This window comes from Lissotriton vulgaris, chromosome 7, assembly GCF_964263255.1.
Source record: "Lissotriton vulgaris chromosome 7, aLisVul1.2, whole genome shotgun sequence".
Taxonomy (NCBI): domain Eukaryota; kingdom Metazoa; phylum Chordata; class Amphibia; order Caudata; family Salamandridae; genus Lissotriton; species Lissotriton vulgaris.
The window spans coordinates 129,225,965-129,298,053 of NC_141695.1; the positions used below are offsets into that span (position 1 = coordinate 129,225,965).

The window sequence follows — 72,089 nt, forward strand, 5'->3', positions numbered from 1 at the left end:
CCAGCCCCACGGGTAGGTGTCTTGCCATCCGTTTCTAAAGGGGTCTCAGCAGTAATATCCCTTACACTTGCCCCCTTTGTTCGCTCCTTCTCTATCGCTGCTGCCATTGCAAAAATAGTTGGAATCACCACTGTTTTGTTTGCCCCTGTTGTGTTCGCATTAACATTGGCCTTTGACTGTGAGCCTTTTGTTTTCCCTGTGTCCACTGGTGTTTTAGGTTGATTTTTCTTGCTCATATTTGTTTTAGCCCCTCCTTGGGAGCGCCGCTTTCCCCCTGGTCATCTACGGTTTTCTGTTTCCCCCTTGTACCTTTAGAAGCCATATCCTCACCTTTCCTCGCCTTTTCACGATTTGACAATACAAGTCCAGCTACAAGCAAACCCAGCCTCTGAATAGTCACTCACAACTTGCTTTTTGTTTCTGTGTTTGCTCAGTACTTTGCCGTGACACTCGGACTCGGACTCACCACTGTTTCATACATAGAAATCCATTAAAAAAAAAAACTTGATTTGTACTCCTTAAAAATAGAATTATAAACTTTTAAAAAATACATCAGTTGAGTCATAGGTTTAAAAATGTAAAAATATAGAAAACTAAAAATGCAGATGTTTTTATAGCTCGTTATTTACAATAGTCTGCAGTTTTTGTCTAATGGACCATGACCACCCCAGGTATTTAGCAGTAGCTATTAATATAGGCAATGACGAATTAGTGTGAATAATTCTTAAGGCTACCGCACTACTAGTTGTTCCTAGATTTTTGCACATGGGAGTTAGCCAAATACGTCTGGGTTCCACGTATGATTTACATACAAAAAAAAATGACCAATAGTTTCATTATGGACTCCACAAGATGGACAAGTTTTAGTTGATAGGCTGCCCCACTTGCCAGTCAAAGATCTCAATGGGATGGCACTTGCTCTGATCTGGAAGAGCAACCTCCTGTCCCTTGGGTTAGTGATAACGTCCCAATACAGTTAAAAATTGGGGAGGGACTTTGCTTCCAAGAATCTTCCCGCCATAGACTCTGGGTTGGATTCATTCCAGATTCGTCCTGCCAACTTTTCCCAATAGATCTTTTTGAGGACTTGTTTTGTTGGGAAAGAAGCACTTGAGCCGCTTCAGGTTAATGGTGGTGTGCTGCGTGGTAACATGGGCGCTGGTGCGTGTTTAGCTATGTCCATCCTAATCTCAAGATGTTGCATTGAGTGGTCGCTGTCCAAGGAACAAATTATATGGAAGTCTTGTACTTGACTTAGCAGGGGTAATGTGACTAACATATAGTCCAGAATGGAGTTTGCTTTGTGGCCTGTGTAGGTCATGGAGGGAGGGTTGCCTAGGTTAGATCTTCCATTTAGTGCCCTCGGGCCAAGATTTTCAAGATCACACATGAATTGTTTACCTTCCTTGTCACTCTTCCTAACTTGAAGAATCGCCTGGGGCAAGATATTCCAAATTTCATTTGCAGCATTGATGTTAACTTCGTCTTGTGGTTCTTGCAGCAGATTAGAGTTAAAATCACCAGTTAGGATTATCGCCCAGTTAGGATGTTCCAAGCGGATATTTGAGACTGCTGTGATTATGCGTTGAAAGAGTTCTTTTTTGAGAGGTTTTTTTGGATTGGCATATGCATTTATTAAAATTAAAGTTCTGGTTATGGCCTTTGTCTTGCTTTCCAGTTTTAGAATATGCATATCAGCCGTTGTTGCAGCCAGTTGTAATACTTTAATATTTAAGGCTTTTGAAATATAGACTGAGAGGCCCCCACTGGCTCGTCCGAAGCGCTGTGGGCGGGTCGCACTTACATGATAGCATAAACGGCCTGGTAGGTCAATTGGTTCGGTTAGCCATGTTTCCTGTAGGGCTATTATTGCGTATTGGGCCCAGGTGGCAGCTTTGCCGTTTTTATTTACAATGTCTTTTGCGCCCGCAATGGTCCAAGAGAGTACTTTTATGGCATGTCTTTCAGTTTGGTTGACTTGCGGGAGGTTCAGTTGGGGGATGAGGATTTCGGCCATAGGTGCTCATACTCAACTGCTTCGGCTCCCCTAGCACCTTGAAGGACTGAGCGCGTTGGTTGATTCGTCCGTACTTGATTTGCACTTTTATTGCTCCTTCTTAGGAGTGGGGACGGGTACGCTGCCTTAGCCACTTCCTTCAAAAGGATTCCCCATTTCTCAAATTTAGCCGTCTCGGAGAGAATGTGGGTAACTGTTCCTACCTCCCTCCATGTTGTAACTGTGAATTCTTCTTTCACCACGTCGTTCGCTGTTATAAACTCAACCGATAGAAGATCTGCTGAGGTAAGGTGGCCAAGGCTTGGGATTTCTGATGTTAAACGAAGTATATTCCCTCGATTTAGGTGATCTTGTGAGCCTTGTAGCTCATATTTGGGGATAAAGAGAAGTTTCCCTATGTTGGTAGTTTCCTCCTTTGCCATTTGTGAATTATCACAAATTTTAACTGTTTCACGTTGATTCATTTGCTTGCCAGTGTCTATTATGTTAACGGTGTGATAGTTTTCGAGTGGATAATGTGGACCGTTCTGGAGTCGTTTTAGTGTCGCATAGTTAATGTTTTAGCTTCGTGTTCTACGCTTATTGTTTGCCTCGTTGCTGCTAAGCACTCATTTGCGTCAACCAAATTCTCAGGGCGATGTCTTCCCCCTACTTTATTTGTTGTTTCTGAGTTAACTATCTTTGTGTCGGTTGGGAAGGTTACTTTGATGTTTTCAAGATTTTTTCTATTAACATTTGTTAGCAGTTGCCTATCAGTTTCTGAGTCAGCACTTGAGGTGGTGATTAAAATTGGGGGTGCTATGTCGTTATTAGTTGTTTTTTTGATGACCTGACTATAAAGCTTATCTTTACCAGACTTTCCATTGTTTGGGTCTTTCTCAATTATTGTGAGCCACTTATTCATGCTCTTCAGACTGGGGCTTTGTGTCGAGGCAGGTTCAGGTTTTCCCAATTTAGGTTGGTAAGTCGTTGGTGGCATACTTGACTGACCTTCAAAACTGGCTCCTTGATCAAAGCTAAAATTTGAGTCAGTAGAATCACATTGGTCAGTAATTGGAGGGTTCCCTATACCCAAGACTTTAGGGTGGGGTGGCTGCTGCTACATGTGGGGGTCTGTTGGGCGAGTTTTTCTGTGCTTGTTTGTTAGGAATTTCTGTCCTGCAATCCAGTGCTTCAATTATTGCATGCCTCTTCTGGCCCTTGTATTTTTTGTCTCTCGCTATCGTCGACTGAGGTGAATAATTTTTGATGACACTCCTACTTTTTACTTTTGTTTTGGCTTGATCAAAGATGGGGACGTTTGCTGTTGTCTGCTTGTTTTCAGGTTCGCTCCTGGGATGTTGATTTCTGTTTTTTCTAGCCCTTTTTTTCTGACGTTTGGTAAGTCTTGTCCCACTGTCAACTCTGGGAAATCGATCATCTGTGAGGGGTTTGGTGCTGCTAAGTTGATCAATCAGAAAAATATTGGATTTTACATTTGACTTATCCATTCTTTCATCTGTTATTATGCCTGAGTTATTTTGTTTATCATTTCATTCTACCAACTGTTTCAGAGGAACAGCTGTGTTGGCTGCCCCTATGTTCCTTGACTTGCTTACAAAGCTTGGTTGTATCACTTGATGGTCAAAAGAGATCAAATCGTCACTTGGTTGAATATTGTGAATAGGTTGGTTTGCCTGCTTGCATTCCTGCAGGATATCCTTTAGTATGAGTGGCAAGTCCTGCAGTTTGTCCAATATTGGATGACAGGCGCACAGCTGGGTTGGCATACTTGGGCAAACTTGCTCCATGAAGATGTTAAATATGCCAGCCATAATGTCAAGCTTTTTGTTTATGCCAGCTATATGTTCAGCTAATGAGCCCATTAAGGATATTTGTATGTCAAGTTTATCGGACTGCATGTTGAGGGTTTTTATGGACGTTTCCAATATGCGCACCAGCGCGCTGTGGAGAGTCAATATGGATTCTAGATTGCTTTTTACGTCCTGTTCAGTTTCTGGTTGACTGCTTTGGTCTTTATTTTGACTAATAAAGGGTTCTGAGTATGCCTGTTCATTGAACAATATTGCTTGTTTCATTTCCTGGGTTCGTTTTTGGTTGAGTTTTGAATTTCTTACTATTGGTGCAGTATCTGGTAGCGATGAACTTGAAATTTCTAATATGGATGCTTTCTTTCGACCATCCTTATCGCAGGGTCTTCCATATGTAAGTATTTCATTATCCGATGCCGGTTTCGTTCCACTGAGGGTCTTCATTTTGTTTTTGTTCATTAGACCTGTGTTTAGCAAGATTTCTGACTGTGAGTCATGAATCGTTATTACTTGGTCCTCCAGTGTGGCAAGCAGTTATTTGTTGCTTGTGTTGGTTTGGTCCATGTCACTTTGTGTTTGTATTAATAGACGGACAGTCCCTGTGCCTTGAGGTGTTTTCATTGTTATTTGTTGTATGCGATTTACATACCTGATTTAGGTCTTTTGTTTTTACTCTGTTAGATTTTAGATCTTTATTTGAGCATGAAACCGGTCTTGGGGTTGAATGGTTATGAGGGTAAGCCTTTTCTAGGGAATCACTCAAATTGATTTTGTTAGGGCTATTCCTTTTGTGGGGGCTATCCCTTATGCTTACTGATCGCTTACTTTCGCTCATGGGTACAATTATTCCACTGATGTTTGGTATTACTTTACTTTTGTGTCCTTCAAGGGGGGTGTCCAGGGATCTATTTAATACTGGCATTATTGTTAATAGGTTCTCTTCGTCTAGTCCTTTTGCCAGGTCAGATGTAGTATTATCCCTATGGACTTGGGCTTGACATTGCGTCATGCGTGTATTTGTGTCATGAGTTAGTTCCACGCAGTTGTGATTCAATTCAGTTCCGTTCGGCGTTGTGCTTAAGACTGATTTGGGAGCTGACATATCCATTTTTTCTGTCTTTGTTTTACAAGTGTTCGGCGTCATTGGTTTTTGTAGACCATTTGGGGTTGCCGGCATTGAGTAAATCACCGACATTGGATCCTTCATGAATGTAAACTTCCCGGAGGATTTCACTGTTCCGAAAATTGAATAGGTAGGGGGTATTAAACTGGGGAGTGGGCCAGCTTGTTGAAGGTGAGCAGGCGATTTGGTCTTGGCTTTCTTCCTAGTGGCTCTTGGTGGGTTTGATCCCAGCTTCCCAGTTCTCATCTTCCCCCTTTCTTATTTCCCAGGTGGGCTACTTTATTAGATTTTGAATTGTTAGTTATTTTTTGTGATTTCCTGCTACTGGCTTGGATGCTTACAGGATTCAACCGCAGCCTCACACCTTTTTTGGCACTGAGGTCCTTAAAAGGGCATACAAGTCACCCCCCAGTCTTACACACCCTGTCCCAGGCGGGATGCAGTGTGTACAACGACCTTACATGCTGTTCGCGTTTATCCCTTTCCACAGTAGCTGTCTTTGTGGCAATTTGAGCTTGCCGCTGCTGCAACTTTTGTGGCGAATATTATGGTGATAAGAAGTACATTCAGGGTGTTCAGGGAGTGTTGTTATCACAGCGCTATGCCTTTTACTTCCAGCGCTCACACTGCCTGCTACCACTGTCCCACTGTGCCTCTGTCACGGCTACAAATTTGATGGCAGCAAGGGGTTGCTACTGCTGCTCCAATAAGTTCGGTTAAATACAGTAACGTGAAATTGTTCAATTATCCAGTTGATTGGTTCGTCAAATGGTCGGCAAGATTCCCGGCAGTTTGCTGCCTCCCAGCTTTTCCCTGGTGGGCTAAGACGCTGCTGGTTGAGTCAGACCGCTGTGTGCTGCATGCTGCTGCGGGGGCGTGGGGCAGACCGAAGGATTGAACCCGCTCCCACACCCGCGCCCACACCCCACACCCGAGCACGCACCCAGCCCTGGGACGCCAACGATACCGATCACACCAGTGGCAGTAACAGGCAGGGAGGCAACAGCTGATCGACGTGCGGGCAGGCGGACAATCAAACTGGGAAACAGTAGGTAAGCGCAAGTCGTTTCTCCGCTATTCCCTGCTTACAGTTTACAGCAGCCTCCTACCTCCTTGATGCGCTTCCTTGGGCTTCTTGGTAGGGGGTGGAGGGGGTGAGTAGAACAGTGTCTACCACCGCTGCTTTCGGCTGCTTTCGGCTGCTTTCGGCACTCAGCTCTCTGCTGCCCTCTAGCCTAGAAAGAATGGGATTGACCAGCCCCAATTGTGATAACTGCAAGCTTCTCCCTCTGAGATAACCCCTATGTTGTTAGCTTGGCACACCAATTCTCCAATTAATTTCTTTAGGTTTTCAACTTCTTTAGTCAGAGCATCAAATCTCAAACAGAGCTATGTTATTATTAGATTAGAGTATTCTGGTTCAATCGATGGGGCTACTCTTGCTGGAGTGTGGGTGGTGTATTTTCATAATTGTACTTAATAGAGTTACGCTTATGGTTTGAGGGATTGTTGTATTGTCTACTGGCTCTTCCAGAAAGGCTAAAGGTCAAGGCTCATTTCACTTTTAACAACATATGGAAATTGCACCTCCACCCCCTTCCACTTTATCGATGATGTTCACAACTTGTGAAGAAGTATAAGAACATGGCCAATTTTTTCAATCTAGATGAAAACATTTTAGCTAATGGATCTTCATTATGGGGAGCAATTTCTGCAACAGTGCTGTGCTCAACAGTTTCAGAACATTGCGCTCCTTCCTGCTTTTTAAAAAAAGCCGTGATCTTCTTTGCACTTAGTGGCCACTTTTCGTTTATCAGCTAAGATTGACTCAACCTCCTTGATTAAGTTATCAATTCTGCCTAGAGTGCACTCTTCCCTATTTTCACTTGCTTCCCTATGCCTGGCACAACCTCTGAAGTCTTCCTCTTAACCAAGCTGACAGTAGCAACTGCCATTTATTTCCTCTGGTGATAATGCCTATATAATATTCAGCTCGCCTCTGCACTGTATTTAAACAAAATTACAGGTAGTGTCACCAGGCATTTTTCTTCTATTTTGCAGGTTCTATTGTACGCTCTTGAATATATTCCAATAAGACAATGGAAACAAATACAACTTAAGAAGGGAACATATTTTGGAAACTGATTAAAGTGCATGAAGCAGCTCCTGCAAAAGCTCTGCTCCTCGAGGTTTCTTTAGTCAGCTCATAGGCTAGAGGCATTACCAACATCATACGATGGGCCTACAACCTTTTTTGCTGAAAGCAGAGACTTTCGATCTAGGATCACCGGAGTATGTCTTTAGTCAAAACCTAATTATTGCACTCAAATTATCGAACTGTACAACTGAATTGTTGAAATCTTGGACTACTATGTACTTGAGGCTCTTCCTAAAACATTTATCGCTGAGGATAAGTTATGACCTTGATATACAGCATTGCTCTAAGTTGCTTCATTATGAACTTTATGCAGAGGCATTTGAATATAAACAATTGCAACAGTACTTTTGATTTACCTTAAGGCATGGAGTCCGGCGATGCAATATATTACTTAGGCTTGAGATTTTCCCATTTAAATCCTTTACCTCTAAGTGGAATCTTAATGAAAATGGCAATTGTTTATGTGACCTCTTTATCTGAGGAGTGCAAGACTTCAAGCATATGTTGTTTGTTTTGGCTAATTCAACAGTGGTAGATGCCAGAAAGCGGTACCTAAAATAAATTCAAACAAGATGTAATAGTATAACCGTACAGAGCTTGCTTTCGCTTCTTAAGTCACCTCCTAATGAATTTGTGTGTTTTAATCTGTTTAAATATTTTAAATTGTACTAGAATGATCACTTAATAATTTTTAATAATAGATGTCTTTTTATATCTATAATTGTTCAAATAAATAAACTCCAACCATGGTATTATCACCACATTTGCAGTAAGGTACACTAAAAAGAAAAAAGAAATTAAAATAGAGCATCTGAAGCGAGGCAGTGTAATCTGTTTCAAAAGGAAAGTTTGTCTCCAACTCTAGTTCACTGAGTCAGAGCCAAAAGGAAACAGGGTTTGTGGGAGAGAAGGTTAGCTGTGGTGTTAAAGGCATCTGAGTTGGGGCAATACATCAGTGTTGATAGCTCCGCCTCGGTCGCACCTTTCCCAAATTTGCCAAGCATAATCACAACACTGAGGGTGCATCATTAGCCAGGCAAGCACCTACAATTATGTTACCATCATGGGCAAACTACAAAGGGATCATTCATCTACTTGGGGATTCATGAATGTAGAGCCTAAGGGAGGTGCCCTGCCAATGCATCTTCCTGTGACTTACTGCTGCTGGACGGTGCAGTTTGGCCAGGCTTTTCCTGGGCACATCCAGCATTGTGGGATATTGTAAAGCACTTTTATAGCGCAGTAATCATTGTGGGAGGTGGCTGGTTGCAGGTTCCTCCTCCTCTTGGGTCAGGGATGTCTGGAAGGTTTGGTCCCAAACAACAACAGGATCAACCAGAACTCAGCGTCCCCAAGTAACTGTAAAAATGCAGGAGTTAGGTAGTGTAGTTGGAGAATCAACTGGAGGGGGCAATGTTAATATGGAAATCGATGCATTCATCAATGAAAATGAATTCTTGTCCTTATTAAAAGAATTTCCAGTTGTAAACTCCACATTAACCCCGACTAGAAAATATATATATATAGTCAAGCAGGCACTGGGACCAAGGCCAGGATTGCTGATTGATAGGTCACAGGTGGGCAAGTGTGTGACTGACAGGCAAGCGCTTGGGTGGGAAACTCTTGATCAATCCATAGATAGGCGCAGCACCATTATAAGGGTCAATGGAGATTGCTTCAATAAAGCACACATGGCTAGAGGGGTACGCAGGCACCTAAAACACCATAAAAAGTTAGATGCCACATGAGTTAGGACCTCATAGCCAATAGGACATAGCACACGCAGTGATCACATTGCTTCCAATGCCGGACATCTGGACACCTTATCCACTGGCCATATTGTGTCCACGTGAGGCCTAGACGCACCTATGGTAAAAATTAGACAATAAATGAGCGAATTCAAAGACAGCAACCAACATTCCTTACCATATATAGTACACCAGAAACTTTTAGAACCCATCATGTGTTGAATAAAAGAAAGACAGATACTGATTGTAAATTAAGACAGTTCTCAGACCTTGTGCCTATAACTGTTCTCCCGGCTGACTTTTAATTACATAAAATGCCAAACACCTCTTGTCTTCTGTTTTTTTTAAACTACCATGAAATTGCAGATGTGTTTGATAAAGAGAAAGCCAAAATTCTCCCACTGCATCATCCATTCGATTGCAAGATACAACAACAGCCTGGCTCACTAACTCTGTGTAGCCTTATTCCCACCTTAAAAGAGAAGGTATACACCCATTTGTGCCACTACCTTGAAGAAATGTTGGCAATGGGTTTTTCACAGCCCTCACAGTGTCTGTCATCCTCTCCACTGTTTTTAATTGTGAAGCTATATGGGAAGCTCAGAACCTGCTTAGATTACAAGGCCCTGAATTAAATCAATATTATGAACAGATAACCTCTTCCCCTAATCGCCACACTAATTTATCAATTAAAGAAGGCACATATTTACACCAAGCTAGATCAGTGGGGTGCTTACCATCTTGTAAGAATCAGAGAGGGTGATGAGTGGAAGACAGCTTTCTGTACCAAATTTGGTTTGTACAAATACCTTGCCATACCTTTCCATTCGGACTCTGGAATGCACGAAGCCTTCTAGTATTTTATCAATAAGTCCCTATGGTAATTTGTTGTTTTGTGCAGTTGTCTATATAAATGGCATCCAAATCTAGTCCAATTTCAAAGAGGAACACGTTCCCCATGTCAAGGCCATCTTACGGACGCTTCGAAAACATTGGGCCGATTTAGAACTCAGCGGATGGGTTACTCTGTAATAACGATGACAGATATCCCATCCGCCTGCAATATAAATCCCATAGGAAAGACTGAAAGACTGATGCAGGTCTAATCTGGGACGAGAAGGCCTTGTCAGAGCTGAAGTTAAATTAAATGGGGTCTGCTGCTGGTGATTTTGTAAGAGCCTCTCACCTTTTGTTCCTCGGATCCCATACCTGTTTTACTCCACTCTGTCCTTGGTGGTTTTGCAAGAAAGACTGGGGCTGGGCAGGATGTTGCAGGGGAGGGGACGCAGGAGTTGCAGCTTCACCTGCTTTGCTAGCCATCACAGGCTATTGGGTGCCGCACTGCCTGTAGATGCAAGGAAGGGGCAGGAGCATCATTTGGCGTGCGCCGTGCAGGAGAAAGGGGAGTATGGCGAGGATGTGCGGTAGAAAATGGAGCTGCACTGCTGTACCCGTGCCAGTGCGCAGTCAGACCAGTTTAGCTAGTCCCAGCATGGTCGATGTAGGTTGTGGGCCACAGTGTAGCCGGCAAGCTGTGGTCTGTTACCTGCTCCTTGCTCTACGTCCCACACTCATCCCTCCACGCTCCACCCCTCGCCTCTGATCTGATTCTGCATCAACCACGGTCTTCCCACTCAGCAATGGGCCACGAATTCCTGGGTAATCGAGGTCCAGCACATTGCTACTCTAAGTTAGTGAGTTCCACTATCTCCAGTGGGAACACCACTTGCAGGATGAATGCAGAAATTTACAAGTGTAAATTGGGGGGGCTGTGGCCACTGAAGGGCAGAGGAGAGTGTCATGAGCTCTGGAGTCATGTTGAGGCAGGTGTGGGGAGCTAGGTGGACTGGACGGTGCTGCACAGATATAGAGGCTCTAGACGTGGGGAGCTTTGGAAAAACGTAATAATAATATGTTCTCTTGTTTGTGTCCTTTGCTAAAGATTAGTGGGGAAAGTGGTAAGAATCAATTAGAGGGCACTAGAGAATAATGTAGATCCTGTTGAGGTTAACAAATGAGTACCATTAAGTCAGGTAATAATGAACCCTTATTACTCAGCACCACAGCACTCCATGGGGTGGACATGTGCTTTATAAATATACCTGCTACATGATGTTAAAAAGAACAGAGGCATTCTTTACTGATGTATTTTATGATGTCCTAAAAAGAGTCTCTGTTCAGCTAAGGATCGTATCTAAGCCCATCACAGTGCCATGCATCCCGCCCTCCTCCTCCATTCCCCTTGCTGAAAAGGTAGGGAGGAGGTGAAGGCCTGGGCCTTAAGAAGTTAAATACATATACCATGTAGTGGCCTTGGTGATGCCCATTCAGCGTTCACACACCCCCGTGCAGTTGTGTCTGGTGCTGTCCATTGATCTTCAAAATGTGCTACTGGTGGTCAATCTCCCCTATAGGAAGTGGTGTTAACACAGCAGTGGAAAAGAAATGTCTGCTGTAGGTCACAAGAGAAGTATATTGTACTGCTCCTCCCCCCCGAAGTAGCAGAAGAAACACCACTTACATCCATAGAAAATTAATTATCTATTCTTTGTTCCCACTATCAAAGAACAGGGACTGAATGAATCACATGTTCACTTTTATAGTATGTACACTAAGGTGAACCCTATTTGCTAAATTAAAAAAAAAAATGAAAAGTCTTCTTTGTTCATGCAGCACCTCCTATCTGACCAATGCCTTGCATATCAATACTTTCTAACACCACTGATCATTATGGCTTTTGGGGGCAGCAGCACCTATCGGGAAAAAACCTGTGCAGGACAGTCGTCAAGCTAGGAGTGTGTTGGAGAGTTTGCCCTCCTTCATTATACCTCATATTTTGCCCTCCCAAGGTCTTGTTGCACTGTTGTGTCTCTCACTAACCTCAGCCATGCAGCATAACAGTCCACACAGACAAGGGAAAGTGTCACCCTCATCCACCCCATTAAACAAAATATAAAGAAGAGAGTGGATGAAGTGAAAGACCAGATGGGATTGTGCACAGGTTGTCTATTTAAATCCTGATCCACCTGATAAAGAGCCCTGAGAGGATATCAATCCTTTTAAATATATGACTCAAACCATGGGACACTTGATGGAAACCTTTAGTCAAACTTTTTTCCATGTCCAATTATTATTATTACTATGATTATTACTATTAGTATTATTCTTATTAGTATTATTTATTAATATTATTATAATATTTTTTTAGGAAATGCTATTCAGTGTGAATACTGCTTGGACCTGGTCAATAGGAGATGCTTTGGTGAGCTGGTGACATGTCCCAAGAATTCGACAGGCTGCCTGTCTGCTGTCAGTGAGTACAACCGTGGTAGGTGCCAGATAGTCAAAGGATCCTCATGATATTATGTCTATGATCAGTTCTTATCTAAAATGTATTCAAAGGATTGTACTTTCAGAACAAAGTTCATTCAGAGAAATGACGCACAATGTGATGATGCTCATGCAATGTCTGACACATACACTCTAGGAACAGATAGATAAGCCTTTCCCTGCATCAGAAAATGACTCAGCATCTTGGTTTCCAAGCAAGAAAGACAGATGTGAATTCATTAGATGCAAAACCACTCCCTCCTGGTACTATCAATCATTTCAGGAAAATTGCACATTGTTCCCAGTGCAGGATCAACCTTGAGGATCACTGTCAATAAAAATATCATATCTCACGTTTCATGCTGTCATTAGCTCAGCTCTACAAAATACCATTTAAGGTGTTGGTCAAGATGAAGCCTATGCATGTGTTAGTGCTGCAGCAATGCACCCATGTTTACAAGATGGAGCTTGTTTAGTTTCAGAAATGTGGCCTACTCGCTTACAGTTAGCTCTTGGACAAATGAGCAGGTGACTAGTCAGAGGTGAACAGGCAATGAGCAGGAATGAGGAGCTTTGTATTAACTCAAATGTCAACTTTATTGTTACATAAAGCACACATTTAGTTCGAATTAGAATCGAAATTCATTAATAAATGCTGTAATGAAATCTGCATTAAAAAAATAAGAAGTTCAAAGTACAATTAAAAATGAATAAGAACAAGTCTTACTACGTAAGGAGCACACCACCCCTAGACCTCTCTTTTACAGCAGCAGAATGTCCTCCGAACATAGCACATCTTTTAGAATGGTGATGACAAATAAACACATAATTTCATGTTTTACGTAGTAAGTATGGTAACGCTAAAATGTAACTTTTGCATTAAAAGAACACAACTGCACATTTTCAAAACAACTGCTAAAAACAATACTTACTGGACAGAAACATGGGTAATGCGACTTTAAGAATTCAGTAACCTGAAGAATACTATCCTTATGCAAAAGTTGTAAGTACATAAGGGCTGGTCTAATCTGATTAAAATTGAGTCTTTTTAAAAGAGCAACCAAATAGCGTTTGCGCGGGTATTCATAAAATCTACATAAAAATATAAAATGCAGCATGTTCTGTGGAGACTTTCTGTCGCAGCCACAGGGCCCTGCAGATTTCTTAAAAATGTCACTTTTTGGTTTAATCAGCAGATGATGAAACAGGTTCATCCTAAACCTAGTTAGTAAGAATTTCTCATGTGAGGACAGTGGATAGAAACATGGGTAATGCAACTTACTACAATACACTGTGCAACATTACTAGCAGATAAACTGATGTTTAGCTCATATTCTTGCAATGTTGCAGAAGCACATTAGTTCAGAAAGAAGGTATAAGAAGGTAACCAATGAGAATAGAAAGAAAGGTGTCTTGCATCACATAAAATATCATGCACCACATTACGTCTGTTTCCAAAACACACTCAAACGAACTATACATTTGGGTGTTTTGAATGAGCAATGGCAATTTTGAATGAGGAGGACTCTGAACAGGACTTTTCACCATGAAGGATTATGTGACATAATAAATAGCAGATTCTCTACCTGAGACACATTTGCTATCATGTTCTGGTCCCATCTTGAGGTTTGTGTGTCGATATCAGGAAGAGTCTGCCTGCTGTGATGGCCATGGAAGGGGATGTCCTGAGGTTGATTTGGTCAGTCTGAATTGCATTCAAATGCTATTTGTGTTTTTCTTTTCATATCCAGAGGGTGTGGGCTCAGTTTTTACTTCCTTCAAGAATTGCTCAGCTACGAAACACAAGCACATCATGTACAGGAGTGCAGTAAGACATGGCTTTTATCAGCTGAAAGTTGAAGTCTGCCAAACAAATGGCTGCACCAAAAAGCCTCTTAATTGTGAGTATTTAATCTTTATGACATTCTCTTCTCTAACATTTGCTTTTTCCCTCTCTCAATTTCTCTCACCTTTACCTCTGCCCCAACTTTTCAACATCTTTTCCTGGCACCTGGCTATGATCGCTTGTTACATATTACTTATTGGTCGGCCTCAATGTTTCTGTCAGCAAGCTGTCTTCCAACAATCTCTAGATCCTACTATCTTTGCCAGCTCTCGAACCCTCATGTTCTCTTTTTTCCAATTTAAACCAGATCAGTTGAATTTAATAATGCATGATTGTCTTTCCTTAGTGCCAAAGCTTTGCAGTTTCGTATTTCGGGTTTTATGGCTCTTATAGAAGGCTTTGGTAATCTTAGATTATCACAGTAGGCAGGTATGCTGCTGTACTTACTACTGTCTTCAGTGAGAAGGTTTCTTTAGAGAAGGAAGCAAATCTTGTGGGAAATCACCACACTAGTTCCATATGCCTCATTCGCTTTGCTGACAAATGTGGCTTTGCTCTGCTCCCCACCGGTGCCATCCTCCCCAGACCGAGATCATGCAAATGAATAAATGAATCAATCAGTACTTGCAGCATGCGCTTATCACCCCAAGGGTTATCCAGGTGCTGTGTGGAGTGGAGCTACTCAAACAGCCAGGTTTTGAGCCCACTGCTGAATTTGGCAAAGGAGGTGGTGGTTTGGAGATGGAAGGGGAGTTCGTGCTAGGCTTTCTGGTCCTGTGTTATGGAGTGCTTTGTAGGCATGCATGAGCAGCTTATGTGGCATCTCTTCTAGAGATGAAGCCATTGTAGGCAATGGAAGTGGTGGTGATGTGGGATCTTCTGGGCAGGTCCAGGATAATTCTCGCTGCTGCATTCTGGATTATTTAGAGGTGCTTGAGGAGGAGGGTGATGGTTCCGGCGTAGATAGCATTACCATAGTCAAGTCAACTGGTGAGGAGGGCTTGAGTCCACAGGAAGACTTTATGGAGCATTCTGAGGGTGTTGCAGCAGGTTGAAGCAACCAAGTTGACCTGTTGTGTCACAGAGAGCTCACTGTTGAGGAAGATTCTGAGGTTGCCAGCATGGGTGGTGGGGATGGGTGCTTGTCTGAGGATAGTGGGCCACCTGGAGCCAGCTCATGGTGAGGTTTTCCAAAGAGGAGAACTCTGGATTTGTCGGCGTTGAATTTGAGACATACGGCTCTAATCCATTCAGCTTGATTGCATTGCTATAGAAGCTGGTGTGGTCTAGTATTTAAATGAGGATGTGGTGAGAGACGGTGTTAATGGCCACTGACAGGTCAAGGAGGATCAGCACTGCTGACTCGCCATCTTCAGGGATGGCTCTGATGTCATCCATGGTGGCTATAATGGTGGTTTCTGTGCTATGGTCAAGCGGAAGCCAGATTGGGAGGAGTCGAGCATGTGGTTGGAATCCTGGTAGTCTGTGAGTTAGCTAGTGATGGCTATCTACGCTACCTTGGCTGGGAAGAGAATGAGCAATATGGGGCAGTAGTTTTTGAGGTTTAATGGGTCCACTGTGGGATTCTTCAGAAGAAATGTTACTTCAGCGTGCTTCCAGGATTCTGGGGAGGTGGCACTCATTTTACTTGATCTGAGTGCCGCATTTGATACGGTTTCCCATGCCATCCTTATCAATGCCATCAGATCATCTGGTATTGTCGGCACAGCTCTCAACTGGTTTGTTAGCTTTCTTTCAGACCGTACCTTTCAAGTTTTCTCCTCGTCCTCTGCCTCTCAAACCTTTAAATCAGCATACGGTGTACCGCAGGGTTCCATATTGAGCCCCTTGCTGTTCAATTTGTATGTCAGACCTTTGGCTGCTATTGCAGAGCAAGCTGGGCTCACTATTTACTCGTACGCCGATGATACTCAGATTATTTACTCCCTTTCCTCTGATTCTCATTCCTCATCCTCCTCCCTCCGTACAGGTCTGAGTAACATCGCAGCCTGGATGTTAGACAACAAACTACAACTATATGGGGGTAAAACTGAGGTTCTTCTGTTTGGTCCCAACACCACCTTATGGGGACCCCAGTATTGGCCTTCACAAATGGGCCCTTTACCCATTCCATCTATAACTGCTCGCAGCCTTGGCGTCACCTTTGATAACCAACTGTCTATGAAGAACCATGTGGTTAAAACATCATCCACTTGCAACACTATCATTAAGTGGTTGCGAAAAATCATTTGGATGCTTCCCTTGCATACTCAGAAGACAGTGGTCCAGGCTCTTATTACTTCAAGACTGGACTACGGGAACATCCTTCTTCTGGGAGCAAGTAAAGAGGTGACGCGTAAGCTGCAGACAGTTCAAAACATGGCTGCACGACTTCTCTGTAAATTACCTAACACTTCTCCTACCTCCAATGCCCTTCGTTCCCTGCACTGGCTCCAAATTGAAAATCGGACAAAATTCAAGGCCCCTCTGCATCATTCACAGAATAAACTCCAGCTTAGCCCCCTCTTATCTCAACCCCCTGGCACAATCATACCATCCCGCTCGCAATCTCCGATCTTCTAATCAAAACCTACTGTCGTTTCCTAGAATCAAGAAAGCCAGAATGGGTGGCCGCTCATTCGCTTGGCTGGCTCCCTCACTCTGGAACTCTCTCCCTCATCATATACGAACTGAACCTAACTATCTCAGGTTCAGTGGACAGATAAAAACCTGGCTATTTGACATCTAACAGCTCTCTTCTGACTCTCTCCTCTCATTTTTTTTGGTTTTAGCGCCGGGAAACCTACGGGTAGCTGAGCGCTTTAGAAATTTAATTATAATAATAATAATAATAATAATAATAATAAAGGTGGCGGTGCGATTCTTCAGAAGGAATTGTACCTCAGCATGCTTCCAGATTTCTGGGAAGGTGGTGGAGCTGGACACCGACTTGATGATGCTGGTGAGTGGGGGTCTGATTTCTTTGTGTCCGAGGTTGAAGGTGTGGGGGAGTAGAGGCTGGTCAGAGCTCCAAAATGCATGGAGGAAATGATAGATGTTGTGCTTTCAGTGCAGTGTGGCGTCTAGTCTGTCAGAATGTAGGGTGGGAGATTGGTGGGAGTAGCAGGGAGTTCCGGCTGTGGTGCTTGGTGTTCAAATTTTTCGTAGATGTTGGCAATCTTGGTGTGGAAGAAGTCAGCCGGTGAGATACAGAGGGACTGGGAAGGTTGGATGGCCGAATTAGTCTCTTAGGAGTCTTCAAGGTGGAAATTGAGTTCATTGAGGAGTAGGTAATGTCTGGATTCCAAGGTGAGGGAGCAATGCTTTCAGAAATGGTGTTGCAGAAGGGAGGTCGGGGTCTAGTTGGTCTGTAGGTGAGGATACCTCCAACGGTTGAATTGGCATTGGAATGTGGCCACCTGGCTCAAAAATTTATTTTTGAACACACTTGTCGACTTTGCTAGAACTGGATATTTCATCCAGATGCTTTACCATGCTGGGTGATTTGAACTTTCACCTGGATACATTAGCTGACAAAGAAACTCAGGAACATTTAGATATCACATCAGATGTAGATCTCCAACCGCTAGACAAAGGCTCAAAACACCAAGCAGGTTATACTTTGGATGGTGTGTTCACAAACAATCCATCCTTATCTATTACTTCTATTCTCCCCGATACATGGATGTCTTATTTCAATGGGTCCTGCCTTGTTCTATAACTACTAATACAGTTAGCAATACGTTTGCTTGGAGAGCCTTGCATAATATTAACAATGGTGCTTTAGAAACCCAGCTAAATCAAAGCACCCCGATCTCAGAGTCAGAAGCAGAGGGATCACCGAGAGGTTACACTTACTGGCTAGAATCTAACTTTGAAAAACTAGCCCCTGTGACTGAGGAAAATAGAAATAGAAAAACTCCTTTGGCCCCATGGCCCCTAAGCCCTAAGATTAGACAAACAAGCCTGCAGGAGGCAAGAGAGAACATGGTGGAAAAACTATGATGCAGATGAAAAAGAACAATATAAGCTCAAGTTAGCAGATTATAAGAAAAAATAATTAAGGAGAAGAGTGTATTTTATACGCAGAAAATAAAGATGGCGGGCAACTCCAGTAAGGAACTTTTTACAGACATAAATATTGTGACAACTGCTAAAAAGGACAGTATTTTGAATTGTACCCAAGATGTTTGCAACATATTGGTCCAGACATTCAAAGGAAAAGTAGATCAGTTCTATGACCAATTTGCCTCACATACCTCTCACAATACTGACATAGATCAGGAAGTTAAATCTATAACACCTTTTTAAACTTTACCTGCGTTAATTAATTAATTGGGAAAAAATAATATTAATTATTAAATTAAATTAATTACAGCTAATGTGCTAATATATTTACTTTATTGTTATTGTTAATTAATAAATAATTGGTAATTAAATAATATTAATTAATTTTGGGTAAAGGAGTATTTTTAGGGTTCAGGGTCAGTTTGGGGTTTTTGGGTAAAGGGGTATTTTTAGGTTTCAGGGTCAGTTTTGGTTTTTTTGGGTAAAGGGGTATTTTTAGGGTTCTGGGTCAGTTTTCAGTTTTTGGGTAAAAGGGTATTTTTAGGGTTCAGGGTCAGTTTTCAGTTTTTGGGTAAAGGGGTATTTTTAGGGTACAGGGTCAGTTTTCAGTTTTTGGGTAAAGGGGTATTTTTAGGGTTCAGGGTCAGTTTTCAGTTTTTGGGTAAAGGGGTATTTTTAGGGTTCAGGGTCAGTTTTCAGTTTTTGGGTAAAGGGGCATTTTTAGGGTTCAGGGTCAGTTTTCAGTTTTTGGGTAAAGGGGTATTTTTAGGGTTCAGGGTCAGTTTTCAGTTCTTGGGTAAAGGGGTATTTTTTGGGTTCAGGGTCAGTTTTCAGTTTTTGGGTAAAGGGGTATTTTCAGGGTTCAGGGTCAGTTTTGGGTTTTTGGGTAAAGGGGTATTTTTAGGGTTCAGGGTCAGTTTTCAGTTCTTGGGTAAAGGGGTATTTTTTGGGTTCAGGGTCAGTTTTCCCTACTGTTGCACCCACTGGAGTGGGAATAGTAATTTTAACCCCTACGCTATCCAACGCTTTCCCTACGCTTGCACTCTTTGGAGTGGGAATAGTATTTTTTACACTTCTGGTATCGTACGGTAATATAATAGTATCTTATTTAATTATAGTATGTTACTATATATATATGTTTTAACAAATAAGATTGTAAAAAATTATTTTTATTATTTTCATTTATTATTTAATTATTATAAGTTAATTTAAGTATTTTTAAGTATATTTTAGTAATTAAATTTGAATATTAATTTAATTTAACACTGTTTTAATAAAGTCGATATTTTTTACAACTATATTATTGTAAACGATATTTTGTACTCGATATTTTTGTACTTACCTGTTTGTAGATACAAACTCGATATTTTGACTGTCGATATTTTGTCCACGATATTTTTGCAAGTCGATATTTTGTCCCTCGATATTATTTCAGTGATCCTCTGCAGCCAAATTATGTAGCTGGCTACTATTCGATGAAAAATCTTTTTATGACTACTTGACAAGTATTAAATCGGGTTCTCCACGTGACCCTTTGCCAACTAAAATATTGCATCAATTCCGCTGTGACTCTCTTAATGTCTTAAAAGAGCTTCTTAATTCTTCACTGAGAGATGCCTTTGTCCCGCCTGAACGGAAACATGCAATGGTTATTCCACTCTTAAAAAAGGCTGAGGCTGACCCTTCGATATTCTCAAATTATAGGCCTATCTCTATGCATACTGCGCTCTCTAAGGTCTTGGAAAGACATGTCAACAATCAGCTAACTCACCACGTAGAGAGTTTGGGTTTCCTACATCCGTCCCAATCGGACTTTAGAGCCAACCACTTTACAGAGTCTCGGAGTCACTGAGAGACTGCGTCATTGTATGGATTGCGAAGAGACAACAGCACTCACATTACTCGATTTGAGTGCGGCTTTCGATACTGTGTTGCATTCCATTCTCCTTACCTCTCTCAGGTTCTAGGCAGTGGAGGGTCCCACTTTGGCCTGGCTTGCCTCCTTCCTTAGTAGCTGCACTTTTCAGGTCTTTTCCTCGAAAGCTTCTTCTAAAATCTGTTCTTCAGCATATGGAGTGCCCCAGGGGTCTATCTTGAGTCCTTTACATATTATATCTATGTTAGACCCCTGGCCACTATTGTGGAGGAGACTGGTCTCTCTCTATTTTCGTGCACTGATGACACACAAATCATCTTTTCTCTTTCCGCTATGGAAGACAACAACATGTCAGTCCTCAAACAGGGACTGCATAAAGCCTCAGAATGGATGCATAATAACGGGGACAAGACTGAGGTCGTCATCTTGGGCAAACGCAAGGACCTATGGAACCCTCAACACTGGCCCCAAGAAATGGGTCCTTTCCCTCAACCCGTTGCCCAAGTTCGCAACCTCGGTTTTCTTATTTATGAAAACCTCTCTATGCAGCAGCATGTGTTGAGGTTGGCCGCCACATGCTTCACCATCTTGAGATGGCTCCATTAAATTCTTTGGATGCTCCCTGACTCCACACAATGGACGGTTGTCCAGGCCTAAGTCACCTCGTGCCTGGATTGTGGCAACGTTCTTTACCTGGGGGTGGGCCAGGAGGCTCTTAGAAAGCTTCAGGTTGTGCAGAATGTGGCTGCCCGACTACTATGCCATGTCCCGCACAGAGTCTCCATTTCCCAGTCGCTCCAGAACCGTCATTGGCTCAAGATTGCAAGCAGAGTTAAGTTAAAGGCTCTTTGATATATATTTAAGATCAAACAGGGTACTGCTCCTTCATATTTACAGGAACTCATTCATGCATATTTCCCCACACGTCCTCTTATGTCTTCCTCTAAAGGTGACTTACTGATTCCCAGATTTAAGTTGGTGAGAATGGGTGGCCGCTCGTTCTCCCACTTAGGCCCTAAGATCTGGAATTCCCTGCCTACTTAATTTGAAAACTGAAACCATCTATCTCAACTTTCGTAAGGGCCTCAAGACATGGCATTTTCAGCAATAAACTGCTTTTTTGTTATCTTCTCATTCCTTTAACCTATCCCTTGGTGTCGTGAAACCCTGTTTGGGTATTGGTGCGCCTTAGAAGATAAATAAAATAAAATAGAAAGCCGCCAAATATTTGTCCATGTCCATATCCAGGAGGATAGGCCACAGCTTGGGTCTCTTGATGCAGTCAAATGCTAAAGTTAGGTCTGTAAATGCTATCTGCAGGAATCCCCACTTAGCTAATGTATATTTACCAACCACCAATTGTAAATTAGGCTGCAAAACAAACTTGAGTTGTAGTGCCCTCTGGCACGACCGTGGTGCTGTTCACACAGATTTCTCAGTGAGGAACAAGTACCCAGTCCTATAATTCAGCACAAGCAGAGTGACATGCTGATTTCCAGCCAATCGCAGAACTATGCTGAATCTTGCACAGTTTTCATGTAACTCTGCGGAATTCCACAGTTTGAAATTCCGCGAGTTCCGCCCACCCCTATTTAACACCTTGGCTGCTAGGCGTTTCCCCCCCCCTGTGCTGGAAAATGATTGAGTGCATGATTCATGACGAGCTCAGCTCGTCATCAGCACAGCTCAACTGTGCATCATGACGAGCTGAGCTCGTCATGAGCATCGAAAGGGTTAATAGCAGTTCTAATTTTCTTCAATAGTTTTCTTGTTGATACTGACACTGGTAGATAACCCGGGTGAGTTATTCATATAAACTGGCATTACAAAGTGAGGGGACATATTTTCAGCCTCCTTTCATTAGTGATGTAGTCAGTATGTCCTAGACCTGGCAGTATTGCAATGTATGTTTGATTTAATATTATATTCCAGTCTTTGCACAGCTCATTTAGAACTCGCTATCATTCTTCTACGGCAGTTCTTCCTAAACAATTTATAATCACAACCCTTTTTTTAGAACAACTGACATTTGTGACCCACATAGCTCTAATGGACTTGGAGCAGGGTGATTTTTAGTGTAAATGAATGAATATGTTGCCTGCAATAATGTCCTCTGCTGGCCGGTGTATGGGGATGCTGTGGGCACTGTCAAGGAGTTGACCTATGGCCTGATCATGCACAATCTGGTAGAAAATATTCAGGTTTTTGAACCTTATGGACTTTCTTCAGCTTGTATTAAAGACAATAAAATGTGGCTATAGTTTGCCTCTGATTCCTGTTGGGACTGCTTGCTAAAATCGAGCTCCTTTGATAGATGATGCTTAGTACTCTTAACCTTGATAAATTTGCAGCATCTGCTTTTCTGTTGTTTTTGCAGATCATTTGCCTTGGCCTGAGTTTAGGGCTGCAGCCTGCAATGTATTTGTCTTGTCAACTACACACTCCTCTGATCAGGGCAAGGGTGGAACCTACCTATGCAGGCAGTGTATTTTAATGACTTTCAGGCCAGTCTCACTGGAATGACAGTAGGACTGAGTCAGAGTCACAAACACTGAAAGCTTACGTTAAATTTGCAACTCACTCCCCTGCATTCCTAATGGTAAAAATACTGGACCATTTCTGATCTTGTGGAAGATGGGGCAATATGAACACTTTGATCTATGTGAGCTATTAATCTGCTATAATATGATTTAAATTGGACAATGCTGTGTATGCACACAATACTTGGAAAATAAACATTCCTATCAGCTGGTGTCATGTTGCATTTACTTTGTAAACACAGTATTTTTACCATTATGACTGCGAAGGAGTTAGGTACAAAGCTAGCACAAGTTTTAATGTGATTTGTACCAGGACATTTGTGACTCACCACAAAATGACAGTTTGGCAAATGCTGCTCTATGTCTCTGATTCTGGGAGTTAATCAGCATTAGCACAAGGAAAGGAGAAGACTCTGTATCAAATCACATAGTAGGGCACCAATGGTATGAGCATTTCTATGACTTGTATTCCAGTGGGGTAGGGAATGTGCCAACAGAGCAAGAGATTGGGCTGGCTTTTCCCAAATCCCATAAGCAGGGGGAACAGTTTGGGCTAAGAGAGGTCTTATCGGCAATTGCAACAATCGCGCCGGGTAAGGCTACCGGTCCTGATGGACTCCCTGGTGATCTAATGCTTCATGATAAAAACTTCTGGGTGCATTTTATTCTGCGGATTCTCAACCTCATTGTGAGTGGCCATCCAGTGCCAGACTCCTGGAAGGGTGAAGAGGTGGTGACCATCTATAAGAAGGGGAAGAGGGAGGAACCTGCCAACTACAGACCAATCAGTTTGATCGACGTAGTTCAGCAAGTGGTTGGCAGGGTCCTCTTGACGAGACTGAGGACTTGTATAGATGAGGATGGAATTGTGTTACACTTCCAGGCAGGGTTCAGACAGGGGGTTGGCACGGTGGACCAGGTCTTCAGATTTTTTGCAATATACTGGAGGTCTGTTACTATCGAAAAAGGCAGCCTTTACTTAGGGTTCATAGATTTAAAAACGGCCTTTGACCTGGTCCCTCGTGCCAAGCTATGGCAGGTAATGTTCTATCTTGGTACCTCCCCCCCTGATCTTGGAACTCATCAAATGTCTGCATGAGGGGAACTATGCCAGAGGCCAATTGACTGAGAGGATAGCGGTTGAGAGGGGGGTCTGCCAGGGTTGAGTTATGGCCCGACCATGTTCTCCCTATTCGTTATTGGGGTGGTGGACCATTTGAGGGAGGATACGGCCGATGCCCCAACACTGACGGGGGATAAAACGCCCACGTTGCTCTTCGCGGACGACACCCTCTTGACCTTTAAAAAGCCTAATGGGGCTACAAAAACTACTCGTCCGCTTCACCCAGTTCTGTGATGCCAGAGGCCTGACTATAAATACATCTTAAACAAAGTTAATGGCACTGGCACCATCGAAAATTTTTAGAAACAACATTAGGCTGAATGATTCCCCTCTGGAAGTTGTCGAAGCCTTTGACTACCTGGGGGTGCGGATCAACAGCCGAATGAAGTGGTCCTCCCATCTGGCAAAAATGGTGCTCAATCATAAACGCGTGTCGGGGGCCATTGCAAAACACCAGCGCCTTTCCCATAGTCGACCTGTGGCTCCTGCCAATAAGGTCTACGAGAGAAAAGCCCTGCCATCATCACCATACGGGGCGGAACTGTGGAGTTTTGAGAATGTTACAGACTTAAGATCAGAGATCAAGTTTTTTAGGGATCTGGTTTCGCTCCCTCCATCGACCCCATTAGTCCCGCTCTGTTATGATCTCGGGAGACATCCAATAAATGAGGTGGCAAGGCTGTGCCCCCTACTGTTTTGGACACGCCTCAGAAAGACCCCGGAACTATGTCACTTTGCCTCTGCACTGACTGAGCTGATTCAACTAGATGTAGGACATAAGATAGCCTGGCTATCCAAGTTGAAACAGCTAGTGGGGGACATTGGATTGGGAGAGGCCTGGGTGAGCCAGAACCCACCGTCTAAACAGGTTGTAAAGAAGGCCTATTGAGACCGGTTTTCTGTAGCTGCAACAAGAATTCAGAATCACGGTACCCTGGCGGAATTTTTTTAGATGTGAAGCCTGTACCTAAACTAGAATCCTTCCTGGATCTTATTGAGTCCCCGAAAGATAGGGCACTTTATCTGAAGTTTAGGTTTGGTACCCTCCCACTGAATGATTTCAGAGCAGGCCGGAGGAAGTCGAGGGAGAGTGACACAAGGTGCCCGGGATGTGCCTCCCCTACGGAATCTCATTTTCTCTTCGCCTGCCCAGTGTATGGTGAGGCGAGAAGAAAATGGTTGAAACTCGTCTGTTCCAACTTAGGATGTAAAAACTATAGGGAGGCACTGCGTATCCTAACATCTGAGACCTCGATCCCCAGTGTGATGTGTGGGACAGCCAAGTAGCTGGGCTGCGCCTGGTTGAGAAGCTTTCAAGGGTAACCCAGGTCCAGGCCGTGGATCCGTAGATTGTCACCTTCCATCGGGCTGTACTCTGTTTTTTATGATGAACCACTTTTTAAATTCATGTCTAGTATTTTTTATTATGATCAATTGTATACATCAAATTTTTAGGTTTGATTACGCTATATATTTTTTTACATATTGTGTGAATGTAATAACAAAGGGCTGTCTCTCTCCTCTATCCTCTTTTTAACTTGTTTTAAATTGCTGTTATACTTTTATGATATTATATATTGAATAAAGTTATATACATACATATATTGCATATTGAGACAGGTGTATGGAAAACCTAAGAAATAACAGAGATCTGCTTTCCCTTCATGCAATTTTCAGTCCCACCCAAAAACAACACTCTGAATGGTGTGAAGTGCCCCACCTGTTTTGTGACTGGTGCCCTGACCTGTGAGGCGGATGGATTTGTTGAATGTGTTGGGGAGATGACCAACTGTATCTACATGGCAGCTACATTTTATCGCTCTGGTAGGTGCCTCAAAATAGATGTTATTTTTATTTTCCTTTCCTCTTGATCTCAATGTGCTGAGAATAATTGACTGAACAGTAGTGATATATGTATAAATCCACACCATCAATCTTCACATACTCATCACCTTTTGTACAAAGTGATACCTAATGCTTTGGTCTTCAGGGTGAGGACCCTTAACTGTAACCTTCCAATATATTATTAAAGGCCACTTAAAAGAGTGAGAAGTACCAGCTATAACTAGTTTCTGTATATCACTTAAATTGTGAAGGTGTCTCTACCACAGGGGCAGTCTTATACATATTTTGTCTGAAATGTAGGCTTGAGGTGTTTGGTCTGTGAAAGTCTTACAAAACCTTGGAAACTCCTTACCCTTATTTAATGTGTTATCTTTTACACCCTTATCATTCAAAGAGACCACAGGGTAAGACGTCTTCATTAATGCAGGAGGGGGACTTTCTCCTTTATTGTTTATTGTTTGTTGACAGAAGGATACATGCAGAAGTCTGCAACATTTCTCCACAGAGACTGAACAATATTCATCTCACCTATATAATGAAAATCTATAGATGCCTAACTGAAATGGTCTTAGTGGTAAGACCAGATCTTTGGAAATATGACATTTAGCTTAAAAAATGACAAGTGTCTGGTTCAATAGAATTTACTTCTTAAAGCTCCGAAAATCGAATCTAGAAATACTTCTTCGAAGTAGCTCATCAATCGACAAACCTTGAATTCACTGGAAAATAAAAAGTTGGACAGATGTGACAAATGTTGCTGGTAGCAGAAGAAGCAGCATCTGTGCTCCCTGTAAGACCAAACTTCAGGAGCAACACTTTCCAATAAGGACTATATAAAACATGAGCCAAGAGCTCCGGAAATCAGTATCAAAGACCTGATCAAGCTATGCTTTGAAGATTAAATAGGATATTTTTGACAGTCACTCATCTCTGAAGTAGCTTATATAATGTCTAAGTCTGGTGAGGCAAAAATATCAGGCAGAACATGACCTTCCTTAAAAACACAGTCACTACCACCATGCATTCCATTTCTACACAAGCCATTACAATGACTTGCTTTAGGGAAAGCGTATTTTAAGTCCAATACCTTTGCTTCTCACACTCCCACTGCAGGTGGAACAGTAATTTATACTATTCCAAAGTCCAGTGCTCCCCTAAAGCAAGTCGTAATAAATTGTGTGGTAATGGAACATGTGGTAGCATCACAGTCAAAGAAGTGACAGCGTTGTAAAGGCATGCATGGTAAATGAATGCCTGATTTCATCATGCAATGAGTTGCTAACATTGTGGCAACCCTAAATTGTCTATTTAATCATTAGTGAATTTAGGCAACCAGTAACTCATAATGCATCCCCTCAAACCAATTGCAATAAAATATTCACAAACACACACACACATGTGACAAGCTTATACAAGTACATCAAGAGAATAAAAGTAGAACAACACCTATAGGCATTGTGCAAGTATTTACAATAGGAAATTAGTAACAATTTAAAGATTACAGTGAGCAGTCTTACAGGGATGGGCTTTTGCATAATTTAAGATTACTTAAGCAGCACAAATGGATGCCACGTTTAGGAGCAATTGGTTGGCCACCTTGGAATTGTATAACAATAACATAATATACAGAATGCCATTGTATTAAGAAAGTTCTGTAAACATCAAAGAGGATGAACAACATGATATGTCATTGTGCATAACTTATCATTCTTGTAGTGATCCAGTAGGGCTGACATGTTGCATCGAAATGTGTTATCCATTTTCAAATGCTAAAACAATGTTTCCTTATAAAAAGATGTTGGCCTAAGGGGTAAGTTCTGCCAATAAAAGCATGGTGCTTCATCAGCTGCATTCCAAGTTTTCCTGGCCAAACGTCAGAGATCACCTCTCGGGAACCGAGCAGCTTACAGCAAAGATTTTTGGACCTAATAATATAGCCATGAGAGGAGCTCTTGAAAAGCAATTAAACTGATCAGTACTAATACTGGTAACATCTATAGTAGAAGCACAATTATCTAGGAGAATCTTTCACCCTAAATGTGGGACAGGTAAGCAAATAATTTCATTTTCACTACCATCAATTTGCTTGCTGATTGCACACATGATGTTGAACCCAATTCAATTCAATTCAAAACTTTTTTATTCGACTGAAGGTAAAATCAGTCATAAAAGTACATAGAAAAAGGTAACACATATATAATCAGTTCATAATTTAAAAACAGTTAGATATAAAACAGTAGATTGCGATGTACCCTATCACAGCTCATGCAAGAGCCATAGTACAATTCATTAAGATACTTATTAACCTTCCATACTTTTCCTAAATCTCAGGGCTGTCTTTAAAAAAATTGATTACGTATAAAGTGCTTTCACAGTGCAACATTTTAAGATAAATTAGTGCGGGCCTTATTTGCACGAAATTCAATTTTTTAAGAAGAGGTTGAACCCTTTTTCCAGCTGTGGGTGCTATCCCAACTTGACTATAGAATTCATTGAAATGCTATCCCAACTTGACTATAGAATTCATTGAAATTCTCCACACTAGAACTCCTTCTATTTATAATGCTTTTATAATATCCTTTCTCTGTTCTGTAGCTTACTCTGATGCATTTCACTACCCTCTGGTGTCATCATCCTTAGTGCTGTTGATCTCTTGTGAAGGTGCAATTTCGCACTACCCTGAAATGTCAGCTCAACAACTAGCTAATGCCTTGGCTCAACCTACTAATAGCTCATCTGAGCTCCTTGTTCAGGTAGGACTGAATGCTTTTAAGATTGTCTACCCCCACCTCTCGAAGAAAGTGGCAAAGTCCTTCAAGCACAATCTGCTTAAAAGATGTCCAGAAATGCTAAACTGACACCTAGTATTCCACAGCAAAGGGTGCAGTGGTTAGTGACCTCATTTTCTACACTACCAGAAGAGCACAATGGAGAAAAGCTCTATCTTTTTTTACTTTGTTCCAAACCGCTGTCCTTCATGCTGAACTGACCATCTCCCTATACAATAATGTTAACATCCTCAATAAAGCCTCTCACCTGAATCTCAAGGGCTTTGACAGAATATTTAGGAGGATTAAAAATAATCTTAATAACTCAAATCCTGCTAGTCATCATCATATCAGTCTTCCCACTAAGGCTGAACCTTTGGTACCCTCAGCCTCTCTTTCCTCCCGCTTTGCTTCCCCCTCATTCCCTATGAATCGGTCTGTCCATTCAGCCTTCACGGAGGGTGAGTGCAATACTCGCATACCTATCCTTTACAACCCAGATATTCTAAACCTTGGCTCCTGTACTATCAACTTAAGAGCCTGTTCCCAGCTTCTTTCCCCACTACTTCTCCCATTTACCGAGCTTACTATCTCCTCCCAAGTGTGTTCCCCATCTCATTGGATAACATCAAATTGCCCACCGCCAATCCTATTCAAGAATTATATCTGCATCCTACTACATTGAGTCCTACTACTCTCTATGCCAGTCCTCACTCCTTTGTGGACATTAAATCCAATCTCAGAAGGGGCTCTACATCTACCTGAGACCGTTGTGAGGGATTACTTACTTGTTATTGTACTCTAGGCTGGGCACTGACTGCAATAGCTTCTCTTACATTGAGGAGAAGATGGCTGACCTCAAGCAGGATCCTCCTACTGTGAAAGATAACCTGCAGACCCTTTTACAACTCTCCCTGAAGTTGGAGAATTTTGGGAAACGTTATCCCTCCCTGGGGACCGACCAACCCAGTCCTCCTCTAATTGCTAATCACTGCGGGGATGAACTGTCACCTCTCATTTACCTACTTAGCCCTCTCTGGAGAACCCAGCGTCTTCCAAACCATCAGTCTAGGCCCCTTAGGTTTTTCTATCAGATGTTGGATGACAACACCCTTGCTCTTCTTATATTGTGCAATGGCTCTGGATTTTACCCCTCTGACTCTACAACCAACATCCCAACTATCTCCTCTGACCCTGGTAGCAAACCTAGTGAATAAGAATAATCTACTTCAGATCACCACGTCTCACAGTGAAGCAGTCATTACCAACTCACACATGAAATCATTGCTTCTCAACTGCAGATCTGCTGTGAAACATGCAGCAGATATTTCGGAACTCATCATTTCGCAAAACTTAGACCACCTGATCCTCATTGAAAATTGCCTCAATGACTCCTCCTCCCCAATTCTTGACGTCTTAATCCCTCCTGATTATGACATTATCAAATGCGATCAACCTGTTCAAATTAGGAGGGGGCATTGCTTGCATACATAGCTCAAGTCTAATATTTAAACAAACTCAAAATGCTCTGATGTCTCTCTGTGCAACTAGTCACCAAAATATGGAAAAACGACAAGATTGTCTGTGTGTTTCACACTATTTATCATCCACCAGTAGATAATCTTCACTTCATCAAGCAAATGAGAGAGTCCATCACCTCATGCTCGGACCAACACAGCCATATCTTCCGCAGAGACTTTAACTTTCATTGGAAAAACCCTGAATATCCTGTAATATGCTCCTTTAAAGCCTTCCTCTCTTACCTCTATTTCACCTAGGTCTGCAAGTAACCTTCCCACAACAAGGGGGCAACCCTTGCCCTTATTATAGTTAAAGACCACTTCATTCAACTTGACAACATTTTACCTTGTGACTGGTCAGATCATCACCAAATATCCTCCCTCATACTAGAAAAGGTCATGCATAGACCGGGCAAACGACATAAAAGCAAACAACTATCTTGTAACCTGGGAGACATCAACATCAGGGATCTAACATCCATTAGCAAGAATAGTCTTCAGCCACCCCCTAACATGACCAATCTGGGTAACATGACTGATCACTACATTAGCTCTATGGCTCGTATTTTCGACTCTATTGCTCTAAAGCAACTCAAAAGGATTTTGATCAAACATTTCAAACCATGATTTAATAGCTTTTCAAATGATGAACGTCGCAAACTTAGGCTTTCAGAGAGACTGTGGAGAAACTCTCCCTCCACTACCAGCCTCAATCTGTTAAGGCAGATGAGAAACACATACAACTACCGTATTCCCAATACTAAAACAAACCATTTCAGGGCTCCGATTGACAGTGCTAAACACAGACCCAAGAAACTCTTCGAAATCATCAAACTGCAAGCTAACTACTCTACCACCCATAGCGTGGCACATAGAACCTCTTTTCCTAGTGGGGAGGAATTCTCAGCACACTTCTCTGAAACGGCAAGGAAAATTGAACTTGAGCTGCAACTAACCACTCCAAATCTGTGCCCTTTGAACTCCCTTACTTTATCAGTGGAACCTACGGAATACCCTGATTAAAATCAAGCTTTTCCTTTCACCTGGGGACATTCAGCCACCTACGGCAGGGGCACCTTCCTACCACATAACTTTCACCACTAAAAACAACGTAACATAGAATACATTTCTTCTTCCAGATGACATGGAGCTGTGCCAATCTATGACATCCTTAAAACCTGCCAATCACTTCAGTGATCCACTACCGGAAAAGTTTTTTAAAGATCTCAATTCCACCATCCTCCTACTGTGGCCTCGGATCATCAAAGAATCCCTCTTAAATGGGAGGTTTCCAGATTGCCTCAAGTCGGGTCAAGTCGCTACCATCACAAAGAAGCCCAACAGCTATTTAGCTGATCCTAACAACTTCCTTCCGATCACCAGCGTCATGACTCTAGCTAACCTGCTTTAGAAATGCATCCACACACAACTCTGCAACAATATTGAGAACATTCAACTCCTTGACTTCTACCAATTGGGTTTCAGAGCAGGGCACAGTACTAAATCAGCACTAACTCACATTGTTGATTATGCCTTGAGATCCCTTGATCAAAATGTCCCTTGTGTTCTGATCCTTCTTGACCCTTCCTCAGAATTTGACACCATCAAACAAGAAAACCTAATTACTCTTCTTAAACATAGGATGGGAATTTTGGGCCCTGTCTTAAACTGGTTTGCCTCTTTCTCATAGAACCGAACCCAAAGAATCAATGTCATCCTTACAGTACTTCAAGGCTCTGTACTTCAACCCACTCATTTCAACCTTTTTATGAAACCGCTCTCCGATATTCTGATTCCCTCTAACATCCATTACTATATGTATGCTGATGACATTCAACTATATTTGAAGACCTCCTCTCCAGATGAAATAAAAACTCTAAATGATACACTCCTAAAAAGTCAACAATGGTGAACGCATAACCATTTATTGTAAGTTTGGGCGAAATGCGCAAATTCCCGATCCGCAAAATCCGCGAATACGTGCAAATTTGCGGATTTTTTTGGGAGCGTGTTCACGGGGCTTTTTGCGTGTTCGCAGGATGCTTGCAGTGCATCGACCGTAAAGTTACCCACGCGGCCATATTGTTCACGTTGCGTATTTCCATTTCCGGGCGCTAGTTGCATGCTCTCGTTGTGCGCGAGGCGCGATTACGTGGTCGCGTGCGTTTTTGCGTGCTCGCAGGGGAAATATCGCGCAAACTTACCCACGTGGTTCTCAATGGGCGTGGCCATCTTGTTTTACAGTCATTGCTCCTCCTCAGTGGCGTTGCTACTATGCTTACTTGTTTGTAACTTTGTGCTCATTTGGCCTGAATATGTATGAGTGTAGTACTTTACAGAACTGCGTAATGCTAGAGAGACTAGAGACTCAAGTCTAGTCCTTCCTTTGTACTCCTGCTGCCACTAAGAAGAAGAGATACTGGTGGATTGATAGGTTCACTATATTATGACTTGTTATTAGTAGTAGGACATTTTTTACTGGTCTGCAATCATGATGACGGACTGTGTCTGTCACGTCGCGTGCTGCTAAGTGCTGGCAGTCGTAGTAGAACCTTTTTGCTGTTGGTTTAGTCAGTGATTTACATAACTCCAAGTAGACGGTCTGCAAATCCAGAAATACTGTACTAGTATCCTCCTAGTTGACCAGATCAGATAGGTCAATACATGTCAATACATGTAGTGCAATTTGTTTCCCGAGATAATTTTAGATTGGCGTCAAAGAAATCAAAGATTTTTAAAAAACAATCATCCACGTTTGTGTTTATTTCATGTTCACATTCAGCACCTCCCAGGGGCAAGAAGACTACACCCAGACTCCTCTGCAGGCTCTTCTGCTGGCCCCAGTAAGTTGTTCTGTTGTTAATGTAATTATACTTCCCTAACTTTTACAGCTCCTATTCATTCCAAACTGTTTCCTAATTCTATTTTTTACAAAGTAGTCTTTGATCTTCTTGTGGACTGTTTCTACATTCTTATCCTGCCTTTCTACCATCATTCTCTGTGCTACTACTATTTACTATTATTATGAATTGATCTGTGTAGGTAGCTAAACTTGCCCAGTCGGCAAACAGTATTAAACAAAAACCTCTGGGTTGCCCTTGCTGTGTATTCCAGTCTTCTTAATGTTAGTGCTTTGACAATTTCCAACAACAAAATGTCAATGTCAACCAAGAATAAGCTTGCAGTTGGCTTTTTGATTTGATAGTAGCACATACCATGCCACTAGTGTTTCAAGGACTATTCTGCACATACATAAGTATGGACAAGAGAAATAGGACATTGTTGATGATAGGTGCAGTTCGACTTTCCACATACCTCAGGCAGAATTAAACATGCGGGACTCGGGAGCCCTCACCTTGTTGGAACTTCAAGTCGTCCTGGTGGTGATGAGGAGTAGTTAGTTCTGTCTGTAATTAGAAAAATGTTGCATGTTAAAAAGCAAGCATTCATCAGTTGTGCCAAAAAGTGTTGCATGTTATGGCAAAGCATATAAGTTAACACCCTCCCCAAAACCATGACTTTTCTTCAGTCCCAATATTTAAAAATTGTATATGTATTAACATTTTCTCTTCCATTACGAGACGAAATAGAGGGTGGTGTATGGCATCTAAAAATATGACATGTTTTTCTAGGCATCACAACATCAGATGCGGCACTTCCCACCACCAGTGCTGGGACCAGCAGCGCAGAGGGGTTCACTCCAGGGGCGGATGCGGCGGCGCCACAAGTGTCACCAGGAGGAGCTGACGGGGATAGCTCAGCAGCGACGGACGGTGGTAAGTTATTACACTCCTTACTTATTGACATTTTAGAGTAGGCTCGGAAAGGAGTGTATGATGTACTGTACAGTAGACAGTACACTACTACAAGTACACTGTACTTTTAAGATCAGTTACTAATTTAGAACAACATTTTTGCCAATCACGGAGAAGACAGTCACCCTTGACTTAGCAATAGCCTTAGCAGCGGTAGTTCTCAAGTAAGCAATGGCCCCCTCTATTTGACTTCAAATCAGCTGGGAAACTTTTATTGTGAAGCCAAGTCATATCAGATGAACTTGAGGGGTGTGAAGAATGAAAAGGAAAAGAACTTAGGGTGAATGTAAGGATGAGCGAGTCGTAACATTTATGACTGTAAAGAATGATACGTGTTTTTTTAATGCAGGCAGAGGTGCCTGATAGGAAGGGATCAGATGCATGGCTGCTTGAAGCAAGGATGGTTGGAGGAGAAAGAAAAGATGACTGCCTGTGTGGGTGAATCAGAAAATTCATGTGTGGTGTGCATTGCAATATATCATTTAGGTGAAACTCAAATGCAAGTCAAGACAGTGGTTTACCAAAAAAAATTAAAAGGGTGTTATTTGGTTGCTGAGAAAAAGTAAAGTTGGTAAAGTTGAGACATTAAGTAGATTGATAGACGTTTATTTTGGAAGCCTGGATGGAATCTTCTTCCTCATAGATAGCAGAGGTGTATGTAGAGCAGACGCTCAGTGCATGAAGAGTTTTACTTTGTTTGAACAGCATGTCTGTGCCAGAATAGCAAAGCAGAGGAAATCCAAATACAAGAAGTTGTGATTGTTCAGAAACTCTCTCTTGCCTAAAGTAACAGTACAGTAGTTTACTTTGCAAGCACAGCATATATTGTGTATGTATTGCATAGTTGACAATTATATCAAGTCAAGTCCCTTCCTCCGGCAATTATGGTTACCACACTCACTCCCTATGTTCATAATTTTCTTTCTGCTGTGTCAATCATTATTATTATTATTATTATTATTATTATTTATTTTTATAAAGCGCGATAGTCACCCGGGGGTATCCCAGCGCTAAAAGAACCATGAATTCACCAGGTCGACGGGGGGAACAGAAGCAGAAAAGAGGGGAGGGGGGTACAGATTTAGGGAAAAAGATGGGTTTTTAACAGTTTCCTGAAGCGCAGATATTGAGGTTCAAGACGTAGATTACGGGGAAGTGAGTTCCAAAGTCGGGAGGCTTGTACTGAGAAGCGTCTACCTCCTGCTCGGGTTTTCCTGAATCTAGGGATTTTGGAAAAGTTTTCTGTATTGGAGCGGAGGGACCTAGGGTTCCTATAGGGAGTGATAATGTTGCTAAGAACAGGAGGGCCTTGATTCTGCAAAGTTTTATGAACAAGGCATAGGGCTTTGAATTTGACTCTCTCCCTTATGGGGAGCCAATGGAGAAGTTTAAGAGCGGGCTTGGCAGATGATCTGGCCGGGGTGTTAGTAATGATCCGGGCGGCCGAGTTCTGAATTATCTGTAGTTTGGTGAGGGTCGCTTCGGGGGCACCCAGGTAAATCACATTGCTATAGTCCAGTCGCGATATAATGAGACCTTGGACTAAAAGTTTTTGAGATTTAGGGGGGAGAAGGGGCAGAACTTTCCTCAGGGATTTTAAGAGGCCGAAGCAGGTCCCTGCCACCTTCTTTGCTTGTGAGGTGAAGGAGAGATCGGAATCGATCCACACACCCAAACTTTTCACCTCTTTTTTAGGATCAGGGGGTGGACCCAAACAGGCTGGCCAGGTGTCCAGGGGAAGTGAGGCTCCTTCCGGGCCTAGTATAAGGACCTCGGTTTTTGTCCCGTTGAGTTTTAGGGCTGATCTGTTCATCCAATGATGGACCTGCGTAAGGCAGTTGAACAGATCAGCTTTCTGTTGCTTGGGATGGGACAGAGACACCACTAGTTGAGTGTCGTCGGCGTAGCTGACGACGCTCACTCCGAAAGGGGTGATAACCTCCTCCAATGTGGACATATAGATATTAAATAAGGTGGGACTCAGGGAGGAGCCCTGAGGCACACCACATTGGAGGGGCATTTCGGAGGAGCGGGCGTTCTTTTCCCAAATCTGGTAGGACCGTTGGGCCAGGAAGGATGAAAGCCAGGATAGGGCTGTACCTTTGACTCCCACCCCAGCCAGTCTTTCGATAAGAAGTTGGTGGTCAACTGTATCGAACGCTGCACTAAGGTCGAGGAGGATCACTGCCACTGATCCTCCCCCATCCAATAGTGCTCTTGCCTCCTCTACAGCAGCCAGGAGGGCGATATCAGTGCCCTGTCCGGGTCGGAAACCTGTCTGGGAGCTTTTTAATTTCTTGTTGGTCTCTAGGAACTGAGAAAGTCTCCTATTGACCAGTTTTTCTGCGACCTTGCTCACTCCCGGCAGAAGGGAGATAGGTCGATAATTAGTCAGATTCTCGGGGTCCAGTGTAGGCTTCTTCAGCAGGGCTTTTACCACTGCCTTCTTCCAGCTTGAGGGTACGGTTCCTTGTTGGAGTGAGGTATTAATCAAGTGGGTAAGGGAAGGAATGATAGTAGGGGCTACCTCTTTAAGGAAACGGAGGGGAGCAGGGTCGCTAGGGGAGCCGCTCTTCATAGAGTTGAACACATTACTCACCTCATCTACCGTGACCTGGCCCCACGTGGACAGGCAGGTGGTGGTGTGTGGACAAGTGATATTTTCTTCAGGGCTGGAGGGGGGGATAGATTCCAGAATTAGTCTAATTTTGTCGTGGAAAAAGTTGGCTAGTTTCTGGCATTTCTCCAGATCGGCTTTAGAATCGGTCGTGGGTCCCGTTCCTTGTCCTTGGGGTTTAGACAGCTCTTTAAGGATAGAGTATGCTTCCTTACTGGAGCAGCCTGCTTTCTCTATTCTCTCCTGAAAAAACATGCTTTTCGTTTTATGAATAGCAGTTTTATAATTCAGGAGAGAAATAGAGTAGAGGTTCTTGTTGGTTGCTGTTTTGTCGCGCCTCCAGGAGCGTTCGGTTTTTTTACACTCTTGGCGTAGAGTTTTAAGCTCAGGAGTGTACCATAGAGCTGGTGGTATTCTTTTAGGTTGTTTCCGAGTGGTAGTTATCGGAAGCAATATATCCAGAGAGGAAGTGATCCAGTCGCTGAATTGGCTGTCAGCTATATTGGGATCAGATGAAAGCGCAGGGGTGGACTCTGCAAGAGAGGTGGCCCAAGTTTCCGGGGATAGTTTGCGCCATTGTCGGTCGGTGACTTGGATTTTTGGGATCGAATGAGTGGAAGTAGGAAATTCCCAAGAGAAGGGTACCAAAAAGTGGACTATCGCTGTTGTTCGCTCAATCTATCACAACAAAGCACCTAAAGTCATCCATCATATAAGCAAAGAGATCATGTGATCGGCTGGATACATGATCAGAAATGAATAATCTTCATTTTCCTTTTGTAGTACTGAAAGCCCGGGGGGGGCAGTGTGAAATATAAATTACATTGAGCAGTAGCCAGTGCCACCCCTATACAAAAGTAAGAGCTTCCCTATCCCCACCTGCATGTACTGCTTAAAGTAATGCGAGTCTGCGTCATCATGGCTTGTGTCTGTTTTTCTTCGGTGCAAGCTGACTGAGCTGGCATTATGGTGACTACCACAAGTTCATGTACAAGTAATTTCTTTTGCAAAACTAGAGAAAAAAGAAGAATACTGGTGTACTCTCTGACTCTCGGACTATGTATTGAGTCCATAGTGCTGCCTGGTAGTAGAATTCCTAAAACTCCCACTAATGTTCCAGGCCTACAAAAATGGCGGAAAGATACATGCCAAAATGTTATATTGTGCTTGCAAATTGCTAGTGTTACTATGAGACAACTTCCTGTGGAATTATTTTGTGTTATTGTTAAAGAGTACAGTATTTTTCTTTCATTCTTCATATAGATGCTCCAAAAAAGCTCACCCAACAGGAGATGGCTGTCCGGGCCAGGGCCCGGAAGCTGGAGGCCATTGTGTGGAATATCGCTTTCTGTGGGCTAAGGGAACAGGAGGAGGTGGCAACAGCTGCTTCCTCCTCCTTTGCCCCCGGGTCAACCAGCCAGCAGCCGCTGTGGTCATACTGCCTCCTTCCGCCACCTCTCAGCTGCAACAACACCAGCAGCTGCCCCCCCAGAGCCTGGATGGCACGCCTGCTCCGCCTATGCCTCAGAGTGGACTACCTAGAGTGCAAGGTGGAGGAGCAGCAGCAACAGATCTGGGACCTGCGCAAAGAGCAGCGGGACCGCCTGTCCACACACCGCCGGAAGTGACTGTGTCCCTTGCCCCTTTTTTAAAGACTGTTGGGGGGGTGGGCATCAGGAGTTGGAGATTCTTTGGGACTTTTCTCAGGACGTATGAAATGGACAATTGTTTGGGTTAAGGAGGGGGGTGGTTTGGGTCTTTGGGACTAGTTTATTTTTGTTATGGTAATATAGTTTTATTTATTTTACATACTTCAGCATAGTGTACGCGTTCATAATATTTTGTGGGGTGGTGGGCGTGGATTACTGCACGTTTGGTTTCCTCAAACTTACCAGCATGCATTATGTAAAACGTCCACAAATGTTTAAAAGTGCCACTAACATAGTTAGTAAATTCAATTGGCCTACTAGTACTTTACTAGTACTACTGTCAGTCTCTCCCCGAGTCCTAGCTCATTATTCTACCTCCCCAAAATGCTTATCTTACCTGTGATTCGTGTTTGAGAATAGAGCTAGGTACAGTGCTGGCTGCATAGCAAATGGTGATTACGGTTGCCCATGAAATCCATCCAGGACTGTAATTCCGTTGTTGTGGTGTTAGTAGGAGAGGTACCACACTAGCAGTAGCAGCAGATGAAAAACAAAGTAAAAAAATGAGACATTGAGTGGCATGAGAGGAGTATTAGAAGGAACAGTAAATTTGTAGCCTAAGCAATGCTGAAAATAAGTATGGGGAAAAAGAAATTGCATGGATGATTATGGCTACAACAAGAACAGTGACACAGCAGCATAACAAGTCTTCTTGACATGTAGGAGGATGATGTTGACGATGGATCCAATCGATGGTGGGTATGAAATTCAGAATTTATTTTAAAATACTCATTGTTGTCTTTTTAACCAAAATTACAACCAAGGATTCATCTAGCTGCCTTAAAATTGATTTGAGGAGGTTGCTTGCATCTTATCCTCCCCAGCAATTGTGTGGAAATATTGTTGTCATTTAGTCACACCTCAATGAAAACCACACAGCCCGGGGGAAGAGGGTTAGGGTTTGAAAATTTGATGGGAATGGGGTTTGTGGGGAGAGTTTTGTGGAGAGAGAACTAAAAAAAACAGCATGGACAAACAACAAATGAAGATAAACAAATCTTTGGATATGAAGCTATCCATAAATCTTTTAAGGGAGATAATGGAAGTGCATGCACTATTGCATGCTTGAATATGTTTGCTAAATGGATAGGTTACTGAAAACTAAGTAGTACTTTCTATAACGTACTAACTATGAAGAAACAATGTGACAGTACAGGGCTGCAGTAATTACGCAATTTCACTTGCCTATCTGCCCTCATAGAGAAGAACCACTTAGTACATTAAATTAGTTTAAAAAATAGCAAAGAAAAATGTATACAATGGCTGGAAGGATGAATTGAAGCAGAGAGCAAACAAATGCACAGAGTTACACTCATAGAAGTTCACAGCAATAACATTACTTAAAAGATAAGTAGAAATGAAGATGGATACTGTCACTGTATGTTGTTATTGTCCTGTTGAATTTGGGAAGTTGCATCCATCCAGCCATTTCTCTTATTCGCGGTACTGCTCCATTCCATCTGACGCTTCGACGATCAATGTTGGTGATCAGAAGACACCTTGTCCACTGCCTGCCTGGCGGATGCGGAATTGCGGATCGCTTTTGGTAAGCCAGGTTCCTCGTTTTTCCCATTGCACACGGTAAACGCCGGACTGTAATTTTTGATGGAAAAACAGGAAGTGATATTAAAACACCACAGAGAAAAAAGTGTAAGATACGCTGTGTAGAGCAAAAATAACACTTTCAGTTTCAGAGTCATCAGTACTACAAGCATCATTTTGAAAGTGCGTACTCTGAGTCTCCTTTTCAAGGAAATAATTAGTAAGTATGGGCAAATTTTTTGCGGATCTTTCCCCTCAAGCTAAGTGCAAACTGCGATTTTAGAACAAAATTAGACCTTCCCTGCAGTGATCCCGGATCCCTAAACCCACTCCCAAAAATCCAGAACACCCCACAGTACCATCGCAAAAACATGCAATACTGCTACCTGGCATGAGCCCTAACTTAAAATCGAGCCAAAACGCACCCTGAAACTAGGCCCAAAACACCCCTTTTCCCCCATGGATTTTCTTCAAACCACTTGCAATCAAAATTAGACCTTCCCAGCAGTGCTCACAGACCCGTCAACACACCCCCAAAAATCTAGAACAACTCCAAGCAGCCCGCCAAAAACATGCAATACTGCTAGGCCTTAGTTTAAATCGTGCCAAAACGCTCTCTGCAACTAGGCCCAAACCCCTCTTTTCCACCATGGTTTTTCTTCTAACCACTTGCAATCAGAATTAGACCTTCCCAGCAGTGCTCCCAGACCCCTCAACCCACCCCCAAAAATCTAGAACACCCCCAAGCAGCCCCTCAAAAACATGCAATACTGCTAGGCCTAAGTTTAAATCGTGGCAAAACGCTATCTGCAACTAGGCCCAAGCCCCCTATTTCCACCATGGATTTTCTTCAAACCACTTTCAATCCAAATTAGACCTTCCTAGCAGTGCTCCCAGACCCCTCAACCCACCCCCAAAAATCTAGAACACCCCCAAGCAGCCCCCAAAAACATGCAATACTGCTAGGGCTAAGTTTAAATCGTGCCATAACGCTCTCTGCAACTAGGCCCAAACCCCCCTTTTGCACTATGAATTTTGTTCAAACCACTTGCAATCATAATTAGACCTTCCCAGCAGTGCTCCTAGACCCCTCAACCCACCTCCAAACATCTAGAACACCCCAAATTGTAGCCCACCAAAAACATGCAATACTGCTAGGCCTAAGTTTAAATCGTGCCAAAACACTCTCTGCAACTGGGCCCAAATCCCCCTTTTCCACCCTGGATTTTCTTCAAACCACTTGCAATCAAAATTAGATCTTCCCAGCAGTGCTCCTAGACCCCTCAACCCACCCCTAAAAATCTAGAACATCCCCAAACAGCCACCCAAAAACATGCAATACGGCTATCATCAAAACATGGCAAATCGCGCCTTGACAAAAAACTTACTGTTTTCAGCACTTCCACTACTTCGATCCTCTTGAAACTTACCAAGACACTTGTTCCAGTGATTCCCAAGAATCTCAGCAAGGCTGAACAAAATCGATCCACTGGAAGGTGTACGACTAGTTTTCACATAAACACACGCGCCCGCAAAACACCAAATAAGGCTACAATTTCGAGAATTCTAGGCCAAAAAATGCCAAACCCCCCTAAAACCTTGCCAACATCATAATGAATGAGCCTGCATCGGGCCCTGAGCCCTAGACTCCGGGAACCCTACCAAATTAAACCCAAAAACCCTAGTAAACCGCACTGAACCCTAAACCCTAGATATGCTTTGTCTGTCAGACAGTCAAGGCAGGTACCACTGAGTGAAGCAACCTAATGTAGCATACCTAGGCTCTTTGTCACAGACATACAAAACATATCTAATTGTATGCAGCAAGCCACATAACCCCAATTTTACATGAACTGCTTTCTGGACTCTGCCTGGCATAACAACAACACTACACTGCTTCGACCACTCCATACCACGAATAGACAGACATTTAGTTCTACTGTGGTAGCTGATGTAGAGTGGTTTCACTCATGAATTGGCCATAGTTGTTACGTAAACCGACGCTTATGATCAATCCATGCCAGTGAGTGACTGTAAAGAAAAAAGATATATTATTTAATCAATCATCATGGTATATTGGCAAACAGTAAGTCCAAGGACATGTTGCATATTGGAAAATGCAACGTAGTGGCCCCTGCAGTTGAAGTACAATTTGAATTATATATGGTAAAAAAAGCAGAGTAGACTTGAGTTACATTTAGTGTGTAAAAGATTAAATAATAACTGAAGACATATGATTCATTTCATACACAACAAACAAACAGCAATTGCTTTCATCAGAGCCAGACAGCCTTTGCTGTCCACTGCATGCCATTTTCTTCTCATTATTCATTACCTGTTCTACTTTTTGTCCGCATCTTCTTCTGAAAGTGAGGGCCCACAGGGCAGCCTCTCCTGTCAATTTCAGAAGTAACTGTCAGCAATCAGCAACCATGTACTCAGTAATTCCAGTCCCACTTGAGGGGACTCGTCTACGAAGACAACGTTTCTTTATTCTGCGTAATCCAGCCATCTGCCTTGAGGGAAATGGATAGGGGGAGTCTGGAGGAGGAGGATAGAGGAGCATGATTGAGTTGTGAACTTGTGAACCTCAGGAATGCAGACTGCAGCACCTTCAAATCAATAGGGAAATAAGATGAAGACAGTGCTGCTGATGGACTTGTTGTGATTAGGTGATTAGAGTTTTTTTATGGAAAAAGTTGCAAAACAAAGAAAGACACACAGGAAAAAAAGTGAATAAGGATGAAAAAAAAGAAGTCATTTTCAGGCCTCGGTGTCAGAGAAGTACAGCTTGTCCTCAAACTCTATGAATTGAGACGGGAGTAGGTTAGCTAACAGAGAAGAACTTTCGTCACCTAAGTCGATGTCCTCTTCTTCCTGCGTGCATTCACGTATTTTGTAATCTGGTGGTATGAAATGCTGATTTATCTTGATCAGTGTTAACCTCTCCAAAATTTTGAGTGAGATGCGGGTCCTTTTTGAAGTTACAATGGCACCAGCAGCACTGAAAACAGAAGACACGCTTGCGAGTGGGCAAGACAAATAATTTAGAGCCAGGTTGGTGATCAGTCGCCATAGACGCCTTTTCCCATACCAATACAGCAATGGGTTCTGATTAAAAAAGATCTCTGTTGGATCATCCAGATAGGCCTGCACCATCGACTCAAGGTTCTCCAGGGTTGTTCCACTTTGCGTACCATCTGTGGCCTTTGCATCTCTAGAACAAGCAAACCGTTGATGAATTAGCCAATCCGCTTCCGACAATATTATGGCTGGGCCTGGTGCAGGTGAGGATGATTATACAGTTGCTGGTGTCGTTAACGGCTGTGAGGGAAAGTGACTCCCTTTAGCCACAGATTCAGAAGTGGAACTTGACGCCGGATGGCCTGCTGATTCAGTAGTACTTCTGCCGGCTCCTTCAATTTTCTGCCGCTCTTTTTCGAACTGAGTGGCTGACAGAGCTAGCCAATGTTTTTACTTTGAAACATCTACTACATTAAAAGGAATAAATACTTTGCTGGCCACAGCATTTTTGTACCGTGTATCCAGAATAGTGGCACAAATGTAATGTCATTCTGTATGTATTTTTTTAAGCCTTTCATTGTCAACTAGGACGCTTAATAACCTCTCCACCTACGGATATGCGTCTTGATTTTCAGCATCATCTCGGAACGTTGAAGACACTGCCTTCAGTTGGTGCCCTAGCATTCGCAACAATGGGATAGCTTTGCCCATAGAACAGTCCTCCATGCTGACTTCACGCGTGAAGACCTCAAAAGGATGAAGCATGTCTGTCAGGCTTGCAATTAGCTTCCTTTCCTCCAACTCTAGCCTCATGTCTTTCATAGTAGAACCCAGTTCTTAGACACACTCATTGATTACCCCCCACTGCTCAGACAAACTCTCAAGCATGTAAAAGGCTGAGTTCCAACGTATTGCCACCTCCTGGATGAGTCCTTTGACTGACAGTCTACGTTCATGTTGCATGCTCCTCAGCTTCTTCCGGGCCTTAAAAGAATGGCTGAAATGTGTGCAGATTCTTCGGCAGGTGGTCAGTAACTTGCTGACTGTGTTGTTTTTTTTCAAGAAATCTTGCACAACAATGTTAATACTCTGCGCCAAACATGGCACTCTGAAATAGTCATCTTGCTGCATGGCCTTATCTATATTACTGCCATTATCCGTAGAAACATAACCAATCATGCGATTTCTTGGATACAGCATTCATAGACCTTCCTATCAAACTCCTACAAAAGGTTGGGAGGAGTATGAGATTTCTCCATGGCAAACATGGCTACTGTTGCATGTTTCCGAGTAGCTTGAAAAACTGTGTCCATGTCAACACCTGCTTTTAACTTGTCTTTAACCCCTTCAAAAGAGACCCAGGGTGCAGTGATGCACATGTAATCAAGGGCTTGGCAACTGGTTCACATGTCTGTTGTCAGGTGGATAGTGTGAACAGCACTCTTCTGAATAGCTGCGCCAATCACCTCCAGCACATCTTGATGTAGTGCTGGAACAGCAACTCTGGCAAAATAGGACCGGCTAGGAACCTTCCATTTAGGGCAGGCTGTTGCCACAAATTCTAGAAAACCCACCCCTTCCACGAAAGAAAAAGAGAGAAGGTCCAGCGCTAGCATTTTAGCCAGCTTTGCGTTATACAGTTGTGCCATTGGGTGGTTGCATTCAAATGGCACATCCGACCAAAACTTGTTTGTAATGGTGGTCTGGACCGTTATACGTGATGATTATGATGATGATGATGCAGATTTCTTCAAACCAGTTAGGCTCATTGATGTACTTTTTTGCATTGGTGTCTCTCCCAGACTCCTAGTGTGCCTCATACATGTTGCAGGGGGAGAGGGTGTGCTACTACCAGGGGTACTGGGTGTACCAGAAAAAATGTCTGTCGCTTCTTCAGTTCCCCCCTGCATGATAAGCCCCTCGCCATCATCATCAGATGCAATATCAATGGATAAATTTGAATTTTGCTCCCTGGATTTTCCTTAGGTGCGCACCCCAACCGATAGTGTGCTGTTTTTTGAGATGACCTCTCTGGCCTCCGGTGCCATTGTTGGTAGGAAGCTTACCCCGACTAACTACTTGTTTACAAATCGAACAAATGACCATGTTTTCCGCTTTTGTGCTAACACTAAACTGGGGACTGGAGATGTCTGCTCGTGGTTAAAGTGCTACTTTCAGTTTCAATGCCAGATGAAGTGGAGGATGGGCGTTGCTGAAATTTACTCTGTTGTGCACTTATTACAGCACCACTACTTGAGATAATGGAGGTCAAACTGGATGGAGGTCCCTGCCGGCCCTTCTGACGAGAAAATATGGAAGCTGTAGGTGGTGTTGGTGTACTAGTTAACTCTGTTGGTGGTGGTACTAGTGCCACGCCGCCCACATCCTGGTCAGCAGCAATTCGGGATAGGGTAAAAATCTCTGTCCGCTGCATGCCCGCTGGGGCTGGAGTGACGTCTGTGATGACTGGGTCGTCGTCAGACTGTTCATCAGCAGCAGAATACACCACTTCTTGTTCGTCGTCATCACCCATAATTGAAAGCCTTGCGGGAACCATCCTTTTAGGCTTAGCTACCTTTGTCGCCTCTTGACGTGCCTCACTCTCAGACTCAGAATGCATTGTTGTTGGTGGTGGGTTCCAATCCACATCAAGATCATCAGAAGGAAGGGGGCTTGAAGAAGAATTTGTAGTAGCCTCCTTGATCTTTTTCTTGCTGGGGATCTGGAAGACAATAAATCATCAGGAGGAGTGGCTTCCTCGGATGATACGTCTGCTTGAATTTCGATTACCTGATGTGCCCCTACTTCTGGAGGAACAAGCATTGTGGGCAGTTGTGACACTCCAAGCACCTCTAGTGGCGCCTCTCCTTGCTCCTCTCTGTGCGCCTCTCCTTGCGCCTGTCCTTGTGCCTGTCCTTGTGCCTGTCCTTGCACCTGTGGTTGTTGTTGTGGCTGTTGAACACTCCTCAGATGAGTTGCACCATGCGTTGATAGGATGCTACTTTCTTGCGATGAGCTAACATCACTGGTCGATGGTGATTGAGCAATTACTACAGTGGCTGCCTCTGCAGCACTCAAGGACTTGGACCTAACTTGGCGTGGTGGCACTGAGCCCAATGAAGCGGAGGTGCTGCTCCCAGCTTGGTCCCCAGCGGACCCCGCTGCTGCAGGTGTAGTTTTTTTTCCCCCAAAATATGTGCTAATCGGCACACCACTCTCCTTGGTAAGTGGCGCCACTTGCTTCTTCTGCTCCTTCTTACTGGCAACTTTCTTGGTAGAGGAGCTACGGCCACCTTTTTTTGGGCCCATCTAATTCAGATGTCAGAAAAGCAGGCTGCAGTTGCACGAGTTGCAGAGTTGTCTGTGGCCACACATGATGTTGTGCTGCAAACACCACAGCAGGACTTCTTTCTGGCACTGATGATGAGGCTGATTTGTCTTTGTGCACCTAAAAGCAAACGAAGCCAGAGGAACATCAGTTAAATAAATGTTGCATATGTCGTGCTTCAATTAATACTTTGCAACTAGGTATTTATATTATTACAACACACGCCAAAACGGAAAGACCAAAAATAAAAATTGCAAATATATTTCTAATAAAAAAGTGGACGTTTACATTAATAGGAGACCACACAGAGAGAGTTTTTCATGCACCACTGAGTACCCCTGTCCATAATGGATGAAAGCAAGGCATACTGGCCTGGGTACAGCAGGCCTATGGAACAAAGCACACTGCCTGGCTTCAAAATGGCCCGTGACCCCCACCCACATGGCGAGGCCCTGCCTGGACCAGGCCTCAAAATGGCCCCCACCCACATGGCCGGGCCCCAAGAATACCCGAAAAAGTCGAAAAACACACAAAAATAAACACAATCCAATGCCATCCATGCCCTCAATGATGTTTAAATTCCAGACACCCCACAAAAAGACTTGGTTCATGCTCCACTGAGTACCCCGGGGCATAATAGATGAAAGCAGGGAAAACTGGGTGCAGTACTGAGCACACTGCCTGGCTTCAGAATGGACCCTTGACCCCCAGCAACATGGCCAGGCCCTGCTTGGACCAGGCCTCAAAATGGCCCCCACCCACATGACCAGACCCCAACATCACCCCGAAAAGTCGAAAAACACACAGAAATCACCACAATCCAATGCCATCCATGCCCTCAATGATGTTTAAATTCAAGACACCCCACAGAAAGACTTGGTTCATGCTCCACTGAGTACCCATGGGCATATTAGATGAAAGCAAGGCAAACTAGGTGAAGGCCTGAGCACACTGCCTGGCTTCAAAATAGCCCCTTGACCCCCAGCCACATGGCCAGGTCCTGCCTGGACCAGGCCTCAATATGGCCCCCACCCACATGGCCAGGCCTCAAGAACAAACCAAAAAGTCAATAAACAGACAAAAAATCACCAAAATTCAATGCCATCCATGCCCTCGATGATGGTTAAATTCAAGACACCCCACAGAAAGGCTTGGTCTATGCACCACTGAGTACCTCTGGGCATTAAGGATGAGGGCAAGGCAAACTGCGTGCAAGCCTGAAAACACTGCCTCGCTTTAAAATGGCAACTCAACCCTCAGCCACATGGCCAGACCCTGCCTGCACCAGGCCTCAAAATGGCCCCCACCCAAATGGCCAGGCCCCAAGAGCACCCCAAAAAGTCGAAAAACACACAAAAATCACCACAATCCTATGCCATCTATGCCCTTAATGTTGTTTAAATTCAAGACACCCCCCCTGAAAGACTTGGTCCATGCACCACTCACTAACTGTTAGAACTGGGGGTCTCTAGTTGGCAGAGGTGGGTACCACTGTCCAAATAGGGACCCTTGCTTCTAGTCAGGGCAAGGAGATAACCCTCTTAGATAACCCATGCTCGCCCTCAAGGTAGCTTGGCCTGAGCAGTCTAGGCTAACCAGAGGCAATGCGTTAAGTATTTGTACCAACACTCACAGTAACACAGTGAAAACACCACAAACTGATTCCACAACTGTTTAGGAAAATAAAGATATTTATTCTAAACTGCACAAGACCAAAAACGTCAAAAATCCAACATACACAATGCAAGGTTACGGTTTCAAATGAGTTCTTCAGGTTGTAATGAAAGTTCTTTAAGTTGTGAGCAAATGATCCACAGATGCGTGAAAAGTTCACAGTTGCGTCACGCTGACTCACAGTACCTTTTAGATGCAACAAAGTTCCACAAGCAGGAAGCTGGTGCGGTGGAAACAAGCGATGCGTTACTCCTGAGACCCTGGGGAGGCGATGCGACAGCCCCGCTGCAGCAGCGGGCGTGCGGCGACGAATCCGGTCTGTAAGGGGAGGAAGGCAGCTTGCGTAGATTCCGGTGCGTAGGTTCCGTGGGAAGTCTGTTCTCGCAAAGGCACGATGCGATGATCTCGTAGGGGCTGCGACGATCTCCGGGGCGACGATGCGCGGTCCAACGGTGACCCTCTCTCTCGCAGCTCCTCGATGTGATGTTTCTGCGACGATGTTCGCAGCGACGTGATGCGGTCCGCAAGCAAGCGGTGCGGCGATCTCACCCAGGCGACAGGCTCTGCGACGACACTCGCAGCGATGTTCGATTCTCCCGCACCGGGCTGGTGCGTCCTGCAAACGAAGGGTGCGACGGCTCCGGCAGCGACGTCAGGCGCTGCGCCGATCTCGACCTTCGTAGCGGTGGGAAACTTCTCGCACTGTCAGGGATGCGCTCCGCAAGCGAGCGATGCAACACTTTTCAGCTTCACAAGTTTCTCAGCTTAGTCTCAAGCTTCCCAGCTCAGGTTCAACTTCTAGAGGCCCCACAACTGGATCAAGCACTCTACGAAGGACAGAACTCTCTCAGCAGAGTTCAGGGAGACTGGGGGTGAAGTCCTTTTGTTCCTGGGACTTCGGAAACAGGGAGCCAGCTCTTCTCAGGCCCTTGGAGATCCCTTCAAGACAGGGGACACAGCTCACAGTAAAGTCCTTCCCCTCTCCTTGGCAGCAAAGCAACAGCAGGTCAGTCCGGCAGAGCAACAGCAGGACAGTCTTCCTTCTTCAACGACAGCTTTCTCCTTGGCAGAGGTTCCTTCTTGATTTCCAGGATGATCTAATTTTCTGTTGTCAGGGGTCCTGTACTTATACCCCTAAAGTCTTTGTTCTCTCTGTGCATGTGAGCCCTGAGCCCGGTCTGAACCAGTTCTGGGTGGATCCTGAGCACCTTGATGTGCTGGCTGCAGCTTTCCTTTCAGAGTGAGGGGCAGAGTCCTCAGCCGCCCAGCAGGAGGTGGAGCCAGCATTGTGGCAGGCAGGCACAGCCCTATTCAGCCCAGGTGCTAACTCCTCCCACCACTCAGGTAGCAATTGCTCCATTCAGCCTAGTGCTGACTCATCCAGCCTCTGGGGCATTCCCCAGTCCCTGTCACTCGCAAACCAGACAGTCAATACACAAACAGTCTCAGGCACACAGAAGGGTCAGACAAGAGAACAGCAACTTTCTAAAAGTGCGTTTCTCAAACACAGGATCCAAAAACCATCTTTCCTAAAAGATGCGTTATTAAATCCTGAGTTCAGGGATACTAGATACTTATGTCCTATCTTGCTCCAATGGGAAGAAACGCTGTTCACCACTGTAGCCAGCATCCCCCATGTTAACCTATGGAGCAAGATAGCCTTACAATAGTGAAAAACGAAAATGGCTGTAATTCACTACCAGAGCATGTCACCTGCACCAGTACATGCTCTACCTTTCACATACACGGCACCCTGCCCAGGGGGGTACCTTGGGCCTTCCATAGGGGTGACTGAGGTGCACGAAAAGGGAAGGGTTAGGCCTGGTCAGCGGGGACGCGGACCAGGAGGACTTGGCAGTTCTAAACTGCCCGTAGGCGCTGCAGTGGCAGGCCCGAGACACCATTTTAGAGCTACTCCTGTGGGTGGCACAATCAGTGCTGCAGGCCCACTAGTAGCATTTGTCATCACCAGCCCTGGCACACCCAGTGCACTTTACTAGGGACTTCATGGTGATACAAATATGCCAAACATGTATATCCAATCAGAATAACAATTTACATAGGGAGCACTTACACTCTGGCACTGATCAGCAGTGGCAGAGTGTCCAAAGCATCTAAACCAGCAAAAACGAATCCAGCACAGCATCAAAAAATACAGGAGGCAGAGGCAAAAAGATAGGGGTAATCACGCCAAAAGATGTCAGGTCTAACACTAACCCTGGGCCTACTGGCTAGTGAGGCTTTACAGGCAACCCCAAAATTAAAAAAAAATCGCACTTATAACAGTGAGCTAAAATTCCATGACATAAATGAGTTCAACAAAACTCACAGAAACAGTTGTATCATGACGTACTCTCGGTCGCAAAACTCTCGCGCGATCATGCAGCAAGATCCAAAATGGCGCAGCACACGCAAACAGGGAGGAAAACAACTCTTCGAACTCAGAATCACGGTAAGTCAACGCCGCGTGCGCGATATTGTATTTTTCAAGCGCGACCAAGCAAAAAAATCCGCCAGCTTGCGAATTTGCGGATTTTTGGACCACGAAATTGCCAAAAATCCGCAAAATCCACGAACGGAACAGAACGGATTTTTCACCCACACTTAATCTATTGTTGAATTCACTCAAAACTGAATTCCTTCTGATTGCCCCCTGCAGCTACTCTGCACCTACCCTGGACTGGCTCTTGCTGCGCTTAATTGCACATGTTGTTGGCTCAGCTAAATCTTTAGGTTTCACCTTGGACAAATACCTAAATATGCAAGATCTTATCAGTGAAACTATTAGGAGAGACAATCTTTAGCTCAACACTCTGAATAAAAGCAAGCCCTTCCTTTCACCTGAGGACATTCAGCCAGCTTTTCAATGACTATCTCTCGCTTGAAATATGGTTTGGTGACCCTTGCTGGGCTACCTAAAACTAGTTTGATTCCGCTTAGAGTCACTCTGAAAGCTTTGCCAGACTCAGCTGTGACTCCAGAAAACATGACCACGTCACGCCAGACCTAATCCTACTAAACTCGTTACCCATTGAAGCTGGGCTCTGGTTCAAGATAGCTTGCCTGACGCACAAAACTATTCATTATAACACCCCCATTTACCTGGTGAAAAAACTTGAGCTATCTAGCTCAACGTGTAACTTAAGACGCTCTAACACCCTAATATTGAAACCTCCCAAATGTAATGAGAAAAGAACATACAATTGTGCTTTCTCAGGGCTTGCTGCATGAATATGGAACACTCTCAAGATCAGAACCAATCCATCTACTGGCTCTTTCAAAAAATATGTCCTATAGATACTCCTGAATGACCTTCAACAGCATTAACCCAGACATCACCCCAATCTACTTTTTTCTCCTCTCTGGATACTCTTAATATTGTGTAGTTTCAATTGGATTAATGTTTCTCTTACTTGTCCTTTTGATCTGTTGAAACCTTACTGGTCCGACTAGATTGGCTGACTCCACATGCCCCGCTTTGACCGTGTGTGTTCTTTGCTTGAAACAGGGAACTGGTGTTTCAAGTTTGCTGGTTCAAAATATTGTACAACTTGCTTAATTACTTTACTTTGTTTTATGGTGGTACATGTATGTAATCAGGTATTGACATCTGCCTGTAAATAAGTGGGGAAACCAATTATATGCCTATAGAGTGACTAAACATATGTGTAGAAGAAATGTGGATTTAGCTCAATGTTGCTCCAATCTCTAACTCGAAACATAAACAAGAATATGTGACTCTTTATGAAGTGTCTGCCATACAGCCCAACTAAATCCTATATAAAGCCATATACACTGGTGGCTGTATCAACACCCATATTTACCTGGTGAAAAAACTTGAGCTGTCTAGCTCAACTTGTTACTTAAGACCCTCTAACACCCTATTATTGAAACCTCCAAAATGTAATGAGAAAAGAACATACAATTGTGCTTTCTCAGGGCTTGCTGCATGAATATGGAACACTCTCAAGATCAGAACCAATCCATCTACTGGCTCTTTCAAAAAATATGTCCTATAGATACTCCTGAATGACCTTCAACAGCATTAACCCAGACATCACCCCAATCTACTTTTTTCTCCTCTCTGGATACTCTTAATATTGTGTAGTTTCAATTGGATTAATGTTTCTCTTACTTGTCCTTTTGATCTGTTGAAACCTTACTGGTCCGACTAGATTGGCTGACTCCACATGCCCCGCTTTGACCGTGTGTGTTCTTTGCTTGAAACAGGGAACTGGTGTTTCAAGTTTGCTGGTTCAAAATATTGTACAACTTGCTTAATTACTTTACTTTGTTTTATGGTGGTACATGTATGTAATCAGGTATTGACATCTGCCTGTAAATAAGTGGGGAAACCAATTATATGCCTATAGAGTGACTAAACATATGTGTAGAAGAAATGTGGATTTAGCTCAATGTTGCTCCAATCTCTAACTCGAAACATAAACAAGAATATGTGACTCTTTATGAAGTGTCTGCCATACAGCCCAACTAAATCCTATATAAAGCCATATACACTGGTGGCTGTATCAACACCCATATTTACCTGGTGAAAAAACTTGAGCTGTCTAGCTCAACTTGTTACTTAAGACCCTCTAACACCCTATTATTGAAACCTCCAAAATGGAATGAGAAAAGAACATACAATTGTGGTTTCTCAGGGCTTGCTGCATGAATATGGAACACTCTTCCCCCAAGATCAGAACCAATCCATCTACTGCCTCTTTCAAAAAACATGACCAATGGATACGCCTGAATGACCTTCAACAGAATTAACCCAGATATCACCTCAATCTACTTCTTTCTCCTCTCTGGATACTCTTATTAATGTGTAGTTTCAATTGGATTTATGTTTCTCTTACTTGTCCTTTTGATCTGTTGAAACCTTACTGTCTTTCCCACTACATTGGCTGACACCACATGTCCCCCTTTGATCTTGTGTGTTCTCCTCTTTAACCTTTTGGTTGTTAAATTATCTCTTTTGTTACATTTTTTGCTGTACTCATACTTACGCCACTTTGTACAGTGCTCTGATACCCGTATGGGTTATTTTCTGGCTTTATAACACTTTTAAAATAAAATAAAATAAATTAATAAATGCTGCACTCTACAGCACAGCCGATCACAGAGGCCAAGACACTTGCTAGAGCACATGCTTAAAATATATTCCCACAAATACGTCGGAACACATGCTTACCCAGTAATGGCATTGAATGATCCCAGAGGCTCCAGAAAACTCCATAGAAAACATATAATTACTCAGTGCTTCTACAATCAAGGACATTTTGATGGAAACTTACACAAAATAAAAATTTCAGATGAAATAAGGTTCATTCCATCCAATTTGGTGATTTGTTTTTCATTTTTTTAAAGGATGCATGCTTTATTAATCTTATAAAACAGGGATTTGGTGTTTCAAGTTTGCTGATTTAAAATAATGTACAACTTGCTTAATTACTTTACTTTGTGTTATGGTGGTACGTGTATTATATCAGGTGTTGACATCTGCCTGTAAATAAGTGGCAACACCAATTCAATGCATATAGAGTGACTAAACATATGTATAGCAGGAATGTGGATTTGGCTCAATGTTGGTTACAACCTCTATCCGAAACATAAACAAGAATATGTGACTCTTTATGAAGTGTCTGCCATACAGCCCAACTTAATCCCATATAAAGCCATATACTCTGGTGGCTGTGTCATAAAGCTTAATTGAGGGAGCTAAGTACTACCTCAAGTAATATTCACTTCCCTTGTCAGGGCAAACCACAAAACACGCTAAATAAACTTGTGCTAAACCCCCTGTAACTAATGTCTTTTTGCTGTTTCAAAAACAGTAATGAATTCAAAATGCAAAACAATAAACATCCCAGACTAAAGTTAAAAAATAGATTAAAATGTGAGAATATGATAACATCAAATTTACAAAAATCCAAGAAGGGAAAGAAATAACGCCAAGAAGCGCAAAGTAGTCAATGGTTAATATCGAACAGATCCTATGGATAATTTGATGTTCAACACAATGGAGCACAGGTCAGATACACTAACCAGGTTCTCACTGGTCAAAGAATATTTCTTCTAACTTAGGTTCTTGAAGTCCCAAGCAAGAACCGGAGTACATTTCTAAAGCCCTAAAGCACCTCAGGGGTGGCACTTAGAGAGTCACTGGGTTTCAAGTCATTCCAGATACAGTTGCCATTGATCAGCTGGGAAGCTTAAAAAAAGGCCACTTTTAGTTTGTTAAATCCCGTAGCAGGAGGTCCACTGTATGCCCTTTGGACACTTGGAGTCTATGTTGTCCTGGGTTTTGAGATATAACAGGTCCTCCAGTCTACCAGGTTCCTCTTAGTGTGCAGACAGCAGATTCAGTCATCTTGTGATCTTCCTCAAAACCAGAAGTGTTCTAAAGAGGCTGTTTGGAGATGCTACATGTACGAGCTTTGGGTAAAAATGACCCTGCGGTATTCCCTAACCAATGGAGTAAAGCTTCCTAGAATTAAGCTTTTCATCTTTAAACATTTTCAAGATGGCTGCAAACATAATTTGGGGTCTGAGGGATGCAGTGTGTGTAGTGTGTACCATGGTCATTCTGGTTTCCTCCCACATATAACATCAAAAGCAGTTGGAGGCAGTTCATATACCCTCATGAAACCAAAAGCCAGAAGTCTAGTAGAACAAAGCAGGGCTAAACATCAGCCAGGCAGTGAATATACAAGATGTGCTTTCTCATCAGGCTCTCGCCCTTTTAAGCACAACCCAAGAGTGATATATAAAATCCCAGCAAACCTCTCAAGCAGGTCTTGACATTCCAGTAGGAGTTGGCACTGTGATGTCAACAAGAAGCCCAATGTGATTGGAGCCAGCCTGGCTGGGGGAGAAAAGAAGGGCGAAGGCCTAGTTGTTAGCCATATCTGCTTGTGACAGGGTAGGCCTCTTTGAAGTTAATCCAGTTCCTGGATGCAGCTCACAACCATCTTGTCAAGGGCACAACATCACATGCCCACACCCAGGGCCTACTATCCCTGTCCTGGGAGTCAGCTCCCACCTAACTAATGCTTATTAGTGGCTGGAAAATGTGGAAGAGCAAAATGCAGATTCTCTTGCATTGACTGTAGACAGGGAAAAAGGAAATTTTCTTAAAGTACATTTCCTTAATAAATATACAAAAGTCGATTTCACCCCAAAATAGTTTTTTGATAAGCTGTTAAAAATAGTTCTCCAACCTGGATTAGTTTAATATATATGTAATAACATAAACCACTATTTTCCAGTGGAACAGCCAACCTTGCTACTGTGAAAATAGCTTTTGGGCCTTATTTGGGTACAAGGGTGTGTAGAAAATTCAACATTTACATGTCCTACCTTAACTAAAATGCACCCTGTCTTAGGGGCAGTAAGGCCTACTTAGGAGTGACGTATTTATATATAAAAAGGACATTTTTGAGTTGTCAAAAGGGTTAAATGTTGGCGGAAGAATTTGCTGTTTTAAACTGTACAGCCAGGCTACATTGGTAGGCATGGAGACGGTGTTGATATGTCTTGGTACAATTGGTGCTGCAGGACCAGTGGTAGCATTTAACGCACAGGCCCGAGGTACACTCTGAACCATATGCTAGGGACTTATAGATAAGATAAATATGTGAATCAGATGCATACCAATTTCAACATGTTAAGAGGGGAATCATAAGCAGTTTGTAATTGGTAGCCGGAGTAAATTGACTAGAGTTCTATGGTAAAGAAAAACAGCTCAGGCAAGAATCTGGGAGGGCAACATGCAGAAGATGGTAATTTCCAACACTTACTGACCTTAATAATACATCTCCCTAATACAGAGAATGCAATTGACTACAGGAGTGGATAAGGATAAACATAAATAGAATTATCAATGCTAAGGCCTACTGAGGAGCTGAACAGACACTTTGGTGATATATGACTCTCCCTCACATACATACATTTTCATAGAGAGAATGTGAGGTCCTGCATCATCAAGATACAACCCCCCCACCAATAGGTCAGAGGCAACTCTTCCCTCCCAGCTGGAGATGGTACGCATATAACTCTCTTAAGGGAAGGATATGTCTCTATAAGTGACTGTGTGTTGGGTGTGGAGAATGCCATGCCACTGACTATGGTTCTGTTGTTTCCTTCTCCCTGTTAGTTCTAGTGGTGATATTTTCTGCATTGCCCACTAAATGCTGTGCAGGTATTTAGGTAGATGAGAATTCCAATAGCTATCACACCTTCCTGCAATCCAGCCATCAGTGCAGTAAAATTTGGTAAATGAGGACCCGTGGAATCTGTTTAAGGGTGTCTCATGTCCAACTCAGTGCTCAAACTCAGCACATGCTTAAACTCCTCGTCTGGGGTAGTAAGTGCTATATAATTGAAAAATGTAATCATAGTTGTGAACTCTGCAGCTTTTCTCCACAGTGCCTCCTCCTACCGAGACTTCTGCATACCGTGGCTGCACAAATGCAAAGACCAAGAACGATTACCCAGAGGATAATTCACACAGACTGCAAACCATTGAGACTCTAGAAATCAGCAATGGCGTTTAAAGACGTTTTGGCTACAAGGCTCTGAAGCAAGGATCCCTTTTGCCCTGAATCCTGGCAAAGCTCACTATACTCATCCATGTTTAAATCAGGAAAGCTTCTTTACAGAATGATTATTAAAAATGTTCGACATATGGGAACCAAATCTTTCATCTTTGTCTTATCTTGACTAACTGTCCCACAATCATCTGTTTATCCATCCCAAAATATAAAATAAATGTATTTGCTCTGTGTTTGTTTGTGAAACTTCTATCTATTTGCTGTATGTCTAATCATGAAGGGTTGGGCTATGTACATTAATTATTTTGGTAGAGCTTTTGTGTACGAAAAATCAACATTTCTGAAATATTTTTAAGCCTTTCAGTGGCAACAGTCATTTAGAAGATGGCCACGTTCAAAGGATGATCAAAGGAAGGGTCCTAAAGGTATTATTGAGGAAAAAATAAATAAATCTTCCTTAAAAGTCCCAATCTACATTTGTTTGCTTCTAGTTGTCCTCACTAGCAGGTAAAGAGTTACAGCAATACAGCAGGCCTTGTCATCTTGGCGCCGGGAAACCCCACGGTGGGTAGCTGTGCGCCCTATAAATTTAATTACATAGATACATACTTAGAGGGCCTTATTATGACAGGGCCCAGAAAGCCTTCGACCGCATCTCCATTTAATTTCGGACTGCCGCATTTCAATGCTGCCGATCGGAAATTAAACTGACCGGTCATTACAGCTGACTTCCGACGGCCAGTCGGAGGCCGGCCTGTAATCCCAAAGGGCTGCCTTTCCGCCCTTCGGAATACGATGCTCGGTCTACGGCAGGATTTCCATGTCGGTCTTTCTGACATGGAAATCTTGTCAGAAAGCAAATATGGGGGCTACTAGCAGGACCCTCTGGCCTCTGCGGCCTCCAGTTGGGGGTTGAGGGGGCAGCTAAGTGCCTTTCCTATTCAACTGGAATGGCATGGTGAGCAAAAGAATGATGGATTTAACCCAGATCTCTTGAATCGGGGTGATTGTTTGATTTGCTCTATATTCCGTCCATCATCTGTGTGTCATTTGCTTTCTTGTTCTAAGTGCGTCGGTTATGCTCAGATATGGGTCCCGGACTCATTGTTCCACTGAGCTCAAGTTAGTCTGGCTGATGAGGAGTGATGCCTCAAAGCCGGTCCCAGGAGGCTTGTTGCTGGATCTGGGATGATCTGGCTTGGCAGTTAGGCTTAGATTGTTCCCATGAGGTACAGGGTAAAGACTGATTTGCATATGGCTGGGTCTAAACTGGGGTGGCATGGTGAGCAAAAGAACAATGGATTTAACCCAGATCTCTTGACTGGGGAAGAATGTTTGATTTTCTCTGCATTCCATCAATCATCTGTGTTTTTTGCTTTCTCACACTGAGGTCCCCATTAAGATGACGGGCGGATTGCCCCCGACTGGCCGGCGGTAGCCGCCGCTGGCCCGGCAGGGGCAATTTGCCCACCATCCCTGCAGAAATGACCCCTCTTCATATTAGAATAGCTGGGGGGTCTGCAGCGACGGAAAGACCGTCCGCCGCTTTTCCGCCCTGGTCGCGGGAAAGGCTGCAATGTGGTGGCGGTGTCTGTGTGACACAACCAGCCATATTACAATGTGCGGTACTGGATGAAATTTGAACAAACTAGCAAACCGCATTAAATTAGGTGATAAAGTCTCATTCTGTTGACTCAGGCAGAGTTGTTAGTTTTTTCAAAACTAGGTTACTAATTCATATTGAACGAGTACTGAAAGTCAATTACCAAATGATATACTAACAGAGAAAAATAGTAAAGTAGCAGACTCTTTGATCAAAGTGGTTTTATTGCAGGTCATAGGCTCTACTCTAATGCTATTTATTTAATTGAATATTTAAATATTTTTACTCATAAAAAATTGGTTGCAATGCTCTTCGACATGGAAAAATATTTTGACTCTTTGAGTGTAAAATCTATTTACAATTTTGAAGCATTTAGTTTTCCAACCCAGCTCATTAGGGTCATTAGTACTTTGTATAAAGTAATTTTGAATATCGCAGGGGTGTCCCTACTTCCTGTTTTTTCTCCTTTTTTTTTTGCACCCTTCAAAATATAGTTGCTCCACTACATACTATGTCTAAACAGAAGCTTTATGTGATGTGATATTTTTGAAACTCAAGACGATACATTTTGATAACACTCTTTAATACTTTTTAAGTATTAGGTGGGTACAAAATTGATCATTAAGTTTTAAGTCCACCTCGAAAGTACATAATAGTAAGAGACAAATGTTTAACATTATAAATCAAAATTGCAGCAAAAAGTGAGAAGCCCCAATGACAGTCGATCATCACAGTAGAAAGTGATGAACGTGCGATTCTAAGCTAACTACAATTAAGCCCTGGTTGGATGAAAAAACATAGGTTTTACCTAGGGACATAGTCTTTTTCTTCTGATAGTCAAAACCATTCAGTAGGACAAGGCAGCAGGATGTATCCAAGAAAATCTTCATGACGTAGGATAGACTGTTCCTTTTCCTGGGAAAAGATAAGAGTGTGAGAATTTTGAATTTCCCACCCAGGGCAGTCTTCTCACCACTCATACACTTTGGGCACCTTCTCCCAATTAATATTTTTACTGTATGACTTAGCGCCTGAGTTAGATCTTGACAGATGGGTTACTTCGTTAAAACCGTGACAGATATCCTATCCACCAAAATATCAATCCCGTCGGATGTAATGAGATTTTGATTTCGGTGGACAGCATATCCATCACCGTTATGATGGAGTAACCCATCCGCCAAGATCTAATTCAGGCCCACAGACTCTATTTCGGATCTTAGAGTCCTTCAGTGGGGAAAAGCGAATGCATTATCCAATGCTAAGTTCCACAATGCGCTGAGAAGAAACCTGCTTTCTTAGCCTAGTGTCATTGCACCTTGCTCAGATAAGCTGGGATTGTTTTTCCAGTTCCTCAGGCAGTCCAGTTTTTCAAGGTTGGTTGGAAAAATCCAGTTAAACACAGCCAAAGGTCTTATGTCCTCACGAACAGCAGCTGTAGGTCGTAATGCACTCAGCGGGGGGGGCATGACCTGATGCTGAAGAAGTGAGCTGTGTTTCAAAGAGCTTCTCGCGACTGCCCAAAATCCAACGCCATCCTGATGCCATGAGGCCATTTTGAGAAGCCCACTTATACAGAATACACATTGCCCTAATACAAGGGCATTTGGGCTAGTTGCCACAAGACAGCTGCAATGATATTGTGGGAGGATTTTCAAACTAACAGACACTCCTTTTAGCATTATATGCTAATGACTTTTATTTGGCTATCCTTCAAGGTTTTTACAATGCTAATGGGAATAAATGAAAATGCATGGTCAGTCAAATCACAAAGGGAAACAAGACAGCACAGGTGTGTCAACATGGATATAATCTTCTGGATGTAGGGCACCCTCCTTTTTCAGCTGATCTAGGTTTATAACCTTGGTGTACTACTATATACCCCAACACTGCTACATAATCAGACTGTACCAGGACTATTCAAGTGTGCATTATTATGCAGGGATACTTATAAGAGACATGTTGACCTAAAAAGTGTCTACACCAATGTTCGTGACCCCAGTGATCTCCTTCTGGAGCATCATCTTAACATTTGTAGCGCATGGATATTCTGTTCTTAGGAGTCAATTGTCCCTACCCTATAGATACAACAAGCCAGGGCCCATTTTTCGCGCATCATATTTTAACATTATACCTAATGAAAGTGCAATACGTGCATGGGGCAACAAATACAGTGGGAAAAAAGAAGAAGGGCAACATTTGCAAACCATCCCCTCGGATACTGAGTATGAACTTGTGATCCACTGGTGAAGTGAATATTATGATACAGAATTTAAGACAGGCCTAAAGTCATATTCAGTCTGTAAATGAAGTCATATACTCTTCCCAACTCCTGGAATTTTAAAGTGACCGTTCTTTTGTGTTTCTTGTCTTTGAAAGATTGAGTTCAATAAGTCATAGAGGTCACGACACAGCTTCTACTTTGTGAACCTTCACTACTGTGCAGGACTTCAGACACCTTTAAATTGTTTTTTCTCGAGGAAACCAACATATAGCTTTTGTGACTATGCTCCAATGTTATAGGTGTGGCTGTAAAATCTAAAGCTGCTAATCACTAAATTGTGAAGTGTGCAATTACCAGTGGCATACAGTCACCCTTCCTAGTATTGTGCATCATGTGCACCATACAGTACACGATCTGGGCCATGTGGCATCATATTCAGGGGAAAAACCTATTCACCAGCTCTAGTAAGGGCTGTCAGCTCATTTACACAGGCTAACTGATAAGGGACTCAAGAGGCCTCTGCGACTGTATGTAGTGTTGCAATAACATGAAAAATAGTGGTGTTGCCACCTGGGAATTAAAACAAAACCACCGACATAAAGTTACCCTTTGTGGTCAGATAAGGGAACATCAGTCTAGTTTACCCATCCTTTCTTTTTCTTTCTAATTCAATTCCATGAATTAACGAAAAGGTGGGGCAGTAACATGGCTGGATTCAAGAAGGCACATTTCCTAAACAGGAGAATTTTGCGAACAGTGTTGTTTTATATCCAATTAGACGTGCACTGGTTGGGTACTTTGTCTTTGTTTATTCAAGGGCATGGTCACAGCATCCTGTGAAATGAGTGGCCAAAACAAGTCAAACTGATTGTCTTATGGAAATGGCTACCAGCATGACCATTACTAGATAGCTCGGGCAGGCTCAAAGGAGAGAGAGAGCTTACAACAACAAGCTGTCTGGTGTACTTACCATGCAAAACAGCACACAACAATACACATAAAAATCACATTAGTCAAGGAAAATGAACAGGACACAATAATACATGTACCAAGCCCAGAAGCCAAAGAAAAATGCAGTGTCAGTTGCTCAAAAATACTTTTTCATGCACGTCATGCATCTCATAGGTTGTTAGTGCACTCAATTTGCCCAGGAGTTAGTCTCCTTCTCCCCCTTGGAGAGTAGGTGACTTAAGCAGGTCATCTCCTGTTGAAAATATTTACCCAGTTTGGCAGCTGGGCACGAGCAAACTTGTACCAATACTCACAGTAACACAGTGAAGACACCACCACAGGACATTACCCCAAATTGGCATCCCCTTCCTCTATCAAACTGAAAAAAGACTATTAAATCCATGAAAAGACAGTAACACACAGAAATATTGGACAAGAAAATAGCCACCTACTAAAAGTGCCTTTTCCAAACAGATACTTTAAAACCCATCCTTACTAAAAGATGTATTAGCAACTTTTGAGCTCATTCATATTTTCTATCTAATCCCTATGAAGTTTATACTTACCCCATTCTATCTTATCAGTAGCGCAGCCCTGCAATAGTGAAAAAAGGAAAAATAGCAGCTTTTGACCACCAGGACATGCCAAACTCACCAGCATACAACATCAAACATCAGCACACATCAACTCACTTCAGCTCAGAACACACACACAATGCACCCCACCCAGCGGGTGGGCCCTGGACTAGGGGTGGGTGGAATTTACGTAGTCGCGCTTCACAAATTCTCGCGAAATTGACAAAAATCTCCGTGAGCATGCGGATATTCAGTGAGCACGCAGAATTGCTTGCCCTGCCCGTTTGTGATGTGTTTTCGCGTACTCGCGGGAAACAATATTCTTACCCTGCCTATGTGGTCGCTAATGGCCATTGCCATCTTGTTTTTTACTTGTCGCGCCTGCTCGCGATGCGTATTTCCTGTTCTGGGGCACGTATTGCGTTGAGTATTTCTGGTTTGGGAACGTGTATTACTATTCCTCCATTCCTATGGTTCAGGGCCTGCTTATATATCTACCCTCTATTTTTGCAATCCTTTATTTCTGTACAGTTTTTATTAATCTTTTTTATTTATTATCTATCTCTCAAATTTTCTGAATCTATATTTGGAGTTTTTTTTTACTTTTTTGTGACTTTTTCCACTACTTTATAACTCTTTTTCTGTAACTTTAAAAAAAAATGTCTTTTACTTACTTTTCTAATTCCTCCCTTTTCTTTTTCGCCCCCAAGTCCCAGACCATGCCCAAGGGAGAGAGCAAGGGCAACAACAAAGGAAAGGGCACGGCTGTCCGTAGCCGCAACTGCGACCTCCTTCTCTGCGGAAGGACGTGCCCACAAGGAGTGCAGGCACGGGCCTTATTTGGTGAGGCAGACGTGGCTGCACTTGTTTTTTTGTGCAGCCCCATCTCCCCCTAAGCCTAGCAGCAGGAGACAGGCCTGGGTCTGGGTATGGGCTCCGGGAGCATCGCCAGCGGTGGGGTAAGTGGCAGTGTTTCGCTGCTCTGGTGTCCTGTGCACCATACCCAGCTGATGCACTGGTGATCCGATATCCTGGACTGGGAGCACGACCTGCAGGACCTGCTAGGAGTGGAGGTCCCGGGCCTTGGTGAGAAGCTATTTAATATTACTACTTTGTGTTCTTCTGCTCTCTGTTATATATTGCGAATATATTTTTATTCCGAACAGCAAGAATGCTGCTGCTTACATTGCAGGTAAATTACATTCAAAAATCTTCTGTGATTGTTGTGACACAGGTGCTCTGTACTACTAATCTTACTTGTTTGCAACTTTGCGCTTGCATAGCCTGATTATGAAAGAGTTTACTTTAGAGAAATTAAGTTAGGTATTGCTAGAGAGACTCTAGTCCTTCCTTTATCCTCCTGCCACTAAGAAGAGATAGTTGTGAATTGATAGGTTTAATTACTTATTAGTATTAGTTGGTACTTTTTTAGTGGTCTGCTTGACACATCCTCTGTCACATCACGTGCTGCTGAGTGCTTACCCCAGTACTTAGTAGAATATTTTGTAGTTTGTTTAGTGAGTGGTAATAGGTTTATCACTTACAGAACATGAGCAGCAACCAACCAGAAATTTGGTGTATGCAAAAATGTATGCATATGTCCTCCATCTATGCATTTTTGAGGGCTAAAATAAATGGAAATGCAGACTTAATGAACAATTGGCCCATCTGGAATAGGTGGGCTTGGTCAGGCGGTACTTAGGATTAGTTAGTATTCTGTATCAGAATGGAACACTGGATTAGTGTTCATAAGTAATACGTAGACGGTCCGTAAATCCGGCAACACTACTAGTCGATCAGATTAGATAGGTCAATTTTATTGTAATTGTTTCCTAAAATGTTTTTTGAGAGTTGTTATTTGTTTCACACCAATATTTAATGTTTGGCTCTTTCTTTATTATATCTTACATGATCAGCAGCCAGGGGCAGGAAGACGGGGTAAGAGTCGGCCGGACAAGAACAAGATGCCTCCCAGTGCCAGGACCGCTCCTCTACCAAAGGCTCTGCTGCTGGCCCTAGTAAGTCCTCCAGTGGTTAATGTTAATAATTATATTTCCCTAACGTCTACTGTACCTTATTTTTTCCGAACTAATATTTTGGTTTCCTAATTCTATTTTTTTACAAAATCTTCTTCGATCTCGACTATCTTTTTCTAAAATCTTGTTATCCCTGCCTATAACTGTCTCTGTATGACTCTCTATACTATTACTATTAGTCTGCTGTAGCTAAGCTTGCCCAGTTGGGCACTCTTTATTTAAAAGGTTTTAAATAAAACTCAGATTTACCAAAAGCTCTAGCCACTGAGTCCAGTCCTTTGGGTTGTCCTCTTCTAGTCTTCTTAATCTTGGGGCTTTCGACATTTCCCACCAACAAAATGTCCAACCAGATATCTTACTATTTCTGATAGGATAGTTCATACTACGACTGTTGTAGGGATTCTGCACATACAGACCTATGCACAAGAAAATAGGATGTTGGTGAGGGGAGGTTGGACCTTTCTCACAACTCAGTCATAACCCACAATCCCCTGATCGACTAGCTAGAGGGTCTTATTAGATCCCCGAACCCCACTGAAGATACCCAATGATTAGACAATTCAGAACATAACACTCCCAACGTCCGAGTCAGGGAAGCAATGCTCACCCTTTTGCTCACTCACTCATGTAAGTCCACACCAAATACCACAGAGTCTATGTAAGTTCAAAAGCTTTATTTTCAATTAACAATACAAGCTCTGTTTGTTGTTCTCTAATGCAGTATACGAGCCAATCACCAACAGCAAATATACAGAAGATTAAAGCAATAAACATTGTTACAACTACAAGTCCATAGAGGACAAAACATCTCTGAGAAAATTCTGGGGGACCCCTCATCTTAAAACCTTGAAATACTGTTTACATGATAAGCTCTGCAAAGCTCTGGTTCATAGAAGGGAACCTTCCACCTGTTAAGTGAAAAATGGTGCACATTAGTATAATGCAAATATTTCTCAGTCATGCTAAAAAGTGTACCATGTTACAGCTAAGCAATAGGGACTGACCAGAACTCCTTAACAAAGTGGCTTGTTTTTCGACCTTGTACCCAGCGCTCAGACAGTAGCAGTGTGAGCTTGTGTGGGCTCAAAGGCATCTTACACAACAAGCTGCAAGGTAAAGTGCGCAAAAGAGACACAAAGCTAAAATGGTGGCATTGTCCAGGCTAACTTAGCAAACAATAGACTAGAATGACCCTAGGGACCATATAACACTACTAGTGTCTATTCTACTCTAGTACCCGATTTGTACTAGTGTTGTATATGTATGTATTCACTTTTTTTTCAATATTGCTAGTGAAAAAGAATAAATAGGGGGAGGTGTATATAGCATCTAAAAATGTGTAATGTTTTTTCTAGGCGTACTACGGCCATCAGTGCCGGGGCCGGTGGTGATGGCGACGCGACCAATTCGCAGGAAGCAGGAGATGCAGCACCGGCAGGAGCTACAGGGGGTGACCGAGCAGCAATGGCAGACAGTGATAACTTATATTCCTTACTTATTGACATTACACTTGCTGCAAGGGTGTACACGGTACTGTTGAGACTTAGTAAGTAAGAAGCTGTTGTGAACAACAGTTGAAGAAGGCACCCTTTACTTAGCATTAGCAACAGCATTAGCAATAGCATTAACAATTGCATTAGCAATAGCATTAGCGGCGGGAGATGAGTAACCAATGGCCTCTTCTATCTCTGACCTCAGCTGGGAAAGATTTATGGAGCAGACTAAAAATCAGATCAGATGAGATGACCTTGATGGATGTGTTGAACGAAAAGGGAAAGAAGGGTGGAAGAAGGAAGGATGGAAGACATGTTTACGACTGGCAGAAAAGGATACGTGGGATGCATGCATAGGTGGCTGATAGGAATCACATGCGTGGGTGGTTGAATAATGGGTAGAAGGTGAAAGAAAAGATGCCTGCCTTGGTGGGTGAAATTGTATGGGTGGATAACAAGAATGCTTAGTGGCCTGTGGGTCAAGCTCAAAGGCAAGTCAAGCGAGGAAGGAAAGACACATGGGTGGTGGTTTATAAACAAAAATATATATATTGTTGGAAAACAAACTAAGGTTTGTTGAGAGATTAAGAAGAATGATAGACGTTCACTTTGAATGGATTGATGACTGGATGGTATTCATCTTAGATAGCATAGGTGGAGGATGAAGAGTCTTAGTTTGAATAGAATGTAAAAGAAACCACACCAGAGTAGTAAAGCCAAGGAGAATATAAGTTGTATTTTCACTCAGAATACTCCCTTGACTCACAGTAGAGAGAGAGAAACTTGTTTATTAAGACCATAATCTTTTATACAATACAAACAAAATGACAGAATCGGACAAAATACGAGCAGACAAAATATTCCTACATCATAAATAGTTAAAATTCATATTTGTAAAAAGAAAAAAGAGAAGGTTAAAAGAGGGTCACACCTCCTGATACACAATTCGTTAAACCCAAATTTTACCAAAGTTTTCACACATCTGGAAGAATAAAAAGACAGATTTAAACTTTATAAAAAGGCTTAAAAGAACTTAAAATCAGTGCCCATCCTTCGATATCTCCATTTCAAAATCTTTTATGGCCTTCAGGAATTTGCCCAATGCAATTGCAATTTCTAGCAAATGCATATCTGTTAGTAAGCATATCGCATGGGCACGTGTAAATGTCTTATGTGATAGGAAAATAGGACGTAAAAACAATTAGTTTGCAAGCACAGCATATATATATTGTGTACGAATGTAGTTATCAAGCGCCTTCCTCCAACTCCGAGGACCACTCCCTACCTATGTTAATTTTTTTTTTTTACTGTGTCAACCGGCCTGGCATGGGCGGCCTATCAGTTGGTTACACAATTAATCAAAACAAAGAACCTCATGTTGTCCCCCATATATAAGTAATGTACATTGGAACATATATCATCTGCCTTTTTGTGGTAGTCAGGGCAGGGTGAAAGTGAAATTGAGCAGTTGCCCTTAATGTAACAGAGTATGGCTAGTACCACCTGTAATAGAAAAATACCAGCTTCCCCAACTGCAGACAGCAGTAAATAAAGCTAACGTCAGTCAGCAGCATGACTCGAGTATGTTTGTCTTGGGCCCAACATGACTGAGCTGGCATGCTGGGTACAACAAGGTTATGTAATTTCGCAAAACAAGAGAGAAGAAGAAGACTGATGTACTGTGTACTCGAGTCAATAGTGCTAGCATAATACCTTAAACTCCCACAAATGTTAGAGGCAGAGGAAGTGAGAGGATAGATACATACCACAAATGTTTTTCTTTTCTTGATATAGCTCCTCCTTTCAAAGCAAAACCAACCAGGAAGGAGTTTGAAGCCATGGCCGGGCATCGGAAGCTGGAGGCCATATGTAATGAGTAGCGACGGCTGGTGGCTCTGGCAAAGGAGGAGAAGGAGGCGTCAGCAGCCTCCTCCAATGCCCCGGGCCCCAGCCAGGCCGCTACAATGGTACTGCGCCGCGGTCAGGCAGTCGCCTGCTGACATTCACCATCCAGCAGTGCTGCCCCCCTGTAGTTGCAACTGCAGTTCATATGCGTGCTGCTTTCTCCTCCGGAATGCACGTCTAGAGGAGGAAGTGGAGGAGCGCAAGAGGAGGATCAAGGTTCTGGAGAAGGACAATATCAGAAGAGCCCGCCAACAATATTAAGAGTTTAAGACCCTGTTGGATTGCTCCTTTTTTAGTGCTTTTTTTGGAGGGTGGGAATAGGGCGTTGGGGTTTATGGACATTTTGGACATTGGATGGGCTTTCTCATGTTGGACATTGGTTGGGGTTAGCAAGAGGGGTGGGTCAGGTGTTGTGGGATTTTTTTACATAGTTTATTTCTGTTAGGGTATTAAATTATATTTATTTATACTTAAACATAGCATACGTTGTTAATGTTTTGTTAGGGGGTTTATGTCACGTGGTTTCCTTGCTGATGCAGGGCCACAGCCAGTGTTTGATTTAAATAATCTGCCGAATTTGTAACACACAAACAGATAGATGCAGTACCCCTCACTGAGTGACTGGTCCTACTAGTACTGTCAGTCTCTCTTCCTAGTCCATTATTTGACCTCCCCCAAACTTCTTTTGTTACCTGGGATTGATGTTTAAGTTAGGCACAGCGATATCTGCATGGTGATGATGGTTTTGTTTCTCAAGACAATAGAGATGTCATAGTTGTGGTGGTAGTAGTAGACACTGGCAGCAGCATTTGCAAAAAAAAAAAATTGAGACAGTCAGTCGCCTGAGGCTCTGAAAGGAGTAGTAGAAAAAAGTATATAAAACATAATGGTGGCGGGGATAGCCTAGTACAACAAGTTACAAACTGGAGTTGTGTTGAGTCACTCGACTAGGCCTACACTTGACACAAGTGTAACCTTTAGTGTTGTGTGTAGTAGGATGACAAATCCAATCAATGCTGGCAATTAATGCTGATGCATTAGGTTCCTTTGGTAAAAAAATGACCTCGCAAATATACTGCTCATGGGTGGGCAAGCAGAAGAAGATCCTCGCCCTGCCTTGAAACGTAATTAGTGTTGCTTTTGCAACATGAGTCACAGCAAGCGTGTGATCAATTATTGGTGTACATTTAATTCAGTGACACTTCAATAAATCGCACAGCAAGGGAGAAGAGGGCTGGGTTTGATAAATGGTTGCGAAGGGGGGTTTGGGGAAAGGTTTGACAAAGAAAAACAATACGCATGGACAAACAACAAAATACAATCTTGGCAGATGACCATATCTATAAATCTTAAGGGAGAAAAAGGAAATGCATGCATGATGATGATAACTTGATGGTTAATGATAAGTAGTACTTACTAACTACTACTAGACAATTAGACAGTATGGGGCAGCAGTATATTATGTAATTTGCCTTGCCTGTCTGCCCTCAGAGAGACCAGAATGACATGCAGTTTCTGTTCTGTTGTACCGGGCTTACTTTTAAAGATTGCATATGAAATTCAAAAATAACTGTAGGGATGAATTTGAATCATAAGCAGAGATCAAACATAATAATAACAACAACACACAGTAGTAATGATTGAAGACAAAAAAATAATCAAATTATTTAAAAGATGCTGAAAGCTGGTACTGTTCCTGTATGTTATTATCCTGGTCAAAATAGGCAGTTGCATCTCCGCATTCCTCTTGGTCCTCCCTTCCGTGGACGCTGCGGCCATCAATCTTGGGTTATGCCAATGTCTGCCTAGCAGATGTAGATTCATTGGTAAGGTAAGTGTGAGTAGTTTTTCCCAGTATCGCACAGAGTAAGGGCCGACCTGTCATTGTAGATGGAATAACAAAAGGGATATTGAAAAATCAAGTACAAAATAATGTATACATTATGGTGGAGTGCAACAAGAACTCTTTCAGAGGTGGCATGGATACATCATGTCTACTCTAGTCTGTTTCCAGCATTAACTTACAACAACAATAGGACAGGGGACACAGGCCCACGGCACCCGCGACCCATTCGTCATTTAGCTTACATTTTTTGACAGAGGCAGAAAAAGCACATATACAGTAGGAACATAGCATTTTACACATTAAGTGACTAAATCAATGCACCGCTGTCAGTCATACCACTCACTCGACTACACAGACATGTAGGTCTGCAGTGGTTGTTGTTGACTTGTTTACCTTTTATGTCACTAATGAAATGCCCTGACTTATTCCATCAATCATCTCTGATCCTACTGAGTGACTGCGAAGATATTACGTCACTGTGGTCATCAATCATCATCATGGTGTTGCACAACTCAGTGTACAGTGTACAGATTGAGTCCCCATTCCACATTAAAAATGCAATGGATCGGCCTGCGGTAGAAGTACAAATGTGTTATTAAAAAACAAGAAGGGAAACAAACACTGCCTTGAATTACTTTTAGTGTGTAGTTAGATATTAGTACACAATGAATTAACTTCATGCACAAGAAACAACAACTCACAATGGATCAGAAATCTACTAATCAGATCGCATGACCGCTTCGGACTGCTGTACTACTGACGGCGCCTCCCCTTCTAGATCCTCGGTCCACCTAACCGGGACAGCTCCGTGACCGCCGTACGTCATACAGCGGCTACCCTACATACCACTGTCCATTCACCCGATAGCACCCACGAAGCTTCGGAACTGTATGCCACTCCCCTCTTCCCCTATGGCCTGAACGGGGCTCCGTTCATGCTGCGTCCTGCTCCCCACTCTCCACTCTCCTGAATCACTACAACCACCGTAGGATTCCTCCCCCCAGAACGGTGCTCTGTTTCTGGACGTAATCGCACCTTCACTTCTTTTTTTCGGCAACCCGGTCCTGATGAAGATCCTAAATCAATAGGATCAAAACGCCGTCGACCCAAACTGCAGCGTAACTCATGGCTCACTACTGACTTTGGTTCCAAAACAAATCACAATAATCCATTTCCCAAGGAGGAACCTACAATCTGTATATATTGTGTTTAATTTTTCTTGTCTGTGCCGATTCGCTGTTTTTCACCCTTATGTCACTTGCACCGCCACTGTTTGACTCAGTAGCACATAGTGCACATAGCTCCCTTTGGTTGCCACCGCATTACTTGCCACAAGTGCTGTTTATTACTTGATGTTATTTTCCCATATTGTTTTTGCCTATATTTCTTTCCAAATATATGATGCTATATGCACGTTCGAAAACCTAAACTTGTGAGTCTCTCTTTCCTTGTCCAGATCTATTGTAATGTATCGTACATACAAGTATATCTGTTGACCAATTGAATCCGATTGAGATATTGTTGCCTTATACTTATGGACACCCAGATTTCAATCTGGTCTACGGGTTTACTCCTGTTGTTTTCCGCCAACAAACAACATCAACACAAATCACTCAGTCAGTGTCCAATGCATGGCATCATTCATTACCTGTTCCTTCTCATCTTCAGGTAATGGGCAGTCTTCCTAGGCATGGTAGGGAAGATAGCTATAGTAGTCATCATCATGTTTGTTTAACTTCTTTTGGAGGGACTCAACGAGGCAAGATTTTCTTTTTTCCTCTATTATGCTACATCCAATTATCATCTTGCTTGAGGGCTATGGATTTAGGGCGATTCAGGAAGATGGAGGAGCAGGACTTGGAGGAGTGTTCTGAAATGCAGACAGCTGAAACTCATAAATGGCAATAAAGAGAAGACTGGAAGATGGTGGTGTGAGAAGTTGGCCTGGCATATGCTGTCTACAAGTTATAGTGGGCACCTTGCACCAGTCTCAACAACTCTTATTGATGATATGTTTAAGACAACCTTTATTGAAACCTATCCTAGTGATTGCTATGAAGAGCAGCCTTCAGGCTAAGTCTTGAAGGAGTGTAAAGCAGCTTGGTTCACCAGATCGAAAGGAGAACCACACAATGTATATATATAAAATATATGTATTTATTTTAAACAATCTCTAGTAATCCCTTGATGAGATTACTGAGCAAAGTACATACTTAAAATGCAATAGAACTTCAGGAAATAGCACAATATACACATGGCCCCGGGGGGGACCAAACCACATTTTAAGAAAGCGGACTGAGACCCACGACTTGACTAGATTCAAGGCCTAGAGCCTGTAGAATTGCTAGGACCACAAGGAACCGCCCAGGGTAGTGACATAGGGAACCCATGAGTGACGCGTTCAGTGTGAGAACACAGCTGTGAGTCGCCGTTAGCTTAATGGGGAAAGTCACAGTTGGACTTTTAACAATAAAGGACACTTAGGAGAGAACTTTGAGCAAACCCCTTTAGAGTCAAGAGGTTCTAGGGCCAACACCCACAGGAGCACTGGAGTACTCGAGTTACCTCACTTAGGGAAGCCAGATGCATAGGTATCAAATGGTGTCGGGAATCGTCGTTGATTTCAATGGCGATTTACTGCGAAGTGCTGCTGTTGTGGAGAAGAAAAGTGTCTGGTGCGATCCAATCCTGGATAAAAGATGTGAGGAACCTGAAAGCATATAGGACAGAGTCTGGGTCACTTTTCAGTGACCAGGGGCACGGTAAACGAATGCCCACCGATGTCCGGTGATTCAGGTGACAAGAGGTGAAGCTTGACTCTACAGCCATGAGGACCAGGAGGTGTCGACGATGACCAAGAGCTGTATTCAAGCTGTCCCACAAAGGATGTCGAGTGCTCCAGCATTAGTTCCCGGATTGGGCCCAACAAGCCTTGGCAACATCAACCCATGCAGGAATAGATGTTTCGGTGTGGACCAGCAAGGTCCAGGGGACTCCTCAAGTAGTGAAGAGTAAGGGCACATCTGGAGCAACCAGGGAAGCCCAAGGACAGTCAAAGTTGCCTTTTCAGAGACCCACCAGTCGATGAACCAGAGATTGTAAAGGTACCTCAAGTGAAAAAACAAAGGGCTGGCTCATGGAACACTCGTGGAGTGTAGGCCAGCAATCTTCGGTGGAAAAGGTGCTTGGGGTATGGGCTACAAGTAACCCAATGCACAGCTTCAAGGAACATTGAGAAGCTAATGCACTTGCAAATGTGCACAGTGCCCAGTGGTTCTAGTTCCACTGTACCCATAAGGGCCATGGGTCTCAACTTTGCTAGTAACTCGGGTCAGACTCTGGGAAGTCTGGAAACCTACCTCATATGTTGCAAACACTTTGGAGTCCAGAGGGAGCTTCAGAGATGCAAACCGTTCAGA

At 43.0% G+C, this 72,089-nt stretch overlaps 1 protein-coding gene across 1 annotated transcript; it reads left to right on the top strand.

The window, feature by feature from the left end:
• Positions 1-4,530: 4,530 nt before the first annotated feature.
• LOC147700984 (phospholipase A2 inhibitor and Ly6/PLAUR domain-containing protein-like) lies at positions 4,531-56,272 on the top strand. Its single transcript, XM_086929286.1, has 5 exons — positions 4,531-4,564; positions 12,066-12,185; positions 13,939-14,088; positions 25,318-25,464; positions 55,916-56,272. Exons 1-5 carry the CDS (start codon positions 4,531-4,533, stop codon positions 56,041-56,043), a joined length of 579 nt encoding a protein of 192 aa, XP_086785412.1. The 3' UTR covers positions 56,044-56,272.
• The last annotated feature ends 15,817 nt before the right edge of the window (positions 56,273-72,089 follow it).

Excerpts from the sequence above, each read along its gene's own strand:
- LOC147700984 (XM_086929286.1), top strand. The coding sequence starts at position 4,531 with ATGAAACCGGTCTTGGGGTTGAATGGTTATGAGG. Across the intron at positions 4,565-12,065 it reads GGGGTTGAATGGTTATGAGG|GAAATGCTATTCAGTGTGAA; the intron begins GTAAGCCTTTTC and ends ATATTTTTTTAG. Across the intron at positions 14,089-25,317 it reads CACCAAAAAGCCTCTTAATT|TCCCACCCAAAAACAACACT; the intron begins GTGAGTATTTAA and ends TGCAATTTTCAG.